This window comes from Magnolia sinica, chromosome 10, assembly GCF_029962835.1.
Source record: "Magnolia sinica isolate HGM2019 chromosome 10, MsV1, whole genome shotgun sequence".
Lineage (NCBI taxonomy): Eukaryota > Viridiplantae > Streptophyta > Magnoliopsida > Magnoliales > Magnoliaceae > Magnolia > Magnolia sinica.
Genome location: NC_080582.1, coordinates 18823483 through 18895571, shown reverse-complemented (window position 1 = coordinate 18895571; position 72089 = coordinate 18823483). Strand labels below are relative to the sequence as shown.

The window sequence follows — 72089 nt, the reverse complement described above, 5'->3', positions numbered from 1 at the left end:
ATTCAAGCTTGCCCCTCTCTTGAAAGACTGCCTGTCCAAGAAATCAGCCTGATCCACTTGTCAGGTGGACCATGCCAGCATGTTGAATCCAATCGCTGGCTCTGTTGTTTACATGGCTCACCTGGTGAACAGGTTGGCTTTATTTTCCATGGGGCAGTAACAGTTGACTATGTTTGTGTGGGGTGAATGGTTGCCTGACATTGATGGAGGTGTATGCGACAGTTCCTCCTTTCTTTTTCTTTTTCTTTTTTCTCTTTGTTGAATGTAACCGTTGATATAATCATGTTGAAAAATAAAGTAAAATAATGAAGAAGCTATGTACATTTTTGCATATAGAGGTTTTAGAATGATAAGCTGTAGAAGTGTTGGTAGTAATTTGTGAGTCTATAGAGGTTTTATTCTGCTTTTGCTCAGTATTTATTAATCTTCATCTTAAAAAAATATTTGAGGTTGGATGTTGATCTTCACTGGATAATTGAGCTTGTGGGAGAAGGTTGGATGACTGAATCCAATGAACTTGTGATTGGATCTCACCCTCAATCGAACCGATTGGTTGAAATGGTGGTGTGGATGCAGGCACACTCCCTCCCTCACTCACTCATTATTCCTGATCCATCTGATCAAAGTAAACTTCCAATCTCTGCTCTCTTCTGTATGCTTGACTCGCTCTATTTATTCATTCAATCCACAGTCATAGATGAAATGGAAGGATTTACATTAAAATCCATCTAAATTCAGTTGGATGTAATAATATATGAATCGGCCATATATAACCAGTGAATATCGAATGGGGTATATTCATGAGGTTCTTATATTGAAATTCATCTGAATTCAATGGGATGTAACATATTGATAGGCCATATGGATGTGAGTGTTCAACGCCCTGTCACAGCCAAATCCAATGAATAGGATGTTGTCATGTGTCAGCACTCTTTACAGAGGTAAAGAAAGTTACTCACAGAGAATGGAAGAGAGGTTATGAAGATCCTAAACACATCTCTTTAGAAGACTGTGTTATGCCTGGAAGGTTGGATGCTTAGAGACATAGATGCTTGGAGACGTAGGTACAATTGAAACCCGGGAAACCCTACGTGCAGTCATCTTTCCAATGACGCATGACAAGCAAGTGTAGGCTACACATGTAAAGTGCTCACGGAGCATGTGCAACTCAATGGAAGGTGGCAAAGACGGTGATATCTAATGACACTTGGCTGGAACTAATTGATCATATATAGTTGTACAGTCATAATTAGTGTGTTAAGAGAAGAGAAGTCATCTAAAAACACAAACATGACTAAACATGGCAATGTAGTGGGTAAAGTGGTTAACTAGTCTCATCCCAAAAAATAAAAATAAAAAAAATACTAAGCTAAGGCCACTAACTGATTGGAATGTCAATCATGAAAACTAAGTGACCATACCTAAGGCCACAACCTAACTTAAGCTTATAAAAGCAGCATGGAATGCGAATTCAAATGCAACAATTTTTTTAGCTCATTGTTGCCTATCAATCTTTCCTCTCACCTTTCGACCTTACTTATCTTGCCTATCAATGTTTATTTTGTCGATGAATGTGACCAAGCTATTATTGCTGTGATAAATAAAAAATAAAAAATTAAAATCATTTTCTTCAAGGAAAAAAAACTCATCCGAAGGACTAATCATCTTGTTCATAAATCGTTTGATCTCCTTGTCAATCAATGCGAGTAGTTGGGCCAGTCTTTATAGATCTGGCCTTAATTCCGCTATTCCAGTGCATGGGATCATAAGGCGTTTTGTTCGATTCAAGTCGTCTCTAACAATGTCTTGTGCATACATACCACACATAACTAAAAGTGGGCCATTCACTGCACGTGAGATTGCGTGTCCGAATTAAAGCCTAACGCCAATCTTTTATATGCTCAATTAGAACATGGTGTGCTGGTCACAGTTCATCAACAAAAGCAACATGGTTAGCAAATAACGAGCTTCAAGGCTCAATAATCTTTCTTACATTGGAGAAGAACAACAAGACTAGCCTGATCAACTTGAGCCGGTTGATGTGGAAGCAGAATCTTCCTTCTAAGGCAATGCCTCTTTAGAGGATGTCATAAAACCTTGTGCTACTGTGCGAGGCACTCTGCAACATATTTCTTAAAATAGAAATACACAAGCAAAGACCTTCAACATGTTTATGGGAATGTTCTTCGAGAGATTCCCAGCACCTGAAAACCACCAAGCTTTCGATAATACCTAGTGGATTTAGAAGTAGAAAGATTGACTAATCTTCCACTAAGACTTGGCTGGGCGGAACCTCGAGGCTGACTCACACCAGCCCAACTGGTTTAAAGGAGGAACGACTGAAATGGCTGGCTATACAGCCAGTATGACCAATACGACCCCGCAATGCATGTCATGGGGAATAATATTATGCCGGTGCTGACTAGCTCAAGGGGCAACCGTCGATGTTTCTGGTGCCACAACCTTACTACATAAGCGTTGAGCAGCCTGGGGGCAACCTCTTGTGATGCCAATATCCCCTCAAATTTATGCAAGGGCCACAATCCACTTGAGTGGCAACCTTCGATACCTCAAGCCCCCAACAGTTGTTAATCCTACAGTACAAAGGCGCCATCCAGTCCCGTCACAGTGACTTCTGGGCTGTGAGGATGTCATAAATATTATCCAAGAAGTGGGTGATTAATCTCACATGTCGTTATAAGACCCATATCGCAAGCTTTATCCCGAATGGATTAATTAATACTTCGAACTACTCGGGAGAAGGCAACTTGTCAATGATAAAGCATGTCGGCCGCTTCACCATGTAATGTAATATGGGAAAGTTTCGGCGGACAATTTCTTGAAACTCAAGTTATTTGGAAATTCCTTAATGGGAGCATCTTTCACATAGTATATAAACCTACCCCCGAACTCGATACAGTCCTAACTTCAGATGGGGAAAGGTTTCATACCCAGTTCCATCAGATTGAGCCTGAGGTTTCCATGAATGATCTCTCCTGACTAAGACAACCGTGGGGTGAAATGACCAAGAGATACATTACTTGTTTCAAGAAAGCTTTATCAAAGGCTAAGTTTGTTAAATTGCCCTAGGACTGTATGGACATTGAGCTTTGAAAGAAGTTTAAAGGCATAGAGTTTGAAGATCTTTTTGAGCTCTCTGCTCAAGCTACCAAATGCGAATGGATTCTCTGTGAGGAGAGTTAAAGAAGAAATGTGACCTATTATCTAAACCCAAACTACGAGTTGGCCGTTGTTGAGGTTGTGGTTAAAAGGCTATTCATTTGCTTTGCCTTAACAAATAAGATGCTCAAACCCTTGCAGTAATAAACCCTAGAAAGATTACCTTCGAATTTAACAAGCAGTAATCTTTTTCTAATACTAAGGCTGATGAAATTTTTAGCCGTCTCCTCACAACAAAATTCGTCGAGCTGCCAGATTATCAGCAAAATTCCATCGACCAAAGATTTAAGGACAAAATTTCTATAAATTGCATGGAGCAAATGCTCATTTGATTAACAACTGTGTCATTTTCAAAAATGTAATTTAAGAAAACATCGATAAAGGCCTTCTCAAGTTCCCAGAGAAAGAGGAGGCCACGTGGATCGACAAAGATCCATTCCCAAAGACTGCTTATGCGAGTGTCGTGTTGGCCACCCTCGAAACGTTGAAACGGCAGTTGACAATGCATTGACATCAAGGCCTCAGCTTGCAAAGAAGCCACAAAGCATCGACATCAACGCCTCAGCCAGCAAATTTTCCGCTCTAAAACCTCAACACTCAATTTCTGAGACTCCCAGGGGGCACGATTTTAGCAATGCTGCTAGAAAGACCCTGGTGACGAACTCGCTTGTCAATCAAGTACTATATGAACATTGCTCTAGGAAAATTCACAAAGTCGATCGACAGCCATCCTCAACCAAACTGCAAAGCATATCCTTACGATAGTCCCAGTCGTGAGAGGGACTTAGTATGCTAACATGATGAAACACCATATCACCTTGACAATGTTAGTTGGACAGATCGCATCGCAAAACCGAATGGTTCTCATGACCACACCCTTATGTTGTTGTATCTCAGGAGGCAACAAGGAAAGGCCATCTACCTCAGATTATGAGCTGGAGGAACTACAATCGGTGACTACCCCATCAATTTCATTGAACACCAAAGAGACGCATTTCTGGTGTTACGATCATCAATCAGACAACCATCCTAGATGCTCAAGAATGGTCAAACCCATAGGGGTGCAACATGATCACTGGATCATGGTCGTCCACTAGAAATTCCCACAGTCATCTCAAGAGTCAAGTAGACATAAAAATGCCAACAACAGAGATAACGAGTTGCGGCCATAGCCTATGCGATATAGATCACGTTATCTGAAAGAAGATGTGGTCAATGGTAGAACGGTTGGAACCCTGAGTTCCCAAACAAGTAACATAGGGATTTAGGGAGTTCTGAATTTTATTAGCTCTTCATCTGGTTGTACCTCAGTTGAACAAGACAAGGCATCCATGGACGAAGACTTTAGAGAAGATGACATGCTCCTTGAAGATTATTTGACTAAAGATGTATTACCCGAAAGTTGATTAGAAGTGTAGGTAGATTCAGAAGACTTCATGGGAGGGAGTGAATTAGAAGAACACATGGAAGAAAACAGAGAGGCCACTGTACAATTCAGTAGCCTACCGCCCTTCACAGTGGACTGTAATATGGTCCTTACTCTCCGATGGATTTTCTAAGCGAAGCCAGACCAGCCAAATCACATGGCAGGCGATTTGCAAGAAGGTCCCAAGATAGCCGGATCATCAACTGTGACGATCAGCCAAGAGGCCGAGAAAGTCATCATCACAAAACCATCCCATTTGATGACACAGCACCTCAAACCCTTGTATGTTTTGGCGCATATGGACGGCTTCCTAGTCACCAAGATTGTTAATGACAATGGAGTTGCCATTGACATTATGCTAATGACTATGGTTCGCGAGCTTAGGAAAGCAATGCATGATTTAATTTCAATCGAAGTTATAGTTGCCAAATTCTCTAGGGGCGTTACTACGACCCAAGGTGTGCTACCTATTGAACTCCTAGTAGGGAGACGGAAGTCATGGCAGTTTTTTTTTTTTTTTTTTGTTATAGACATGACATCTAGGTATAATGCACTCCTCAATCGCAATTGGATTCATTCGAACTGGTGTATACCTTCATCCTTTCACCGGTTTCTAATAATAGGAACAAGAACAAGGTTGAAATTGTCCATGCTGACAATCGTCCTTTCCTAGCTGATTCAAACATGACTAAAGCTTGCCTCAATGAGGGAGAAGTTAGCCCATTATGGTTTATTAGATGGGATAAATACGGACAACCAATAAAAATCATTGCATCAACAGATCTCGAAATCCTCATAAGAACTATCGTTATCATGGTCAAAGAACGACCAAACAAGCTAAATGCGATCATCCCATATTGGCCGCCTGAGTACTATATTGTCCAAAAATGCCATAATGATTGACGAGATCAAGAAGACAAAGGAAGCCGATGACATGGCTACAATATTAGAAAACATTGAAAATAAAACTAGAAATCCTAAAACAACTAATCCTGATACTTCGAAGCACTAGAGATTGGCCAAAAAATCAGGGCATAGATGCAAGGGTGTTGTACGACCTACTCTACAAAGAAAAATTAGCAAGCCGAGCAAAACACCCAAAAGAATGTTTACAAGCATTCATACATGATCAAAGCAATTAGGTTACAGTTATCTTGCAAATGAAATAAAGAATGAAGATCACTTGAACCATATATATCAAAAGGAGGGATTCAGCCCATTCGGTGCGAAAATCAACATCTAAGCCTAACAGTCGGTGTCGCTTGGCAAAAGTTTCTGGGTTGGTATATCACCAGCCAGTCCATTCAAAAGTATAAAACTGGCCTCCACGAGACCAAACCAATATGATGGAAACAAATAAAATGTTTTAAGCAGCCATCCATGTATCCAAAATCAAATTTGAAATACAAAAAGAGAGGAGGAAAAATCGATCCCAACAAACGATTGACACAGGAGACACCAACCCTATTAGACAAAGTGTGCCTACAAGGAAGAGTAGCATGCAGTTGCCATTGCCATCATTTCCGACGCCTCTTGGCGATGAAGCCTCTACAAACGAATCTCCACTACAACATGCTTGAGAAGGCGCATGCCTTTTCTGTTTGACACCTTATCCTTTCTCTCTCATTGATCAGGCTTCTCAGTTTATCTTCCATCAATTCATGATGCTCTTGCAAGATCAGAATTTGATTGTCAACAGTTTGAATCTCCCGTAGAAGCTCTTCAATGTTGTTGCTGCATTTTTCATTATCTCCTTGCATCTTTCAAGCTTCTCCCTTGAATAGCTCGTTGTTTGCTAGGAGATTGTCAAATCGTGCTCATTCTTGTGAGGTATCCTTAAACTCCATAGAACTAGCAATCACTTTCTCTAGAACCTCTATTAACATTTGAGGATCAGCGTCTAAATTGGCTATGTTACAAAGGCTGTAATTAACGAGTGAGTGTCATCGAGAAGTCTAGTAGACATGAGGGCAGGAAGGTCATGCTGCAAAAGGTTAATCACAAGGTTTTTGGGCTCTTATCTAAAGAGGAATTGGCACCCACCATCGAGTTCACTTCAAATTGAAGAGCAGGCAACATGAATCCTACAAAAATAGAAAATAATACTAAACCGAAGTTGTGATATAGAAAAGGAAACTAACTGGAAGAGCGAAGACAACTTTGGCAAAAACAAGAAGATGAAGCTTGTAGGGATGAGAAAGAGTTTTGCCTATGAAGTTTAATTTATAGAAATTGCAGTCGTTCATTGATACACTTGCAATTAATAAGCGAAATTATGACATACGATTTTTTGCGTGGAAGGTTGTGCACGACTATCGTAAACTGGCAGGATGCCGCCATATGGCATCTGCCAGCGCCAGTCGAAATCCTTATAACGGAACGTCTCTTCACATTCTCTGATTGTAAAAGTTATGGGGGTTATTGTTTACACTTACTTGTTACAGCCAGATCCAATGAGTACAATGCCACTTTCTCAGTATCTTGGCTCGACATCTCGAATTTGACATTAGTGTACTAATCAACCACTATTTTTTTTATATAAAAAAACCTAGCAATATTAACAGGTTATTATCATGACATTTTTCAAAATCTCATCAGTTTTTAATTCCGGTGATTTTATCCAGAACTTATGTCAATTTTAACACAGAAACTATTTAAAATATTGAATAATTTGTAATAGACGTGTATTTATTAATCTTAAAACTAATATTATTTTGTAATAAATATTTTATTTTTTTGCCAGATTTTCTTCTCTCTCTCTCTCTCTCTTTCATTTTTTAAAGGCATCTAATTTTATCAAAAGAAAAAACGGCAAAACTAAAAAGCAGAGTACCAACAGACTGAAGGTGCTAAAGCATAACTGGAAAATTTCCAAGTGATTTCCCAATGAGATCCTTAGAAAACCCCTCAAAATTTTGAAAATCTCAGAGATATTCACAAGCCAAGATGTCGCCCGAGAACCATATGTATCACTTTGATGGAAACTATAGAATGAGGGGAGGGTTAGGTTCAGTTCCTAATCTGAAACGGATTGAGTATCTAACTAGCTGTAGCATGGGATTGACCTGGACGAGTCTGACTTAACTCATCAGAGTTGACTCACACATGACTCGTTAGAGTCGACTTCAACTTGGCCGCAACCAATCCGGTTCAACACCATGAGTAACCCCAACTTGGGCGAGTCATGACTTGACTCGGACTAAGACGAGTTGGGACACCGAACTGAAAAACCTCAAGCTAGTCTATGGTTGTGAAGGACAAGTACGTCTCATCTGGGACTAGGCCAAAATTAAGTCCTAGTTTACGGTGGAAGCTTAATATCAACAACTCTCTTCAAGATCAACTAGTGAGAGATTCTTTAGCTAGGAATAAATGGGAATGTAGGTTTTTCTATTTGGTTGTAAAGGACAAGTCCATCTCAACTATAGCTTGGCTAGAAATAAGTCCTTGTCGATGGTGGGAACCTAATATCAACAACTGTCATCTAGATCAACTAGAAAGGGATTCTTTAGCTAGAAAGAAATAAGAATGTTAGTGTCTCTATTTGATTGTGAAGGATTAGTCTATTCCAACTAAAGCTAGGCCAAAATTAAGTCATGGCTTATGGTGAAAGCTTAATATCAACAACTCTTTTCCAGATTAATTAGAAAGAGAATTATTATTTTTTTAAACTAGAAAGGAATGAGAATGTCAGTGAAGGACTTCAATTATAGATAGGTGATGGGGACATCACGCGCACACGCGCACTCACGCCGCCCCATACGCACATACGTAGGTAGGAGGACCCTACCATTGATCTGGCTCGATGACGACGTCCAAGGAGGGCCTCTTAATTAGAAGTCAAGTTTTGGTTCAGAAAAGTGGCCCAATAGTCAAGAAAAGCCCACCATGGGATCTCATGATCGTGGTTGACTCGTCGGATTGGTTTTATATTTTAGGTTTTGCTTATTGTTATTATTTAGAACATTGTGAACGCTTTAAATTTTCTTATTTGATTTTTATTTTAGTTTACTTCATCGCCAAGTAATAGGTGTCGCACATAGTGCAAGTTTTTGGGTATAGGGTTCTCCCTATAAATAGGCACCCCTTATAGTTCTTTTCATTCATTGAAGTTAATAAAAAATTCCTGCTTTATTTTTTTGCTCTCTTCGTGAGTTGTGGAAGAATTCAAAAGTGGGTGCGAAGCCCTCCCTTTTCGAAAGACTAACCACCGTGGTGCGAAGCCACATCGATCCCAATTCACCCCCATCTTCCATCATCTTTTTTTCCATCTTTCCCCACCATCCGTACTTTGAATTTGTCCTTTTGTTGCATCAGATTTCTTCATTACAGCAGGTTTTCAGATTTCGGCCCGCAGGCCAGCTAAAACTTCGGCGGAGCACCACGCACAAACCGTACATCGGATCGAGCTGAGATTTGGGGGTTTTGGAGTCCATCCCTGGCCGACCAGGGCCAAGGTGGCCTTTTTCTGAATAGTAGGCCCCACACACGTGCGGCCGGGATCACACGCACGTCCGTCTAGGCCATTATTGCTGTCCACACGCGGGATCATCTTTTGGATCAGGTTTTTATTCTCTTATAGCTGTTTTTCATAAATCCTAACCCTAGATTATATAATCCCTAATTGATTTGCCCCATTTTATCACCTTAGGGTTCCTTGAATTGAAATTAGGGAATCCCTTGGATTAGGGACTGATTTTTATGCATGAGTAGTTGATTTTATTTCCATTTGACATCGTTTGGTTTATAATTTTTATTGATCCAATCCTAACCTGTGTCGGCTTGGACCCGCATAGATTCTCCTTTTTAATTGAATGTTTGAATTTTCATGTGGGACGTGAAATTTGTGTGATTATTTCTAAATTGGTAGGATCTAAGCCTGAAATCTTGCATATCATATTTAATTTTCCATGTCCTGCATCAATAGGCTAAAATTAAGTCATGGCTTATGGTGGAAGCTTAATATCAACAAATCTCCTCCAGATCAACTAGAAAGAGATTCTTTAATTAGAAAGAAATGAGAACGTTGGTGTCTCTATTTGGTTATGAAGTATTAGTCCATTTCAACTAAAGCTAGGCCAAAATTAAGTCGTGGCTTATGGTGGAAGCTTAATATCAACAACTCTCCTCCAAATCAACTAGAAAGATATTCTTTAACTAGAAAGAAAAAAGAATGTTGGTGTCTCTATGTTGTTGTGAAGGACTAGTCCTTTTCAACTAAAGCTAGGCCAATACTAAGTCATGGCTTATGGTGGAAGCGTAATATCAACAACTCTCCTCTAGATTAATTAGAAAGAGATTCTTTAACTAGAAAGAAATGAGAATGCTGGTGTCTCTATTTGGTTATGAAGGATTAGTCCATTTCAACCAAAGCTAGGCCAAAACTAAGTCATGGCTTATGGTGGAAGCTTAATATCAACAAGTCTCCTCCAGGTTAATTAGAAAGAGATTCTTTAACTAGAAAGAAATGAGAATGTTGGTATCTCTATTTGGTTATGGAGGATTAGTCCATTTCAACTAAGCTAGGCCAAAACTAAGTCATGGCTCATGGTGAAAGCTTAATATCAACAGCTCTCCTCCAGATCAACTAGAAAGAGATTCTTTAACTAGAAAGAAATGGGAATGTGAGTGTCTCTTTTGGGTTGTTAAGGACAAGTCCATCTCAAGTAGAGCTAGGCTCAAGCAAAGTCCCCATCGATAGTGGAAAACTTAATATCGACGACTCTCCTCCCGATCAACTAGAAAGAAATGGTGACGTCGATATTTCTATTTGATTGTAAATGGCAAGTCCTTCTTAATTAGAAAGACGTCCCGGAAGAATGCTGAAGATGAGGCCTGATGTATGTTGCTTCATATTGTTATATGAGACATCCAGACGAATTCGGATTGTTATTGCAGTGAGAGACGAGTTGCGTGGCTAGAATGACATTCTCGGCAAGGCTGATCTTGGGATTTGAATAGGGTGACACCATCGACAATCAGAACCCGTGAAAAGTCTTCTTAAACCACTTTTATTGGATCTTTATTAATTAAAAATAGGGTTCTTTTACTCAAATAATGCTATGTAGTTATTGGCTTGGATCATATACACACACATCTACTGTCCAGGCACATGTTTGTATAAAACCTTTTGGCTGATTTTTTTAGCTCAAAAAAATTTCGATCCGAGTCAGAGCTAAACCGAGTTCAACTCAATTCAGCTCAGAACTTGACTCAATTTGATTCAAATCAGGTTCACTTAATATATATATATATATATATATTAAGTGAACCTGATTTGAATCAAATTGAGTCAAGTTCATCTATATATAAACATAAACTCAAACTTAGCTTGTGGGCCTGAACTCGAAACTTGGCTCAAAAGATCGAGCTCAAGCTCTGCTCAAGCTGGTCCAAGTTGTTGCATAAGTTGAGCCAAGTTGGCCAGTCAGGCTCAAGGACCGAGCTGAGCCAAGTCTGAGTTGAGGTAACCTGCTGGCTGAGCCAAGCAGAGCTGGGCCAAGCTCGACTTGGTTCGGCTCGTGTACAGCTCTACGTGTGCCTAGTTAAGATAGGGTGTATTCATCTAATGGGACCCACCATGGATAGGCCATGTCCCAGGTGTATTCATCTAACGGGACCCACCATGGATAGGCCATGACCCAGAAACCATGGTAACTGGATGAATCTAAACGTAGACCAGTGGAACTATGTGAACCTTTATCAAAATTCTGTTTCAACTGTCCATGTGCAGGCCACTGATCTCATTAGGATCATCTTACTCTACAATTTTATTAGGCGCATCACAAGGTGGGTCCCACTAAATGAATGCTTTTGATCACCATACATAGTCATGTAGATGGCGATTGCACAATCTCGCACAAAAACTCAACTGGACTCAATATTTAATAGTTAAATTAGGGATGGCATTTAACTAGAGCTGGGCATCAAGTCGAGTCGGATTGAGTTAGGGCTGACCTGACTCGATCTAGTTTTGAAATAGGCCTGACCCAAACTCGACCTGACTCGATACCGAGTCCAGAATGCCTGATCCGATCCAAGTTCGTGTCTAGCCTAGACTAATCCAAACCAAGTCCGACCCGGTCAAAAGGAGAGAGAGAGAGAGAGAGAGAGAGAGAGAGAAGTGATGGTGGTGGGTGGTTGCCGGGCTTGGAAGACGAGTGAGGGAGAGAGAGTAGTGATGGTGGTGGGTGGCTGTTGGGCTTGGAAGAGAGGATGAGGGAGTGGAGAGGAGAGAGAGGGAGGAGGAGGGTGGTGATGGTGGCTGCCGGGCTTGGAAGAGAGGATGTGGGAGGGAGAGAGTTTGGGATCAGGTCGGGTGCAGGTGTGGCGGTAGGATTAGAAATACTTAAAAATTATAATTTTTTATTATATATATACTCGAATCCAAGTTAAGTCGGTTTTCAGAGTTTCGGGTCGAGTCAGGTCAAATTATTGGGTAACTCAGACTCGACTCGGTTGAGCTTGGATTGGGGGAAGCCTACTTGGTTCGGACCGACTCACCAATTCGGATCAGGTCTGAATGAGTTGGACGAGTCGAGTCGTCCCGTGCCCAGCTCTACATTTAACTAATAATACATGCTTACAACATAGTATGAAGTGTGGATTGAGTCAATCGGCCGAGTTTTGGGTCGACTCACTGAGTTTTAGAACTATGATTAGAAAATGTTCCAGTTCTCCAAGTGCTCCTACTTGCACTGGGACAAGTTCAATCCAGTGATGTAAGACTGTTCATCAGGTCCAACACACATTTCATGGTCTACCACAAAAGCATCACACTAGTCTGACAAATATTAACCATTTGATCAATTGCCTTAAATATGGACAGTGAAGATCATTTACAAGAAAGTGGGTCACATCTAAGTAATAGCTTGAATCACTTTTGTTAGGCAATTGCAATGTCCCATCCATGGCTTGGAAAAATGATGGACATAGAAAAGAAGGCCGAAGATGGATTGGATCGTCCGGCAAATTTTTCATGATAGACCATGAAACACATTCTAAACTTAACGGACGGTTAAGATTAATCGATTGGACTGTCCAAGAGAAACGTTGCAACTGGGAGCACTATAACTTACAGTGCTCTCGCATTTCTCTCTTAGAAGCTGAAAATCTCTCTCTCTCTCTCTCTCTCTCTCTCTCTCTCTCTCTCTCTCTCATATCAGTAAGAAGCTGAAGCTTTGAGAATTTAACATGTATAATGCAAAAAGGTTACCTCTTGTACTCTTTGTATGTGAAGGACAGTATACAAAAAGCATACCCCAATTCAAGACCATTACCTCTCTCTCTCTCTCTCTCTCTCTCTCTCTCTCTCTCTCTCATATCAGTTAGAAGCTGAAGCTTTGAGAATTTAACATGTATAATGCAAAAAGGTTACCTCTTGTACTCTGTACGTGAAGGACAGTATACAATAAGCATACCCCAATTCAAGACCATTACCCTCTCTCTCTCTCTCTCTCTCTCTCTCTCTCTCTCTCTCTCTCTAGCCCAATTCAAGACCATTACCCTCTCTCTCTCTCTCATCACAATCACCATTGGCATTCTCAATGGTTTCAAAAATCTCTTGGGCAATGCAATTATTCAATGTTCCTGTGATCTTTCATTGATGCTGGTCATATAGCCCAATTCAATTTGCTGATGCTCTATTCGGCTTACGGCTCGAGAAATATCTCCCCTCCCAGAAGACATCGTATCTACCTTGGTTAGTCGCTGCTGTGTGATTCTCGATATGGCCTGTGAAATGTCTAATATCGATGGGCGCTTTCTGGGTGTTTTATGCACGCATTTGTATGCGGTACTTGCGAGAAGCCTGACCTCTTTAGGGTCGCAGTTGCCAACAAGCTGCTTATCGAGTATCTCATCCCAACCCCCTTTGCTATCTCCGTCCATTGCCGCCTAAAAAATAAACATTCGGATATCGAAATTGGAAAGAACCATGGAGTGAATTTGCAGTGGCAATTGAACGAGTGTTGGAAATCCAATATCTTGCTTATCAGATGATCCTAGCCATCCAATGAAATCATTAGTTACAACCAATAGTGCTGATTTATAAGGGTTAAATAATCAAATGGCTAGGATCATCTGATGGGGGAAGCTTTTATGGTGTATCCCATCCACCACAGTGATTTGGATTAGTGTAAAGGTGGGTCCCACATGTACAACTTCTTGGTACAAATAAAAGGTCATTCAAGCATTTTATTTCAAGGAATTATTATACAATGCTCAGGGCCAAGGGATTGTAGAATAGCGTTCGTGCTTTCAACGGCCCATTTGTTCAGTGATCCACCCAACTGTATGGTCAACGCACTGAAATTTTCCCTCATGGAAAAAGCCTAAAGACTTTCAGTGAGTTGTCAGCAAAGAAATAGTTCAGAAAAAAAATATAGCTGCGGTTCCACTCAACCAAAAAAAGGCTAAAAAAATTCTATATCTAGAATCTTCAAATCTGGAGGGTTTTTAGTGCATAGGCCATCCACTGTGAGAGCCATCATCCGAACAGTCTGGATCATGAATCATAGGCCCCACTCATACAAACTGAAATCCCGAACGTAATGCACAATCTCTCGGCTCAAGCATTTTATAATACCTCTTTTATCACAAGAAATGGGGAGTAAGGAATGCAAGGAAGCAAAAACTTACAAGATTGACATAGTCCAATAGGCCCTGCTGTGGGTTGATGGCTGTGATGAGTTCGAAAAGTATTATGCCGAAACTGTAGATGTCACTCTTCTTTGTGAACTTGTTCGTTGACATGTATTCAGGGTCTATATAGCCATATGTACCCTTTAAGCCTGAGTTTCTGCCATCGTAAGACTCTTCCTTGGACAGCCCAAAATCAGCAACCTGATCAAAAGGGTCAATCCAGGAAAGATCAAAAGCATGAAGGAGACACCAAAACAATTACCTGATCTTGTCATAAGAGTGGGCTGTGAAAGCTTCACTGGCGACAAGAGTGCTTGAAATGTGCACACATAATCATAGAACTAAGTATTCATATTAGAGGAAATACACAATGTTCCATCAAGCATTCTCAGCCCCATAAGCTGAAATGGGTGGGCCCACCTTCTGGTGACCCAAATTGTTCATACGGGTGATGAATGGGAGACACCAAAATATCTTGGCGATACTGGCATGGTCCAATTTCATGTTCCAAGTCACCGTCCGAGTGCCTATCAGCATAGCATCTGAAATAGGTATTTGATTAAAGAAAAGTAGCTGCCTCCCTTTCCTAATTAAAAGACACTTTCAGCTCCTTCCTTTTGGAAGAAGGTCCACCCTCTCATCTGATGATATAGTTGGACTTGGGCCCCTGTTAAATGCAAACTGTTCACTGCAACTCTACTTTTCCATTGGATGGCTAGGATCACTAAATGCAGGCTCCACCTGTGAGATTGAGGGTCCAACAAAAGATGCTGTTTTTCTCGATCGAGCATCATGTAATACCTCTCCTTTAAATTAGGGGATCAGACAAGCAAAGAAACATTTTCTGAATGTAGAGAGCATGTTGTAGATGCAACAGTTGCATTCTTAATGCAGTGGAAGCTTAGATAATATTTTCTCAGGTGTCCTATAGAACACAGTTCCCAGCACAGAAGACCTTATGAATATAGGATCCTATATGCAAAATTCCTAGCACACCATACTTGCATTTTCAGTTCTTACAAAAGGACGGGTATTATGTCAGGCCCCAGTGTGGACGGACCACACCCCAGAAAATGTCCTCAATTGAATAATCCTATGCTTTCAATTTGTGGGCTGCAAATAGATGATTAAGAAGAGAAATGCAGTAATAGGCCACATTCAATTAAAAAAGAGGACCACAATCAATAATGAGGATCTTCTAATCTGGTAGATTCTGCGTATGTGGCTGCTCATTGCATCATCAAGAATCAAGATCAATGAACTATGGGTCCCACTTTTACAAACAGAAAATTCGAGTATATCCTATAATTCCTCTTTAGATGAGAACACTACGGGCATACAAAGTCATCTTACCTTTGCTCGCATGAACCGGTCCAATAGTATATTAGCAGACTTCAGATCCCGATGTATCACGGGTGGGACTGCCTGTTAAAAAAATCACATACTTAATCCCATTTTGTTGGCATACAGTATCAAATGACACTTCTCACAACAAAATAAAGTTACGTAAATGTACCCCTTCATGTAGATATTCAATTCCATGTGAAACATCAAGGGCTATTTGGAGCCTTTCTTCCCAGGTCAAAACTCGTGGGCCTTCACCTATGAGCATGCACCCAACAACTCTTCATTAGTTCAAACTTCAACTAAGGTTTTTTAAAAAAATGTAAGAAGCAATAACACAATACTCCAGAAAGATAAAAAGAGATGAATAATCCAAACTAAATTCCATTACTTTCATAGTACCATGCTTCGTTGGTGTGAACAATATGTTTCAGGGTTATTAACTGTCACTCATCATTAGCCAACAGACTGTAAGCTACAATCCAATAAAGCATAAGCCTAAGCAGTTAATGCCAAAAGCTGTAAAGGAAGCTGCATATATCAAGTTCCGTCCTTTGACTGAATGCACAGAAAAAATGCAGCAAGTCAGTATGTATGAATTGATATTAAGTTTCTCAGGGTAACATGTTATGTTTCAAGTGAAACAAACAGGCAATGTATCTTGAATCACTTGCAAAATTTTGTAATGCTATTTAATTTTAGTGATATATTGAAAGAAAGTTTTGTCTGGGGAAAGAAAGTCCTCATCGTCATCACACCTTGTCCCAACCTGAGTTTGGGTCAGGTTGTCAGGGTCCTCAGATTGGGTTGGGTTGGTAAACTTCAATCCAATTTGAAATCAGGTGGGTTCGGGCGGAGAAAATTCATGTCAGGTTGGGAATAATCACATGTATTTAAGTCAAGTCAGGTCAGGTCAGTTTAGTGTTCAGTATAGAGGAATTCAGGTTGGGCAGCTCGGGTTGGAATCTGGGTCGGGTTGGATTGCAGGTTGGGTCTTTTTGAGGTCAAGTTGCGTTCGGGTTGACCCTCAACCTGACCCAACCTGCCTGAGTTGCACCCCTAATTTGAGGTCAGCTTTCGAGATTGCTTTGCAAAAGTAGAGGGATTGGCTACGCGCTTGACAATTAACCCTCTATCTTGGCAAAGCTTAGCGACTGGCTGCCCTCTCAACATTGACCCACTACCTTTTCCTGGGCCTAAGACCAACTGGCAATTTTCGACAACGTAAAATTTTCTTTTCAAACGGTACTACCAAGTAGAGTTTAAAATCGCAAATATGTTTTCTACTTGTATTCTTTATTGGTACATTAATTAAGCGACTCCTTAGCTATAAGATTTTCTACCGGAGGTGCTGCTGCCACTCCCGCTCCCATTTCCTAAGCATTTGCACTTGCTAACACTTTGAACAAGATGTATTTTCGTTCTCCCGCACCCTCATCTGCTCCTCATATTTTGGCAATGTGAGTTCCAAGACAGCCTTCTAGTAATTGAAGTGCAGTTAAGGATCAAATTAGTAAGGGGTAGGTACGACTCTCGCCTTCCCAAGGGCTAAAGTCTACTTGGGCAGGTCCCAAATTGAGTAATTGTGTTTTGAAACAAACCTCCATGGAACTCTTAGGGCATGTTTAAATACGTGAAATTTCAAGGGAAAAGAAAGAAAAATAATAATTATTATTAGATGATAATTTCGATAAGATATTCCACTCTCTCATATTCTCTCCCGTCCTCCTCAATCCCACTCTCTGAACATGGTGTCAGAGCAGTAAAGATCTGGTATCTTGTTCCTTCTTCTTTCTTTTACCCTTTTCTCGTCTTTACCTATAAGGCGAAACACTAAAATGTTTGGGGCGCTGCTCTATGCATATCGGTTTAATTTGTTGTTCAACCACCAAATGGTGGTTTGTGTAGTTGTTCCTCGTGTGTTTGAGGCTCACTTCTGCCCAAAACCAATCATTTGGGCCATTATTAATTTAGGACCAGATTTTAGTGCAAGCGTAGAGATCATAAATGCAAGTGAAGGGTTCTCCGTGCTCATCATCAATCGTTTTGTATGTGTGTTGGTGATCATCAATCTATGCTATCTTAAAACAAGTGTTGGGTGAGTTCAAGTTCATCCCTGTGTATTTTATTTCTTCTCTTCCTTAGAATATGGACACCAAGAATGATGCTAAGAGTAGTCTCCTCACTCTGAGGTAATGAACATTCAAATCACATTGTCCATACTTGATCTGAATTATTTATAATGGGCCACATCGGTAGAAGTTTTTTCTCACAAGAGGGAAGTTAAAGTATTTGACGTCTCCTAAGCCTGATGAAATATCAAACAAGTTACGAAGATTGGGTGGCAAAATATGCTCGGATTAGAGCCTTGTTATGGTATAGCATGAAACTGCATATTAGTGCAAATGCTATATTTAGAAAAAAAATATATATATGAAAAAAATTGAAAGAGACATATTCGATTGAGAAGAATTTAACTCGAATATACAAGTTGTATCAAACATCCTTCCGCTTCAACAAGGAGATAAGATTGTCGGTGAATACTGTTCAGCGTTGCGAGGTATGTGGGAAGAACTAAACATGTACCAGCCCTGTCGACTGATTTTGAGGCCTTGAGATGGCAACAAGAGGAATTTCTTATCACCAAATTCTTTTTTGGAGTTCACCCTGAGTTTGAACCTTTGTGAGCTTAAATTCTAAGAGGAACTAAGGCTCCATTTGCTACAGAGACACTCGCATCCAACATGCAGTTAATGTAAATCTCTCTGAGCAATCTACGATTATTTCTTCCTCCAGTAGGGGAGATGGATGAAGTCATGGTGGACAATTTGGTGGTAGAGATTCAAGGGTGGATCGTTTTGTTGGCAAGAATATTTCGGAAGGTCATGATATAGATTTTGGTAGTAATTATGGCCGTGGTCGTGGGAATTAGCAGTCCCCTCTCATTGTGGACTTCTTAACCACATTGTTCATACTTATTGGGACCTCACTATCAAGACAGCTTGGGTTACAATTCCAAGGGCCACGTAGCCAAGCGTATCTCAGCTCATTCCTAATCAAGTACGGTAAGTAATTCAGTTACGTTCTATAAGGATGAGTATGTCAAATTGCTGAAAGATTGTTCCAACCATCCGTCTGTAAACTAAGAGGAGCTGAATGCTTTTGTGTATTTGAGACAACCCAAAGGGGTTGAATATATAGGGATTACGGCATCTATACAAGGAAGGAAATAAAATCAGAATCATCTACCTATGGGAAAACCAACTATATAAGGTATGCTAGCTATACAAGGTATGTTGCAGCCTGTCTAACATCCCCCCTCAAACTAATGCGGGTCATCGACAAGTAATAGTTTGCCAACGAGAAATGAGTGACGTGCAGAAGTTAGGGACTTGGTAAAAATGTCTGCAATTTGATCATGGGATGCAACATGTGGTAGAGAAATGAGCCCAGACTGAAATTTCTCACGGATAAAGTGACAGTCAACTTCAATGTGCTTCGTCCGTTCATGAAAAACCGGGTTAGAGGCAATCTGAATGGCACTGAGATTATCAACATGGAGTGGAGTAGGATTCTGCACAGGAATGCCCAAGTCGGAAAGAAGTCCACGTAACCAAACAAGCTCATTACACGCAGCAGACATCGCTTGATACTCGGCTTCTGTGCTTGATTTGGAAACAATGGCCTGCTTCTTACACTTCCAAGAGATGAGAGAAGTGCCGAGAAAAACACAGTAGCCAGTGGTAGATCTTCGTGTGAGAGCGCAACCAGCCCAATCAGCATCCGAAAAAGCACGAAGGTCCAGAGTCGCCGTGGAGGAAAAGAACAGTGATCGATCTAGAGTTCCACGTAGGTACCGTATGATGCGTAACACCGCAGTCATATGAAGAGTCCGAGGAGCAGAAACAAATTGACTGACGACTTGGACAGCATAGGCAATATCAGGGCGAGTCATCGTTAAGTAAACCAGACTCCCAACTAAACGACGGTATAAGTCGGGCTGTGCAAGTAGGTCACCATCGTCGCGGCCATAATGAATGTTAAGTTCTAAGGGAGTCTGAACTGTTTTCTGATCTGTCAATGATGCCAAAGCGAGAAGATCCTTGGCATATTTACGCTGGCTGACCAAGATCTCACGTTTAGAACGTGAAATTTCAAGCCCAAGAAAGTATGAGAGATGGCCGAGGTCTTTCATCTTGAAGGAGGATTGCAGAACTTCCTTTAAAGCCGAGATGCCATTAGCATCGCTACCAGTCAGAAGTAGGTGATCTTCATAGATGAGAACAATGACAAGTCCGCGAGCAGTGGTGCGCAAAAATAAGGATGGATCATAACTATTTTGAGTAAAGCCAGCACCTGTAACAACATCGTGAAAGCGTTGGAACCATGCCCGAGGTGCCTGTTTGAGGCCGTACAAGGCTTTCTTTAGGCGACATACTTTATTGTCAGGGATTAAGGAGCCAGGAGGAGGTTTCAAATACACGGTTTCTTGAAGATCTCCATGAAGAAAGGCATTTTTCACATCCATCTGAGCGAGTGGCCATGAGCGAATAGAAGATATAGCCAGAAGAGTACGAACAGTTTTCATTTTGGCCACGGGAGCGAAAGTCTCATCATAATCAATTCCGTATTCCTGTTTGTATCCCTGAGCGACAAGTCGAGCCTTGTATCGATCCAATGATCCATCAGACTTGAGTTTGACCGAATAAATCCATTTGCTACCAATTAACTGTTGGTCAGCAGGTCGAGTGACAATGTCCCACTTATGATTATCTTTCAATGCTGCAAGTTCTTCTGCCATAGCTTTCTTCCAACAATCATGAGTGGCTGCCTGAGAGTATGAAGTAGGAATAGAAACGGTATCCAGAGTAGCATTCATGGTAGACATAGAGCATATCAACCGATCAGGCGCTCGATGTTCACGAGCGGAACGACGGATCGATGAAGGTTCGGGATCAGCAACGAGTACAGTAGGTTCGGGTTGAGTAATAGGTGGTGGATCTGTACGTGGTCGACGTGAGTAAACCTGCAACAGACGAGGAAGAGTACTTGAGGCAAACGGAATTTCTGGAAAGGCAGTTAAACCAGGAGAGTTGGGAGTGTGCGGAGGAGGAAGAGATGAATGAAAAGCAATGTGCTTAAGAAAAACATGTCGTGAAACCTGAACACGACGAGAAACCTAACATCGAAAACCCTTCTGAGTCTCCCCAAATCCCAAGTACATACATTTGACTGATTTTGGAGATAGTTTGTTACGTTCACGTGAAGCCAGGTGAACATAACAGATACAACCAAAAACACGAAATGTGGAATATGCAGGGGTTAAGCCAGTGAGAACAGAGTAAGGAGATTTACTGTTCAGAACTTTGGTTGGCATCCGGTTAATTAAGTAAACGGAATGTAACATTGCTTCAGCCCAGAAAGAACGAGGAACACTCATAGCTGTCATCAGGGTGTTGGCAGTTTCAACAATATGACGATTTTTTCTTTCAGCCACCCCGTTCTGTTGTGGAGTATCAGAACAGGTGGTTTGATGAATAATTCCATGCCCTTGAAGAAATGTACGAAAATCAGTTGAGAGATATTCCCCCCCTGAGTCAGAGCGGAGAGTTTGAACTGAAACCCGAAATTGAGTATTCACCATATAGTGAAATAACTTGAATTTTTAAAAAACCTGTGACTTCGATTGCAGAAAGTAAATCCAAGTGTAGCGTGTGAAATCATCAATGAATATAACATAGTATCGTAACCTAGAAAGAGACATGATTGGTGAAGGACCCCAGACATCCGTATGCACAAGTTCAAACATAGAAGTTGATTTTGTAGTACTTAGGGAAAATGGAACACACTTACTTTTTGAAAGACAATAGGAAGAACAAGAATAATCCAAATCATTTTTATTAAGAGAAATATTCCCTAACATGCCAGACGATATTAACTGAAGTAACCGATCGGAATGTGGATGACCCAGGCGAAAGTGCCATAGTTTTCACAATTTATTTGCTGAAGAAATATCTGATGAAGAAGGAGAAAAGAAACAACGAGCCGGAGTGACAGATGGATCAAAATCCAGCACGTACAGACGACCATGCCGCCTACCCCTCCCAAGTACCTTCCCCGTCACCAGATCCTGCACAAAACAACAGTTGGGAAGAAATATGACTAAGCAGTTATTTGATGTGAGTTGACCAACTGAAATTAAATTGGAGGAGAGGTTAGGGACGTGAAACACATCACGAAGGGTGAACTGGCGATGAGCAGAAGGAGAGAAAGTCAATGATCCAACAGACTGAATAGGGAGTCTAGTGCCATCCGCAGTAGAAATAGCCTGATTGCCGGTGTAGGGACGAATGTCACGAAGATGGGATACAGCACCGGTCATATGATTGGAAGCACCCGAATCGAAGAACCATGTAGAAGATGGAGATATACCTGACATACCGGCCGCAGAAAGGGCCTAAACGATTTGTTGGAGCATCGCAGGAGTCAACGGAGATGAAAGACCTTGCAAGCTTGTAGATGTAAAATGGTATAGTCGGCTCGGAAGAAATAGTAGCAGTAGTAGTAGAAAGAGCACGACCACAGCCACAACTACGACCACCACGTCCACGGCCAGAAGAAGATGCATATGCACGTGTACGGCAGTCCTGAATACCATGACCAGTTTATCGACAATAAGCGCACCATTCTTTACATTGAGCGACAACATGACCCACCTTATTGCAGCCACGACAGGTTAAAGAAGAGGAGCCACGTGTTGGTGCAGTGGTGGACACAGCAAGCACCATATCAGATGATCCTGGAGTCGAGGAAGGAAGTGATAGAACTTTCAGTCGTTGTTCCTCAGCCAATAGGTCATTAATAACTGAATTCAACGAAGGAATAGGGCTACGGTTCAAGAGAGCAGCTCGACAATGCTCGAATTCCGGACGCAGTTTCATAAGAAATTGGCGAACTTGCGCACTTTCGCGCATAGTTTGGAAAATCCTAAAGTCATTAGGAAATATTGGATCCATCATGGCCATCTCAGTCCAAATTGTGACAATTTTAGAATAAAATGATTGAATACTGTCTTCCCCCTGAGTAAGATTTACGAGATCCTGTTCCAGACGATATGACCGGGCCGCATTATTTTGTTGATAAATTGTCTGAAGATGGTCCCACATTGCCTTATCTGTGCGATGAGGTGTGAGGCCAACAGCAATGGATCGATCGACCGAATCGAGAATCCAGGTAATAATCCGTCCATTATTCATTTCCCAATCAGCCAATTTATCGGCATCCGTGGAAGTGGGAATAGTAACAGATCCATCAATTAGTCCCCACAAACCACGACCCTTCAGAAAGTTCTGAAAATGGATGGCCCATAGTGAATAGTTGGTACCATCAAAACTACACCTTGGGGCCTCTGTACGTGATGAGTTCTTGTCCATTGAGCGGAATTAATATAAAGCACGCAAAGAGTTGTAGCAGAAGAATGTTTTAGGTGTACCGTACAGCAGGAGATATCCAACGCGTAGTAGTATCTGGATCTTGGCTAAATAGGATCTTGGCGAAATAGGAACAGCAACAGCAATAGGTCTGGATGGGAGCAACAGCTCTGGACAAGCAACAGATCTGGATGAGCAGAGGTTGCTGGAACAGATCTGGATGAGCAGAGGAGCAACAGATCTGGACGATCAGAGGTGGTCGGACGATCAGAGGGGCGACGCTGGACGAGCAGGGGTGGTCGGACGGGTGGTCGGATAGGCAGGGGGTGGTTGGATCTTCAACAGGGGACGGTCGGACGCGCCGGGGTGGTCGGATCTTCAACAGGGGACGGTCGGACGACGCAGCAGGGGTGGCCGGACGACGCAGGGGTGGCCGGACGACGCAGCAGGGACGGTCGGAAGCGCAGGGGTGGTCGGATCTTCAACAGGGGATGGTCGGACGACGCAGCAGGGGTGGCCGGACGACGCAGGGGTGGCCGGACGACGCAGCAGGGGTGGCCGGACGATGCAGGGGTGGTCGGATCTGACAGGTGGTGCCGGATTTGGATCAGTGAGGCTCTGATACCATGTAAACTGAGAGGAGCTGAATGCTTTTGTGTATTTGAGACAACCCAAAGGGGTTGAATATATAGGGATTACAGCATCTATACAAGGAAGGAAATAAAATCAGAATCATCTACCTATGGGAAAACCAACTATATAAGGTATGCTAGTTATACAAGGTATGTTGCAGCCTGTCTAACACCGTCCTCTTCCACCGCCACTCTTACACAAGCAGGTACAATATGTCTTGCTTTCTTTGAAACTATTCCCCAAGTTATGGACCGCTATGAGTTCACATGACCCGCTTTGCATGAAGATGATGGTTTCTATTGTTTCATATTATTTTTCACTATTTAGTTCTTACAAATCATGTGTTAGACTTAGAATAGAGGTTGAGTACATAGGCTTGGTTTATTCTAAGTAATTCAGTTACGTTCTATAAGGATGAGTATGTCAAATTGCTGAAAGATTGTTCCAACCATCCGTCCTCCTCCACCACCACTCTTGCACAATCAGGTACAATATTTCTTTCTTTCTTTGAAACTATTCCCTAAGTTATGGACCGCTATGAGTTCACATGACCCGCTTTGCATGAAGATGATGGTTTCTATTGTTTCATATTATTTTTCACTATTTAGTTCTTACAAATCATGTGTTAGACTTAGAATAGAGGTTGAGTACATAGGCTTGGTTTATTCTAAGTAATTCAGTTACGTTCTATAAGGATGAGTATGTCAAATTGCTGAAAGATTGTTCCAACCATCCGTCCTCCTCCACCACCACTCTTGCACAATCAGGTACAATATGTCTTGCTTTCTTTGAAACTATTCCCTAAGTTATGGACCGCTATGAGTTCACATGACCCGCTTTGCATGAAGATGATGGTTTCTATTGTTTCATATTATTTTTCACTATTTAGTTCTTACAAATCATGTGTTAGACTTAGAATAGAGGTTGAGTACATAGGCTTGGTTTATGTAATAACTTATGAAGAGGGGTATTTTTGAACTTTCACTCATATTATGAAAGCCCTAACATTAAATAAGAAGAGGCTAGGGGCGTCACCTTGCTTCTTCCTTTTTTTTTTTTTTTTGGATCACTCTCTTTCCTTTTCTCTTCTCTTCATAATCTCTCTTCCTACTCAATCCTACTCTCTGAACACATAAAAATCTTAATTGTTGAACATCCACTCCAAAAAGGGGAAATTTGAAATAGCCCATCATTGATAAGTCACTCAACTCTAATAGGGCATGTCCGACATGGGAGGTGTTCTTAAGACAATAATAGAAACATTAGGGCCTTTTTGTTCCCACTGAGTGGGTTCATTCTAGCAAGGTGGAAGCTTTGGCCCTTGTGGAGAGTTAACATATTTTTACTTCTTCCTTCTCCAGGAATCTTATTGTTGAATGAGATTCAAAGAGCATGATGAAGTGGGCAAGGAAGAGTCCTTCCATTTCATGGGGGTTTCTTTTATTTTTTATGAGACTGATGAATTAGCTTCCAAGTTAGGCATCTGGTTTTCTTATGTTGACACAAAAGCTAACAAGGTTGACAACAACATAGCGAAAGGTGTTGTGAGATTCTCTTAGTATCGCTTTTGCATTCCCCAGATTGATGCAATCTCTAGTCTGCACCTGCGCTCTCATTTTATCAACTTACACAATGATCTATTACCCTTAACCTTTGGTCATTTAATCATACTCCATTAGTTAATCATGATAGGCATGGAAGTTAATATCTTCATAAAAACTTTCACATCTGCATATGGGAGGAGATCCATTCCATTCGGTACAATGAGGTTTCTTTCCTCCTGTGTTTATATCATACACATTTCACATGTATGATGACCCAAACCCTCCACTCATCATAAGGATCCATAAATGGACCATAGAATTAACTATGACCGGAAGGCCCTAGTCATGTGACCCAACTCTGTATACTGTTTTTTACACAGTTGGGATTCTCTGAATGACTGATTTTTGGCCTGTGAATGGTTGACCTTGAATGCATAGTTCAGGTCACCTCGAATATGTGCCACGTGTATGGATATTTCGTCCACCCAGATGGGCCATGTCTCCTCCCTAAATAAACCCAATCTCATGCAAAAATGCTCTACATAGACATGAATTATGTGAAAGACTACATCAATGATATGCCAGTCAAGGATATTCACTTCCTGAAAAATCATGAGACATCTTAAACTTACTATAACTTACTATATAACAGACTTGCTAAGCTACCATTGCTCATGAATTCGTAGATCAGCATGTGCTGACTTTTATCTACACAATATCCAACCAGATTCACAAGATTTCGATGGTGCAGCCTGGCTAACAGAAGTACCTGTCGAAGCCAACAAGCATACATTTTGATTTTAGCAAAAAACATGAAAGTAGCAAAGAACTACGTCATTTTGTAGCCTATTCTATTTCTCATTTTATACAGATAACAAAATCCGCCAGATATTTTGATGCAAAAGGAGCAGTGGTGTAAGAATGACAAACTTAGAATGACTAGCTGAGTTATGATCTTTCGATCTTGGAGATTTCATATTTTCCGAAATGGAGTTGACCGGCTGAGTTGTCTCAGTTTTAGTCAGAAAGAAAACAAGTAACCAGACCAAAATGGAACTGAAACTAACTAAAACGGAACAAGTTGGGGAAAGTTGTGTTTGTTTTGGTCTCCAAATGCGTCACACTCCGTAATCATTACTTAAAACCTTGATTCGTGGAGGTCCTAGCAGATCAATGGTCTGGATCACTGAAACTAGAGACCCACATGCATGGAATGCTGACCGTTTGAAAACCATATATTTTCTTGAGAGCAGGATCTTATAATTTTTCTTGTGTACATCTCTCTAAGAAGTACATTCTATGCAATTTATTCGTATTGACCTCTACATGAGTCTCATGGGTAGAGTCAGATAACTATTTTTGAGCCTCTTGTTTTAGTCTGGAGCTCAAGTGAATAGGAAGCATTTTCGTCAGTGACTTTGTATGGTACCCTTCACAAATAGAAGGAAGGTCTCATCCAAGTTCATAGAGCACTAGCAGAGGAATAGAACCATGGTTTAAGAAGGAAAAATGCACATATATCATTGCTTAGGCAACCTCTGGGATATGTTCTAATTCAAGTAATGAAATACAAACACACACACATGATGAATATTATGGGATTCCACTAGTACCCCTAACATAAAATCATTATTTCTACTCAACATTTTTATTATTTTTCTGTCGGACAACTGTAAGACCACCCCAGCTGGTTGTAACTGGTTGAGAATAAATATCAGTTTTATAAGCTAGCAAATAGAAATATGATACATCTTTTGTATCTATTGCCAGTTCAGGCACCAAATCAATCAAAATCTGCAGTGGTACATAAGATATATAGTGTATCATTGATATGGATGATATGTATTGGTTTTGGAGCTTGTGCATTCATGCTCGAATACCAATATTTAGAACCATTCATAAAATACAAAATGTGGGATGCACCCTAAACTAACCTATCTATATATCAAATAACAGTGATAAAGAAAAACCAATAAATCACATTATTTCTCAGACAGGATGGTGATTTAAAATTATAAATGTTTTTTTTACCAGTGGGAATAAAACGTTTATTGAGGGCCTGTTTGAATTGCAGGTAAACTAGGGGAAGGCAGGGAAAGGAAACTTGTGACATAAGCATGTGGTAGACTGACATCAGCACCAAAGCAAGCAAACCCCTTGCACCCGTTTGTTTTGCTAGAAAAACTGCAAAGGAAAGTGCTTGCCCTTTGCATTTTCCATAATTTGGTTTGCAATTTTCAAAGGAAAAATTTTTCCCTCCAATTTTGCAATTCAAAATGTCACGTCAGAGGGAAAACTCTATTCCAACCATTTGACTTATTGCAAAAAAGGTTACCTCCCTTGCTGAGGAAAGCAAATGGGTTTCCTTCTCTTTTTATGTAATCCAAATAGAGGAAATGTCAAATTCAAAGGGAAATTGTTGGCGTCCCCTAGTTTACCCCCAAACCAAATAGGCACTTAAAGAAAAGCGTAACTAAACCCAATATTCTATTGGTGGAAATTAGAGTGAGATGATATAGAAGAGGCCACTCAAGGGAAGGTAAGCATCCTAAGAAGTCAAAGCAGAAATCAGGTTAGCGATAAGTACTATAAGAAACAATTGAAAAAAAGAACAAAAGAACAAAAGTAAAAAGAAGAAAGAAGAAGAGAAGAAGTAGAATTGGAAAGGAACCGTAAGAGAGTAAGAATTGTTCCCCAAAGCTCTTCTTTTATTTGTTCTTTCTTCCCTAAAAAAAGTATAAAAAAAAATTTGACTGTCGAATCAGAGAATGGAGTCTTTTACCACAATTGCTTCTTTTTATGACAAATACCTTGATATTTTTATAAACCAAATGGCAATATACTTGGGTTCTGTTTAAAGCTGAACTCTAAGGCTGCATTTGAATGCAAAAGAGAACATACAGTTTTCTCAAGAGGAAACGACAGAAAATAATGACATTCTAGCATCCATAATGAAGAACAAGCTCCTAAATTGCAGTTGCACTTCTTTTGTGTTCAACTTGAAAGCGGTGTTTTAAATAGTGTGTAGCATAGAGCGTGTAGGTTAAGCTACATAGCATATAGCATAAGTTACACAATCCTTAATATTTTTTAATTAAAATAATAGAAAATATGCAAAATTTATAAAATGCATAATTTCTACGAGTTCTTGACTACGAATCTGGATCATCAACCACTTATTACCATGCAAAAGCTCTCTCTCTCTCTCTCTCTCTCTCTCTCTCTCTCTCTCTCTCTCTCTCTCTCTCTCTCTCTCTCTCTCTCTCTCTGCCTTTAGACATCTCTAAGTGTGACCTCTTCTTTTTTTTCATTTATTGAAACATCACAAATTCATGATATAGACCACAATTTGGATGGTCCGGATTGATCTAAGTGCTCTATCCATGATATGGACCACAATTTGGATGGTCCGGATTTGTTTAATGTAGTGCCACGTGTCATAGGTATAAGTCATCACCATTTTAAAATAGGTGTTAAACTAACATAGAAAAAACACTTACAAAAAATGAGATTTCAAGTAACTTACGCTATCTATGCTACGCTACATGCACTGTAGCTTACACTACCAGGGAGTTACGCTACTTGCGTACGCCACGTAGCATTTTCGCTACGCTACAACACTACTGAAAACACCGCTTGAAAGTGATATAATGGCCATTTGGAGCCTAGACCCTCTGTGTGAGTTCTAAGAAAATTAACTCATCATGATCTACACCTTATCCCAACCAATTGGGGTCAGCTACATGAATCATTTTCTGCCATTCCACTCCATCAAGGATCATAACTGAAAATTACAATTTGATTTTTTCTGCTTTCCAAGACCAACAATTGAAATTCAATAGTGCATCCAAAAGCAGCCAAACACTTCAATGCTAATTTCAGTCAAGTCAAAATCAAAGTTAGATACTACTTACATTTCATATCATCATTACTTGGCCTTTTGAGAAATGATGTCAGTCACCATGCTTATTAAATAGGAGCTCTGCTAAACCCACATGCGCATACAAATCCAATAATGCACGCACCATCATATATGCTAGCGTGGCAGATAGATGAAATATCCAGATGGACCAACCACGTAGATGTTATTTCCAAAATAATGGCAGTCCACTCAACAGGTGTGCCATGATATTAGAAATAAGTGGATGGGTTAGAAAACTTCAGCTGATATTATTTTTTTCCACAGACCTACATCTGTTCAGTTAATTGTGGTAAACCCGACAAAGGTATTCAAAAACGGCAACTGTGGCCGTAACACTGCCTCCATAGGTATGGCCCTATAATGTTCAATTTTTTAAAAGGAATAACCTGTATCAGACCTGTAATGGACCGGTACAGGCCATTTTTTCTAGAACGGGGGCTGTAGCCCTGTAAAGCATGAAGGTTCCCACCGTTACTGTTACGTAATGGCTGTAAAAGTTGTTACATGACTGTTTTTTAATACCTCGCACCTGCTTAGTGGACCGACCTGATTCTTGGGATAGGGAATCTGCATAGTGGAACCCTTCTGGATGGCTCGGATATTGCACCCGTTTGCCACACTCGCAAATGTGGTGGTGTATGCACTGACATGTACACACACAGGGACTTAGTGAAGCTCTAATAGAGTTTGGAAATTAGACATTTGAATCTCTAGCAGGAAAAGGATATTATGAGATTCAAAATGCCTGGAGCTTTTGTAGCAAAATTATTTCCCCAATAAGAAGACTTTTGATTGCCGTGTACAACCTATTAGCTTACACAATGACATATTTTATGAATGCTAACTTAAAGAGTTCATCGCCGTTGTCATCATCATCATCACAGCCTTGTCCCAGCTATTTGAGGTCGGCTTTATCAATTCTGTGCAGCCAATCATTCCAATCTAAGGCCGTATCATCATCAGCATCATCGTCGTTGTTCTCATCGTCATCTTCATAGTGTTGTCCAAGCTATTTGGGATCAACTTTATGTATTCTCAGGCAATCATGACCCATCCTCAGTCTGAAGACATTGAACTATTTTCTTGTCGGGTTTCGAGAAGTTTGAGTTGTATCTGAATGCACTGTTGAACTGAATTTCAATAATTACTTGAATCTGATGGAAATGACCAAATAATAGCTACCTTGTTTGGTATTCACATTGAGGAACTGTGCTCCAAATTGTAGTCATCTTCCTTTCAATTTGGACTAAAGGAATGTAACCACAATTTCTCAGCTACTTTATCATTGTAAGTGCCACGAGGAACGTAAGTTACGTAACTACGATGTTTTTGCTTTGATTTTGTTCAAATAGTTATGGCAATTTGATCAATGTATCTAAACACCCTTAAGTTATCAAAAAATAAATTGATCAAGCTCCACAGTTTGAACTTAGCCCTTGAGCTTTAGGCTGTGTTTGGTTTCACCAAATTTCACGAAATGAGCACCAAATTAGACTGATTAATCATGAAAGATCATGATATTTAATGAAATTTGGTGCAACCAAACACATCCATACCTAGAATATGCTAAACAGGTCTTTGGCTTTTATAATGATATCTTCTTTCTATATCTTCAGAATAAAGTTTTTAAAAGAAAATACTAAAGGCAGTATGGCACCTCTTCAGAATAAGTTATTAAAAGAAAATACTAAAGGCAGTATGGCACCTCTTTCGAATCCTCGTTTGAAAAGATGTAAATGGGTTATTTACCAATGCTAGACTTTCAAGCCAGGCCCTTCTTCAATTCAAAAGAAGCTTCATAAAACATTTGTTTGAGTGTTTTGCATACTAAGCAAGCTTGCAAAAGATATAAGTGGCTATCGGACTGGGTCATTAATAATTTCTTCTCTTCCATCGCAGTTTGATGGGGAAAAAAGAAAATGAAAAAAGGAAACACTTTCGCCTTCTGGAGTAGCAAGGTGTTGAAATAAGAATTTCACCTCTGTTTGGAACTCTCTCTCTCCTTGTCTTGAATTAGAGGCAAGCACCTTTACAGCTACCACTTCACCTGTTGGCATCATCGCCTTATAGACTGGCCCGAAAGATCCCTGCCCTAAAATTGTTGTGAAATTCTGTGTGGCCTTCTGAATATCCCTAAAATAAGAAAAGGTTAGATTGGTATTCATAAAGCATATACATTCAAAATGATTTATTTTTATCCATGAAGTTTTTGCGGAGCAGTTCATTTTTATGGAAGCAAACACAGCTTTTCACTTTGGCGTAGAACAGTTTTTAGTAATAAAAAAACAACGCCGCACATTTTTTCTTTGCTGGAAAGCTAATGACAATATTGTGGATTTTAGTTTCCATGTTAAGCAAATTACATTAAGCACATAAGCATTTTTATGTTAACAGTTGCATGGTTCAAAGGACATGATGATTTTTGTCAATGAGGATTCTAAGGATCTTTTAAGTATCCAGTTTTCTTGCATGGTATCAAAGAGTGACAAGAGAACCTTATATCTTTGACCATCAGTTATGGTCCCTCTAGCTCCTGATATATATGAAACCACCGTCAACATGGGCATTTATGAGGTGTGACAGAGTGAGGTGATCACTGAACTACTACCTGTGCACTCAAGAAAAGTTGAACAGTGCAAGAACACCATATCATTGAAAAGTGATCACACATTTTCAACCAAATCAATGCTGACCATATTGCAAGCACAAATCTGAGCCGCTAACCAATCCGGGAAGAGATTCGGTATTGGCACTCATAGTAATGGGACCAATGGAGACATTATTGTAAAATTAGCTTCTACATGTTGCATTAAGAGTTCATGACTATGATCTCGCTGATAGTGAATTGTCACTATAAATATCCAAGTCTCTCCACATCAAACTGCAACGGTGCTTATGGGGAGCAATGGGCTGGGGTCAAGCATAGGCCCAAATATGGTATTGTATCTACTAAGGAATCATGTGTATATTTGTGGTGCAACCCGGTTATCGAGTCAATGAGATCTCGACCCCTGAATCGAAAAGTTAAAACACAAAAATTACACTCTTGAGTAGAAAGGGAGAAATAATTTTATTGACATCAAGCTTCTTACAAAACTTAAGAAAACTCATGCTTTGAAAATATTGGAATGACTATTCCCCCCTTATAGACTCTTAGGGCCTGTTTGGTTTCCAATTTCATATGAAATGTAAAGAAAATGAGCCATCATTATCATTTCTAGGTGTTTGTGTAAACAATAATTTTGGCTCGTAAATCGAGAGTCAAATACACTTGTAAAGGAAGTAGGTAAAGTAAATTATAATCTTTACATTTTCACACTATAAATCCAGACATTTTTATAGTGATTTCTGGGTGAAACAAACAATGTAGCAACATCATCGTTGCAATCAAATGTAAGCAGTGTTTGCGTTGTCGCCCAAATATTGATATTATCGTTGATAATATCGGTGTCGCTAGTCTAGCAACACCGAAACCCTAGTTTTTCATTTCTCTTCAGATTATTGGTGAAATATTGGAAATATGATTGATAATTTTGGATTATCACCGACAATATCGACTGCAGCAACCAACCACGTTACCTATCATGGGAAAACTGTAGCCAACAACCTCTATTTTCGATAAATTGGTAAAAAATCAGAAAGAATATTAGAGATCGCTTTGATTTCGCTAATTTTCTAAATACGTGGGGGAGATCTCGTACTTGGTTGATCGGAACTCAAAACTCAGAAGAATGCCTCGATCAACAGCGCCTATCTTCAAAATTTCGGGGAATCCTCGTGATTTGGGAATGATTTAGGGTTTTGAAACCCTCCCTCAAAAACACCTCTCTTTTTTTTTTAGAGAATCTCTCCTAGACAAAATTTTAGGGTTTCATATTTTTGTTCCCTTCGAAACTTAGAAGATATAATGCCTAAATACACATTTGTATATTCAGGAATTAAAATTTTGAAAAAAGAACGCATTAAATAATAAGTTTCCATTTAATGGGGCCCGAAAAGCACGCATTGCCATAAGAAATCACTCCAATAGTAACCAAAATAAGTTTATATAATACAAATGCAGCTATTATGCAATAATTAAGACACATTACCGGCCATATTTCATCTCCACATAGAGTGACAAGGTGGCTCGTAGTCATCATTCGGATCCCGTTGCAGTTGAGCGTGGTATTGTTGCCCAATACATTGGCAATATTGTTTCCATGTCATCCTCTGCTCGTACCAATTGAGGCACTCTCTTATATACCTTTGATAGTCATCCTCCTCGAACTGTACGAGTACACCTATACGTGGGTACTGCGTGACATACATCGATGGCATTGGCTGAGTAGGGTCCTTAGAAAACAGATCGAGTCCAACCCCACCTCCCTGATAGTAGTGTTGTTAGTCATACGGTTATCTCAAATATCCTCTGTCAAGGGGTCATGACTCGAAGAATTATATGCCGGTTGTCTCTATCCATGGGTAGACGAGTGTGACTAAATGTTCGAGCTGTCATGCCCATACCCGTGATATCCCCCATGCGCACAAGGTGGGACAGATGTAGAGTTCCCCTACTATGAACTGATGTCCATAGATGACAAGTTACATGCGAGAGCATCAACCGCAGCACATTCGGCTTTCTTCTTCGAACGACACTTGAAAATATGCGCCAGCTCTGATGCTGTCATCTTAGATAGTGTACGAGATCCATGGTCCCCGTCCTAAGTGGCATAGTCAAAGTACTGCTCCTCAGTAAACTGACCAACGAATCGTTAGTTCTGATCCATCGTGTAACCCCCACCACCGCCACCACTAATACCACCTACATTAGTGTCGGTGCCCCATCTCCTGCCTCACCGTTGTTATCGTCATCATCGTTCCCACGAGCAGTGTAGATTGGGAGTTGAGTCTTATTATCATCAATCACTACGACTTGATAATGGGAAGGGGGCCGTGAAGATGCCTCCTCACCCTCATCAAGACGGCCAAACTCCTCACCAAAGGATCAAAAGAGTCTGTATTTGCCCGTTGTTGGCATACTACCTGGTCGACATCGATACCAAGAGACGTTAATTCCTCAGCTACCTGTGGAGCAGGGCATCCCTTTGCGTCATCTAAATTAGTTAACTTGACCCACTCGTAAAGTGGTTCCTTAGCATCGTCACCTATTTGTGCCATGGTACCTATTGACAACAAGTCGAGCGGGTCTGTATTTTCTTTCATGTTTCGGTCTGTCCGTAACAGCCTCTCTCTTAACTTCATATTGTAATAGTAGTAAATGAGCTTCTGCAACTTCTCATATGCAAGCCTGTTCGTCTTGTTGGTGTGTATGAGTGACCATGTGCTCCAATTCCTCTCACATGGTGAAGAAGATATGGTCTAGGCAAGAACACGTACTGCCAATAATTGCAGTGCAGGTGTGTCACCCTCCATACATCGCCTGCCACTTGCCTATACATACATACATATATATATATATATATATATATATATATATATATAGGAGCTTGTTTTAGTTTGAAGTTTAAACGGAGAATGTAGTTACCTAACCATATACCATACTACATAAGTAAATAAATTAAAAATTATACTCACGCGACATTTTTTTTCTCGATGCTTTTGCTAGTGCGGATGAGAACAAACCCCTAGCATCCCTAAACTGCAACAACTATAAACATAAATTCACAAGTCACTATTTTTTACCACCCATATTTCTAGAGATTATAAGGGCCTGTTTGGCCGGGCAGATTGGATGGGATGGGAAGGGATTGGAAGGGATTGGAAGATAAATCCCGGGATTGGCCAAGCATGCCAAACAGACACGGGATCCTGATCCTGGGATATAGCAATCCCATGGATCTTAAGACAATCCACTGACATCACCATCATTACCTTTAAATCCCATCCAATCCACCCTAATCCCTTCAAAATTGCCTGGGACGTGTTTAGTTCGAGGGATTGAAAGGGATTGGAAGGTTTAATCCCGGGATTGGCCGGGTGTGCTAAATAGACCGGATATAGCAATCTCGGGATATAGCAATCCCATAGATCTTGCACCAATCCACTGACGCAACTATCATTACCTTGAAATCCGTGCAATCCACCCTAATACCATCCAATCCCATCCAATCTGCCCGGCCAAACAGGCCCTAAGGAAATCTACTCAAATTGAATTACCTGGTTACCGAATTCTCCTTGCGCCGACGATTTAGGGAACAACCTTTCAAACACCTCATGAATGGTCATCTTCAAATCATTTTGCTCGTGGAGCTAGTGTTTGTAAAGGAATTTGGGATTTAGCTAGTATGCTGAAATCCAAATATTATTTACTCAATTGCATTAACATGCAAACAGAAGTGATGCTTTAAAGTGTAAGTGCAAGTGATAAAAAAAAATACAAGTAAATGTAACAAACTTACCAGCCCGGTGGAGTGGATGCTTGAGGGTCTTGGTCTCTCTATTATTGATGATATTGATCACCCACTAATGCGAGTTGGGAATTGCAGTCTGTATCCCTTCTCTCATAATTCTCATGAGCTCATACATTGACCTCATCTGGGATAGAGTTCATACCGTCGTTTCCATCTTATATCCGATCTACAGAGTCCTATATATGGTATATGGTTAGGTAACTACATTCTCCATTTAAACTTCAAACTAAAACAAGCTCCTCATGATATATATATATAGGCGAGTGGCGGGCAATGTACGGAGGGCGACACACCCGCACTGCAGTTATTGACAGTACGTATTCTTGCCCAGACTATATCCTCTTCATCGTGTGAGAGGAATTAGAGCACGTGGTCACTCATACACGCCAGCAAGACCAACAGGCTTGCATATGAAAAGTTGCAGAAGCTTGTTTACTACCATTACAATATGAAGTTAAGAGAGAGCCAGTTGGGGGCAGACCGAGACATGGAAGAAAATACGGACCTGCTCGACCAGTTGTCAATAGGTACCATGGCACAAATAGGTGATGATGCTGAGGACCCACTTTATGAGTGGGTCAAGTCAACACGGAGGAAGGCCCTGCTTCACAAGTAGCTGAGGAAACATCTCTTGATATCAATGTCAACCAAGTAGTAAGCCAACAAAGGGCAGATATAGACTCTTTTGATCCTTTGGTGAGGAGTTCGGCCCGTCCTGATGAGGGTGAGGAAGCATCTTCACGGCTCCCTCCCCATCATCAAGTTGTAGTGAGTGATGATGATGAGACTCAACCCCCACTCTACACTAGTCGTGGGGACGATGACGACGATAGTCATGGTGAGGCAGGGGATGGAGGCACTGGCACCGATGTTAGTGATACTAGTGGGGGTGGAGATGGTAGTGTTGAGAGTACATGACAGGTCAGAGCCAGCGATCCGTTGGTCAGTTCACCGAGGAGCAGCACTTTGACCATGCCACTTAGGACGAGGACCATGAATCTCGTACACCATCTAGGATGAGAGCATTAGTGCTCACATATATTTCCGAGCATCGTTCGAAGAAGAAAGCCGAATGTGCCGCGACTAATGCCCTCGCACGCAGCTTGTCATCTATGGACATTAGTTCAAAGTAGGGGAATTCTACCTCTGTCCCACCTTGTGCGCAAGGGGGATATCATGGGTATGGGCATGATAGCTTAAACATTCAGTCACACTCGTCTACCCATGGGTAAAGACAACTGGCAGATAGTTCTTCGAGTTATGACCCCTTGACAGGAGGATATTCGGGATACCCATATGACTAGCAGCAATACTATCAGAGAGTTGGGGTTGAACTCGATCTATTGCCTAAGGACCCTACTCAGCCAATGCCATCGATGTATGTCACGCGTACCCGTACAATTCGAAGAGGACAACTATCAGAAGTACATAAGAGAGTTCCTCAATTAGTACAAGCAGAGGATGACATGAGAGCAGTACTGCTAACATATTAGGCAATAGTACCACGCTCAACTGTAACGGGATTGGAATAATGACTACGAGCCACCTTGTCACTCTATGTGGGGATGAAATATGGCCAGAAATGTGTACTTTTTAATTCATTTACTTTTACATGTCTTAATTATTGTATGATAGCTGCATTTGTATTATATCAACTCACTTTGGTTACTATTGGAGTGATTTCTTATGGCGGCGCGTGCTTTTTGGTCCCCATTAAATGGAAACTTATTATTTAATGCATTCTTAAAAAATAATAAAATAAATAAATAATTTTAAAATCAATTCCTAAATATACAAATATGTGTATTTAGGCATTTCCTTAAGTTTCATTGAAACATTCTATTGTTTTCCTCATGTTTCTCTCTTTTTCCTTGCATTTCCGGTTATCAGCGATATTATCGGCGCTAACGATATTATATCTTTATCTCTGGCCGGTGAAACTTGTAGCGATACCGACAACTTGAACGTTGAATGTAAGTGATGTCACCTCACAATTACAAGAGTAAATAATCATTACCCATTTACAATTATTTACCACTGTAATTGGAAAAGCGAACATACCCTTAAGTGAATCTCTAATGAGAGTTCCTCCAACTAGGAGATTGATTTCAAATCAATCGTAGTTGACTTCAAATCAATCTAACCTACCTAAGATGGCAAAAGCCTAACTATAGTAAAAGAAAATATAGAAAATCCTAATTACATCTCTAAATTTGTCCCACATCTTATATTCCCCTCATATCTTCAATCACATCTTTAAATCAGCCCCCATATCATCTAAAAATAGTAAAATGCAATACTTGATTTAGGCCCCCAAATCTATAAATAAACAATCTAAAAATTAGCACATGTTGTGCCCTACGGTGGGCTATCGGCCTACATCATTGTCGGTCCATACAGTGGGCCTAGATGGGCCTCAGTAGGTCGTGAGCCTAGGTGGGCTATGGGCCTCTGCATCAATTTGTGGAGATCAAGATAAAATCAATTAGTTGTAGCATCTTACTTGTACGAAGGGTTAAAGCTAATACCCATTTTAAACTCCTGCAAAATCTATATAAGCCATGTACTTGTTGAGAATGGAAAACCATTCACCTATTTCTCCTTCTGTCTCTCTTATAGTTTATTATGGTAACAAAACTTTAATGGCACAGATCTCCAAATCCCACCAATCTCCTATGGACCCCTCAATTCCTCATTCTAATAGTTTTATTTCAAGATTTTCTTTTCCTAATAACTATGCGGACCCCACAACTAGCACATTCCTCTTTTTCTGTCTCTTCTATAACCTTGTGGGCTCCACATGACGTGCATATCATCCCCCTCTAAACTTCTCTCTTCCTTCTCCTTCCTACCCGCCACCCTTGTCGACTCCATCACCTCCAACAATTGGATTCAGCACCATCACCGGATGACTCCATTGCCATCAGTGACCGATGAGCCCTCTATTGGTTCTTAGCAATAAGATGATAGGTTAAATAGGAAAGGAAAACATCTTTAGCACAAAAGACTATACAAACTTCTGACTGGAATAGAATCTCATGAAAGAATTGGATAGTCACACCACCAAATCAGACCATTGCTTCATTTTGCATTATTAACTATATATAAATTATGCAGGACCGATGCATGAACTAAGTAACATGTGAGATCAAATAGCCGAATTAAGATATTTAACAAGAAAAAAAAAAAAACACAAACATCGCTATATTCATCACAAATATCATGAAAATAAAAAAGAAAATCATGCGTAATCCTGGCCTAAGCTACCAATATCGTAACACGAGATCATTAAATAAAATGAAACTAGGATCTAATGGATGTAGGGACATCCAATTAGCATAGGATATAGTCTATTTTAAAATAAGAAACCTAATAGAACCTAGGGTGAAAATTAGGGTTTTGGTAATTTGGGAAAAGTTAGGGATTTTAAGTTTAGGGTTAGGGTTTCGAGGATGGAAGAAAGGGATTTTGATATAATGATGGTGGGAAGCCAAAAGGGGCAGGTGGGATTCACACGTGTGGCCGTACAGTCACGTGTGTGGCATGGGAGGATGGGTTTAGGTTGGTTAGGGTTTGGATTGTGGATGGGTATGGGAAGTAGGGATTGAGAGAAAACAAAGATCTGGGATGGAGAAAATGAAAAATCTAAAGAAAATACTTAGATGGGGAAGAAAAGTGAAGATGGTGTGGGGATAGATGGAGACCTCGCACCTCCGTTGATGAAGATTAGCCTCACACCAATCTTCCTTCCAAATTGCATGAAGATAGAAGAAGAAAGCAAGAGTTTTTCTCTTCTTCTTTTTTTTTTTAATCACGAAATTCAATGGGAGAGAGGTCACACGCCTCCTTCTTTTTATAGATCCAAGAAGTTTCAAAAATTACAATAATCCCCGTCTTATGAATTTTAATGAAAATAACCCTAGTCTAAATAAAATCAACTAAAACACTCATAATGTGTCCAGATATAAAATAATAAAAAAACTAAGTCCTAAAATATGAAAAAATCTAAGACTAATGTGGACGATCAACGATCAATGGCCTAATCATGTGATCCATGCGATCCAATGGCCTGATCGTCGCGTCCCTCTGATCCAACAGTCTAGATCACTCCATAAAGCAGCCCATGTGCATTTTCCTAGTGTGGGGTCTTCTAGATGCTCGCACATGCACATGGGGTCTTCAGCACGATCACGGGTACTCGCCTAACCACAGGGAAATCGATGTGGCCCGCCTCCTCCTCTGATACGTACGCAAGGGTGTACGTGACGTGATGTCCTCATCAATAAATGTATTGTAATAGCATATCAAAATTTCAATATACATCGTGTGATCATTCAAGGCAAGAGTAACATTATGTGCAAGCTTAATCTAGAAAAGGCATACAATCATGTGGAATGGGACTTTTTGGATTACATGCTTGGTTGTCCCAGGCATATGTAAGGGTGTACGTGACGTGATGTCCTCATCAATAAATGTATTGTAATAGCATATCAAAATTTCAATGTACATCGTGTGATCATTTAAGGCAAGAGTAACATTATGTGCAAGCTTAATCTAGAAAAGGCATACAATCATGTGGAATGGGACTTTTTGGATTACATGCTTGGTTGTCCCAGGTGTAGAGAGAAGTGAAAGAGATGGATCGAGGCATGTGCAAGTTCGACCAAGTTCTCAATCATTGTAAATGGGTCGCCGAAAGGATTCTTCAAGTCATCTCGAGGGCTCAGGCAAGGGGATCCATTATCCCCATTTTTGTTTGTTGTGATAGCGGAACCTCTATGCAAAATGTTGGACAAATGGGAGGCGCCACGGCTCATTAGCAGATTTAAGGTGGATAATGGAGACTTTTATGTATCCCACCTTTAGATTGCACATGACAATCCTTTTTTGCTATTCAGAGAAGGCTGAGGTGGATAAACTTGGAAAATTTCTTTGTTGCTTCAAAGTGGCATCAAGTCTTTAAAGGCAAATGTCCAAAAGAGATATAAGCATCTCTAAGCAGGATGTTAAAAAGCTAGCAGAGCCATTCGGGTGCAGCACTGGCTCGTTCCCTTCGTCATACTTGGGCCTTCCGTTGCGCATTGAGAAGCCGACAAAGCGCTTGTGGGATAAGGTAATTGAGAAAGTTGAGAGTAACCTTGATCAAAGTACTATTATCTAATCTCCTGCTCCGCTTCTTATCTCTTTAAAGTACCTGAAAGGGGTATGAAAGAAGCTAGAAAACCATAAGCGCTATTTCTTATGGCGTGGCTCGTAGAAAAAAAAATTCCACCTCATGAGATAGGAGTAGATGTGTAGACCGATAAAGAAAGGGGGAGTAGGAATTAAGAAACTGAAAATTATGAATTTGGCACTTCTGGGCAAATGGCAATGGACGTTCAGCTCAAAAGACTAAAGCTTCTGGAAGGAAGTTGTAGTGAGGAAGTATGAAACTGAAGAAGGGAGATGGTGGACAAAGAAGTCCTCCTTGTACAGGGCAACAGAGTTATGAAAGGCTATCTTGAGCACGAAGAGCAGATTCGAGGAGGGGTGCAGTTCTCTATAAGTGAGGGGAGAAGAGTCAGGTTTTGGAGGGATGATTGGTTGGGCGAGAGGAGGCTGTGTGAGTACAAAAAGCTGGCTAGCTTGTCCCCAGACTTGGATGTCCCTGTAGCTTGTTGTTATTCAATCTTAAGATCCAAGTTCCCCTAGAACCTGTCGGAAGAGTTCATCATTATATCCGGGTAGCTATCAGATATACCACTCTCTTTGGATTCAGACTTCTTGGTGTAGCTCAAAGATAAATCTGGGAGATTCTCCATCCGGTCTTTCTATGTATTGCTTATTCAGGTCTTCGCCGCGAGGGGAAGAGTTGCATACTTCCTTAGGTCTTATGGGGCTCCCCCCAAGGTAGTGGCTATGGCATGTTTGGTGGGACAGAACAAGGTGCTAACGATCAATAACCTTCGGAAGAGGGGAATGGTAATCATCACATTTGCTTCCTCTGTGGTGGGGTGAGAAATTGGTCGACCATCTCTTCACTCATTGTGTGTTTGCAAGGGAGATGTGGAGTAGATTTCTGTGAATTTTCAGGGTAGCTTGGGTGATGCCAAAGTAAATTGAGGAGCTCCTTCAATCGTGACATGGGGAAGGGGTTGGCAAGAGAGGAAAGAGACTTTGAAGGATGGCTTTATTAGCCATCTTGTCAATCTTATGGGAGGAGAGGAACAACCAGTGCTTCCATAATCTTTGCAAGAATGCATCGGGAGTTTTCACGCAGACTAAGGCCGATGTCATGGAATGGGCCTCAATCTCAGTTGGCTTTGGCGACTACGATCTTTCTATCTTGGGATGCAATGTAATTCTTTGGCCTTTAATCAACAAAACTATCATCTTCAAAAAAAAAAAAAAAAATCATTTTCCTTACAATTTAAGATTTATAGATGCTTAAAAGTAAATTAATGTATAAGTAGGGTTTTAAGATTCGGATGAGTCCAATATGACGCATCTGAGTTGAATCTGATTTGGTACTAATTGAGCTAGTTCAATACAATGAGCCCTCACCTGACTTGGGAAGTTGTGACTCAACCCAAGATAGAATGAGTTAATCCGAGTCGCCAAGTCGAAAATCCATGTTTATGAGAATCAAACCAGAAAAGCATGTACTTGCACATTATCTCAATGTGGTAAATATAGTTTTTAAAAAAATATCAAGATAAAAAGAACAAAGAAGAAGAGTAGCAATTACAAGGATGACATATGAATTTCACTTGTATTTCATTTCGTATGATAAGAAAAGAAGAAAAAAAGGAAAGTATTGTGATTCTTCAAATTCTAGCACTATTAAGTCAAAGAAGTGAAAGTTCGTACTTGTATGAGTATCTCGGAATGCCGGATACTGAAGAAAACATATCTTTATTATCATGGCTGCCCCACCAAGACCATTGAGTGCTCTTTTTGGCCAAGTGTGGTGAGCCATGAAAAACATCAGAATGTGAGAGTGATACACTAGACTCCATGCTTGTACCAATGCCATTTGCACGGATAGGAAGAGTTGTGACACCATTCTCATTCGAGTGATTTTGGAGGCGAGAACGCTTTCTGTACAACCTTACAGCAATAAACGTGCCAGATGCTGCCAAAATTCCAAAGGCCACACCAACAGTGACACAAACGATAACTAATTCAGTTTGATGCATTTTGTGGTCCCTTTTGATGTGCAGAAGGTGAGAACATCTTGCAAAACTCACACAATGTCAAGTTCCTGTCATACCACAAAGAAGTATACATGGTGAATGTACAAAACAAATCAACAAACAATAAGACGAGCATGGTTCACATTTATACACGAATCTAGATGATGGCAACTCATCCATCTTACACTAGGCATATATGTATGTTAATCAGGCTGCCCAAATCATAGAGCCCATTCTGAAAGTTGAATTGATAGAACGATCCAAAACATATAATTGGTGGCCATAAGATGGAAAACGAAAGATAACTTCATCAATGGTCCAAATTCGATGGGCAAAATCAGATGGATAAAAACTAATCATAGTAATGTTTGGGCAAATACTCCAACAACAGGACCCATTCTTTAGATGATCTGGATTTCAGTAATGTAACCCATGTGTGTATGGATGAGACACCACAACTTTAAAAAATGGCAGTGAAGTCAGAAGAATACAGGTTATGTGATTTCTCAAAGACAGATCCTTCATAGTTAAAGATGAATGCATCCAGATATCAACATGGATCACCAATGAGATAAAGGTGACCAAACACAATGATTTCTGTGGCATGTGGAACTGATAGATGATGGTAGCAAGAGAAATTCCTCTAAACAGGACTGTGGTGCATGCCATCAAATTATTTCGAACATTTTACATGGAACTTAATTCACATGGTTCCATTCCGTCGGATAACCCAACAAGCATGGAAACAACGAATTAGAAGGAAATTTCGTATCACAAAAAATGCAATTCTCTTCTTACGAATATTAACAACAGCATAGGATATTCAGCGGTAAGAGACATGTAACGATTTAGCAAGCTCCAACTGCAAACACAATAGATAATGTGACAGACCTAACTGATTAAGCTATTCAAATTTTCAAGAAGTAACTATAAATTCATGTGAAGTTCTATTCAGTTCCTATAGATTTTGAATTTATAAGCATCTAATAGAGGCAAGTTGATGCAGGACAATTAACCACTTGATCTAAAAGCTCGAACTATTAAAGTATGGCGAATTAATCCCTTTTTCTCATAGCCTAGGCCCCACATCTCATGGGTTAGGACCTCGGCCCAACCCCCCTCGTGGGCTCGTGGGCCCCAAAGCACATGGGCCGCCCACCCCGAGTGTGTCCCCGCATCCCACAGGCTACCCCACTCGAGCCCAGTGTGAAATGCCCCTGCATTAATTACCCCCGGTAAGGAGTCTCGAACACGAGACCTCCCCCGTGGGCCCCAAATCACATGAGTCACCCACCCCGAGTGTGTCCCCACATCCCACGGGCTACCCCACTCGAGCCCGGTGTGAAATGCCCCTGCATTAATCACCCCCGGTGAGGAGTTTCGAACACGAGACCTCTCCCGTGGGCCCCAAATCACATGGGTCACTCACCCCGAGTGTCCCCGCATCCCACGGGCTACCCCACTCGAGCCTGGTGTGAAATGCCCCTGCATTACAAGTATGAAAGATGTACTCAAATGTCCAATTGCAATTGGGAAGAGTATTTGCTAAGAGGAGAGGAATACCCAATCCTATATGTATGCAAGGAGTCAAAAGGATTTTTTTTCTGGCGCTAACAACGTTAAAAGTGAGGCTTGTTTGATCTCGTTTTTCTTCAGATGCAAGAGGCTAATATAAGTACAGTTTAATGGAGACAAAAATGTGGTAACTGTTTTTTAGAAGGAGCTGCCTATAAACATGGGCCATTCCTTTCGCGCGATTATTCCAAAGATAGAAGGAGCTCCCTACATAAAAAAAACTTTAGACCAATGAGCCTAATTAACAGCCTTGTAAAATTCTGGCCAAGATCCTCGCGCAAAGATTTTGAGCTGCCCTCCTGAAAGTCAATGCCTCCAATCAAAGTGCCTTCGTTGCATGGTGGCAAATTAATACAGGGGCATTTTCACACCGGGCTCGAGTGGGGTTGCCTGTGAGATGCAGGGGCACACTCGGGGTGGGCAGTCCGTGTGAGGCGGTACCCATGTGATTTGGGGCCCACGAGGGGGGTTCGGCTGAGGTTCTAACCCATGCGATGTGGGGCCTGGGCTATGAGATAAAGGGATTAATTCATCATGCTCTATCAGTTCGAGCTTTTAGAGCAAGTGGTTAATTGTCCTGCATCAAATTGGTATCAAAGCGGGAGGTCTCGTGTTCGAGACTCCTCACCGGGGGTGATTAATGCGGGGGCATTTTCACACCGAGCTCGAGTGAGGTTGCCTATGGGATGCAGGGGCACACTCGGCGTGGGTGGCCCATGTGAGGCGGGCCCCACCCGTGTGAAGCAAGTAACTCGTGTGAGGCGGTACCCATGTGATTTGGGGCCCACGAGGGGGGTTTGGTCGAGGTCCTTTAGTGCCCATACGATGTGGGGCCTGAGCTATGCGAGAAAGGGATTAATTCGTCATGCTCTATCAGTTCGAGCTTTTAGAGCAAGTGGTTAATTGTCCTGCATCAAATTGGTATCAAAGCGGGAGGTCTCGTGTTCGAGACTCCTCACCGGGGGTGATTAATGCGGGGGCATTTTCACACCGAGCTCGAGTGAGGTTGCCTATGGGATGCAGGGGCACACTCGGCGTGGGTGGCCCATGTGAGGCGGGCCCCACCCGTGTGAAGCAAGTAACTCGTGTGAGGCGGTACCCATGTGATTTGGGGCCCACGAGGGGGGTTTGGCCGAGGTCCTTTAGTGCCCATACGATGTGGGGCCTGAGCTATGCGAGAAAGGGATTAATTCGTCATGCTCTATCAGTTCGAGCTTTTAGAGCAAGTGGTTAATTGTCCTGCATCACAAATTTTAGTTTGAGTGCTGGTAGCCCATAAATGCATCGATTCGTGCCCTAAAGAAAGCATACGATCATGTGGATTGGAATTTTCTCAATTACATGCTCGGTAGACAAGGGTGCGGGCCTCAGTGGAGAAGTTGGATTCAGGAATGCATCTGATCGGCTAGATTTTCGGTCCTCATCAACGGGTCTTCTTTTGGATATTTCCATGCATACAAAGGTCTAAGGCCGGGGGATCCCCTATCCCCATTCTTATTTTTAGTCATCTCGGAAGTGCTTAGGAAGGGGGTCTTTTCCAAGGTGTTAGGGTGGGAAATATAGCCTCACGGGTATCCCACCTTCAGTTCACGGATGACACACTTATTTTTAGCAAGGCAGATCTCTTCATGGTCGATAATCTCCAGAAGATAGTTGTTTGCTTTGAGGTTGCATCCAGCCCAAAAGTTAATATCTGCAAGTGTGAAATTTTGGGGATTCATTTATCAGAGTCGAAGGTTTCTAGCATGGCTGCTGCTTTTGGTTGTAGGGCTGGTTCCTTCCCAAATTTTTTATTTGGGCCTCCCTCTTTGTATTGGCAAGCTACCAAAGCAATTGTGGGATGAGGTTGTTGAGAAAATGGAAAGAGAACTCTCTCCGTGGAAAGCCAGGCACTTATCCCTAGGCGGAAGACATGCGCTCATCAAAGCTGTTGTATCAAATCTGCCTTTTTATTTCCTTTCTCTCTTCAAATGTCCAAAGGTGATCTTATAAAAAATGCTCTCTGAGAAGCAGTTTCCTTTGGCAAGGTGTGGGTTCAAATTGTAAGTTTCATTTGCTAGATTGGAGATAAGTCTGTAAGCTTTATAAGGAAGGCGGGCTGGCATTAAAAGCCTTGAGGTCATGAATGAAGCCCTTTGTGCAAGTGGGTTTGGAGGTTTCGCATTGAGGAAAGCAGTCTTTAGAGATCAGTTATCGAAAGGAAATATGGCATATCTTCCCTCGACTGGCGGACCAAAATCTCCTATGTGCATAGAGCTTCTCATTTATGGAAATCGGCAACTCTTTTGGAGAACAAGGTGTGGGAGGGATCAGATTTTCCCTAGGCAGCAGCGAAAGAATCTGTTTTTGGATGGTATTTGGGTTGGAGATCATTCTTTGGGGTCAAATTTTCCTAACCTGGTTGCAAATTGTTTCAGTGCCTTCGGTGTCTGGATTCCCCCTTGGAATGAGACTGAGGAAGAGGAATTTGTCCAACTTTTGCAGAGACTAGAGAGCATTTCCCCCTCTCCATGCTCGCCTATTTCGTTGATTTGGAGCAAATGACAAATCGGACTCTTTCTCAGCGAAATTGATGCATAATTTCACTAGACGGATCCCCTCTCCTCTCAGTTACAGCCATACAGGCCATGTCTAGAGTTATGGAGCCCACCTAAGGTTGTAGCCTTCGCATGGCTCGTGGGGAGAAATAGAGTCTCACTTTTGACAATTTACAAAAAAGGGGAATGATCCTCCCAAACATCTGCCTTCTATGTAAGAATGGTGCAAAATCAATGAATCATCTCTTCGTCCTGTGTCCATTTGCCTCAAGCCGGTGGGTCAGTATCCTCAACTTCTTCAACATAGTCTGGGTTATGCCAAGTTCAGTGGAAGGCTTATTCGACCCTTGACATGATGGAATGCCAATTAAATCAGAAAGTCAAGTGGAGGAAAACTGTGCTGGCAGTCCTATGGACTATTTGGGGGGAGAAAAATGATCATTGTTTTAGGAATGTGTGTCGATCAGTCCCAACGGTGATTAGTAAGGTTTTCTCATTTTTAAGGGAATGGGCACCTGATTAGGGGGAGTTTTGGTGTTTTCTTTTTCTGTGGTTGTATTCTTTTGCCTTTCTTAACAAAATTCTTAACCTTTCCCACAAAAACAAAAACAAAAAATCTTAAAAGTAAATTCATGCTACACCCTCTAGTTTATGTTCATAGAAAATATTACGCAAGATAATAACGGCTCCCCAAACTGATCGGTGGTATCACTCTATCAAGGGATAAAAACATGTACCAACATGGACGAGAGTAATAAGAGGGATGCTATCGCACTAGCTTAGAAGTCCTAAGCAGTTCCATCATCACCATAAACATGGAAAATAAGTATGGTAATCAAGACTGTCGCTCTGGTGAGCAACACATGAGTTGAATGGTGTGAATTCCAACATCGAATTGCAGCAATCATGCAGTTGTTGTGAGTTTTTCCATTGAACGTGGACATTGATCTGCTTTGAGGGGACCACCCACTCTCAAGGCCACTAATTGGATGTCCACCGCCATCCAATTGCCTTGCTTTTTTGGGGATATAGCCAATCCACATGAGGTCCCACCACATCAAAGGTCCTGATCTTCACTGTACACAAGTAACACAAGTACAAGAGATGTTTTGGTCCACGGGTACAATCCAAAAATAACAAGACTCAGACAATCCAAGTCCAGCAAAAAACAAGATATTTCCACAATACCCACAAACCAACACTATCAACACAACTCGTGTCAATGAAATTTCTCAAAATACTCATTTAAATGATCAAATTGGTTCTCTTAAAATTCCAAACTATAAACTAATCTGGAATTCAAACTCAGAAGAAAACAAGAAACAGGGACGTGAATTTCCTACAACACCAATTACAGGGAGCCTGTGTAAAAACTAAGAAAAAAAAAAGAGTTTTGAATTTCCACATCCGTCCTTCCATTGTGCCAGCTCGTATTAGTATGGGAGCCCAAAAATCAGGCAGATTCAAAACTCAAGTGGGCCACACCAGAAGAAACTGTGGGATGTGAATGCCTACCATTGAAACCTTCAAGGGGCCAATGATCAGACTGGTATTTGTGTTTTCCTTTAATGCTAGTGTGACTCAACTTATGAACGGATTTGGTGGCATATAAACAAGAGAAACAAAGAACCAGAACCATCAAAGACCTCATTTCTATGAAATTTCTTTAAATGATTTCCATAATAGATGGGCTATTTTAGAACGAAAAAGAAAAGGGGAAAAAAAGGACCCCAAGAATCAAAACCCAGCAGAAAACAACAAATTCCTAGAAAAACAAATAAACAGCATCACTCATTTACAAGGAAATTTTCAAAAAAAAAAAAAAAAACTCAGATTATTAAATGGGTTCTCTTAAAGTTCAAAATATAACAACACCAAGGAATTCAAACCCATCAAAAGAAAAAAGAATTTCTAGAAAAACCAAAGAATCAGCTTCTTCAAAACAGCTCATTTCAATGGAATTTTTTCAAAAAATACTCAATGATTAAACAGGCTTTTAAAATCCAAAACAAACACAACCCAAGAATCCAGACCTATATAAATAAATAAATAAAAGATTAAATAATAATAATAATAAAAGTAAAATAGAAGTTTCTGGAAAACCCAAGAGTAAGAATCATCAAAACAAACTTATTTCAAATTCTCAAAACCACCTCCAATCATTAAAAGGGTTGCCTTAAAATCCTGAAACAAAAAATCCAATCCCATCAAAATGTAAAAGAAAATCCAACAACCATCGTCATCAAAACAAGCTCATTTCAATGAAGATTTTCAAAAACCATTTCCAATGATTAAATGCGCTGTACTAAAACCCAAAAACAGAAACACCCAATAATCCAAACCCAGCAAAAATACACAAATAAATAAGAGAAATCCCCAGAAAAATCCAGCAACCAGCTTATATCAATGCGAAAAAAAAAATCGATAAAAAAAAATGATTTGGTGAACGTAGCATACCTTGGGAGATGAAAACAAGTGAATTTCGATGTTGGAATTGCTTCCTAGACGACGAATCAAAGCAGCAGTCTTCTCTTCCTCTTTTTTAGACTTCTTCTTCTTCTTTTGGAGTGTTGGACGTGGTTGCAGAAAGAACAGAGAAAGGTACAAAGGTCGACGACGGGAAAGAGAGACGTTGGATTGGACTGGAATTATTCCATCCTCGACCCGAGGATTTGCATGTTATACTCGGGTTTTCAGTTTTTAGTCATTTCATGTGGGGCCCATTTTTCCGTAATATTGATGTTGTTATGATGATTTGAAACGATCCTCCGTGGAAAATTCCTTACCTTTCTCTATCTGTTTCCTGCGCTGATGGCTAAGGAAAAAGTTAAAGGAACGGTCTATATTACACCGGTCCAGTGATTGGTGACTGGCATATTCCAGTACGTACCTTTTTTATGGTAATCGTCTATCCAGGTTGGTTTTTATCAGATCAACGGTGTCGATTTTTGGAAGATGACCCCACCTGTGAGAACTAAGAGCCCGAGTATGATTTGCCACGCCATCGGTCGAGGATCGTATCAGAAGTTGCTGAGCAGAGGTAAAGTTTCTTTAGGCGATTCGCGCGAGAAGATATTGAAGAGGACATTTGCGGCACACGTGCCAACTTGGCACGCGTATTCGAGAAAAGGTCCATTCATCAGCTGGGAACCACTTCTAATATGTTTTATACAACAGTTAGGTCGGTCCACTTATCAGATTCGCGACATTAAGGTGAGGAAAATGAAGGGTAAGAAAATAGATGAATAACGGCCTATAAAAATCTACAATTGTGGTCCACTTGATGAGAATATTATCTTGATTATTATAAAGGATATTTCATGTTTGTGTCCCTACCTTATGAATGGCTAGGATCATACACAAGTGTGACATGTCAGCATGTGAACGAAGGTGATTGGCATGAGGAGATATTGAAGAGATGCATGCAGCCAACGTTATATATCGCCTCACGCGGAAATTGAATCTCCCGTTGTTTTTTTTTCAACCGTCCGTTTTTTCCATGCGAATCTGGTCTAGTTAATGATGCAAGAGGGCTGATTTTGGACGCAGAGCACATGAGAGGCTGGCCAAACCAGATGAATTGACCAGATATCCCACACGCCTGCCATGTTGCACGTGCGTCGCGATTCCTCCCCACACTTCATGTTCGAATAAAAGACAATCGATCGCTCACGGCCGGCTGTATGCAGATCCATCTTTCCCGCCAACGTGTTACATGTGTGGGGAATCTGATCCATGTAAACGATGGGTCCCACCATAAAGATTATTGGTTGTGAAAACAGGGAGGATATTCTGATGAGAAATGGATACTTCGATGAAATCAATGGATGGATGATGGTCTGACTTGGTACCCATGTCGTGTGGCCTACTTAATGAGCGGATAGCCTGAAATTCGAGGAAGATGATCTTCCTGATGGGGCCCACTATTTCTATTGTTGGGATGTCTTTCATATGAGAATCTTTGGCAAGAAAAAATGAACTGCATGATAACTTAGCATGCAGCTGGTTGCAGGTGATCAGTTAAAAGTACGCTGTTTTGTTACGACTGGAATCCTCTGTAACATTTGGAGAAATTTCCTAATGTACGACCCACTTATGGCGCACGAACCTTTTTGACCCCATTTATTTTTAGCTTTTAAGAATAATCCCATCTGTACGGACGCACATTTGCTGAACCAAAATGCCCCTGCTTTTTTCAGAAATGTGATTTCTGAAAGCTAGGGTACCCTATAGCTACGTATTATAACCGCAAGGTAACCGCGGATATTGAAATTGCCCCTGGTTAAACAGAATGTGATTTCTGGAAGCTAGGCCCCTTATGTCTATATAGGTTGTAACCGTAGCTATAAGCGCAGCCATTGAAAAAAAGTGTACCGCCGGTCCCACAATACCATGCCAATCCGTATACTTTTTGTTTTTTATTTTTTTTACATGGAGAACTCTATTCTGCCTACATTTTTCTCTAATACATATTTATATTAATATCTATATATAAGCATATAAATTTTTTTCTCTCTTTTTTTTCATTTCTTTCTTTATTCATTTAACAAGAATATCTTCTAAATAAAAATTAGTTACTTGATGTACCATGTATGATTTTGGGGTAGGAGAAGCTACTTTAGCAAGCCAACCAACCTGGTTATTTTCCAAGATTCCATCAGGTCAATGGTCAAAAATCCATTTCATTCACTTCACAGTCAATTTCAATCAGTTCGTGGTTAATTTCATTCATTTCATTCACTTCGCGGTCAATTTGAATCAGTTCGTAGTCAATTTCATTAACTTCGCGGTTAATTTCATTCACTTCAAGGTCAATTTCAATCACTTCACGGTCAATTCCCTTCATTTCACAGTAAATTCTATGCATTTCATGGTCAATTCCGGTGATTCCCCTTCACTTTACGGTTAATTCCCTTCACTTTAGGGTCATTTCCATTCATTTCACGGTCAATTCCCTTCACTTCATAGTCAATTGACCGTGAACTGATTGAAATTGACTACGAAGTGAATGAAATGAATTTTCAACCATCGACCTGATGGAATCTTCAAAAATAACCAGGTTGGTTGGCTAAAGTAGCTTCTCCTACTTCAAAATCATATATGATACGTCAAGTAACTCATTTTGGTTTAGAAGATATGCTTGTTAAATGAATAAAAAGAGAGAAAAAATTTTTTTACATGATTATATATTCATATTTATATAAATATGTATTAGAGAAAAATGTAGGGGGAAAAAGTTCTCCATGAAAGATTTTTTTTTTAAAAAAAAAAAGAGTGGCAACCTGCCGCGGCACTACCGCCGTACCCACAGCACTGTCGTAGTAAGTTGCTTCTTTTTTTTTTTAATCCTGGTGTAATCCCTACCGCTTTTGTGGGTCCCATCATGAGGTATATGTTATATCCAAACCGTCCATCTATTTGGCAAACTTGTATCAAGGCTTGAGACAAAAAATAAGACAGATCTAGCTATCAAGTGGATCCCATTGTAAAAGGCAGTGGAGGATTGAACGTCTACCATTGAAACCCTTTTAGGAGTCATAGAAGTTTTGGTTCATTATGAAATTTTCTTTTCCTCTTCATCCAGGTCTTTGTGACCTTATGAATAGATTGGATGGAAAATAAATGTTATGGCAGGCCCTACGAAATTTTTAAAGGTGAAAATCAATTTTCCCGTTGCTCTTCGTGGTGTGGTCCAGTTGATCTTTGGATATGATTTTTTTTTTTTTTGATAACGCTACGAAATGATCTCCAAATATGGATAAATGTTGTGGATATAATAAATACATAACTGTGGGGCCATGTAACTTTGATCTCTTTTGAACCGTTCGTACAACTTGGAGCTCAAGGAGCATCAGCGCTCATCTTCGAGTGCCAGCTGATCCACTTCCGGAAGGAAAGGCAGGGGCATTTTCGACCTGTGAGAAGCTGTCCACACAGCTGTGGCTTATTCTTGGAAGCTAAAAATAAGTGGGCTTAAAAAGGCTCGTGGGCCATAAGTGGGTTGTACAGTAGGAAATTTCTCCAACATTTATTTTTCACAGCTCATGAAACACCCAAGCTCTGTGTGGGCCACCATCTCGTAAATGTAAAATCCACACCGTCTATCAAGTTATGTTAGGGAAATCCAGGACTCCTGTGGGCATATCAAAGGGAACAGTTGTGATGGGATGCCAACCGTAGGTTTGTGTGAGGGACCACCATGATGTTTATCTTTCATCAAGCCCGTTAATCAGATGTAAATACAATTTATATATTCAATGCACAAAAATTATATTTCTAAAAGAAATAGGCGGCCCACACCACGTGAATTTAGAGGTTTTAATAACAATTTCACATTGTTCCCCATATATAGTCTAAAGCCTAAACCCTAACGAACGCACGATTACCCGGCATTTAGCCTCAACAAATCCGCTAAAGTCCCAAAAGAAAGAAGGCTTGTATGGTAGTCTAACGAGTATGATTCCCTATTATAGTCACGCACATATCATGATATAGTGGCATGCAGATCCATCAATCTCAACCGTCCAAATTGTGGTATATCAAACAGGATATGGCATGACTCAGATATTACACAGATTGAGTGGAGGAATTGTAGGGTACTGATGATGAATGAAGATGTGGATAGTCTCAAGATACACTATTTTGTACATATGGGCCCACTTTTGATGATCCAGACGATGTGATGGGAACCACCTTCTATAGAAGGTATGGTTTTTTATAGAACATATATAAAAATATGCCAGATTCGATGTTCATGACTCTCTCAACGCATGTCTACAAAGCGATGGAGCAATGATCTTTGAAACAAGAGGCAGATTCGATGGAAGATTTTGGATTTTTCCCATCACATGTGGGACCCATCAGTTTAACAGTTTAGATCACTAAAATGTGGGCCCATGCGCAAGAACTGGGGGTATTGGCTGGACTTTGTAATACCACATTTGAATGGACAGAGTCATCTGATCATTGGCTGTCAAAAATGGACGGTGGGAAAGAAATGGTTAATATTGTCCAAATTAAGCAGGCGAAGTTGAACGTTTAAGAACGTTCCATCTATACATTTCGGATCAAACACCCATCCGAGTGGACCCCACCATTTCTACGGTCAAGACTAACATACTACGTATGTGCATGTACGGTGGATGCATGCATGCGCCGCGGGCCTCGGGGAGTGTGAACTTCCTCAGCCACGTGGCACCGTGTTTGACTTGATAAGTTAAATTAAGTCAAAATTTATGCCAAGTTAAAAACCATAAAATTACTATAGAGTGAAAAATTGTAAGATTTTTCAACTCAAATGACTCATATGATACAAAGAAAAAATAAAATAAAAAGAAGAGTTAGTCTCTCTTTTTAAACATGCATGATGTGCAATCCCTATTTTATGAAATTTTATATTTATTAGAGAATTTAGTAGAGCTTCAGTATTATGGTATGTAATCATGTTTTGTGGAGTTTAAGACTTAGAATAGAAAGAAAGAGAAAATAAACATCACAAACCATATCATGCCAGATTTTCAATATCGGATAGTCTAATAAAATAGGAAAAAAAAGAAGAAGAAGAAGTAAATAAGAGAAAGGATTACAAAAGTAAAATAAATAGATGAGTGTGTGTATTGATAATGTATTTATGATTATTGGATTAAAATGTATATTTGATTTGAGATGTGAAAATGGAAATGGGAGACCTGACACCCTTTTTTATAAAGGGATGATCAGATATCGATTATCCCAACTAGGGTTGTACACGAACTGAGTTAGCTCGGTTAGCTCGCTTGACTCGACTTGAAAAAGCTCGATTCAACTTGGTTCGAAATTGAGTTCAAGCCAAGTTGAGCTGATTTTTTGAGCTCGTAAAAATTTTGAATCAAGTTCGAGCTTGCCCAAGCTCGACTCAACTCAAATTGAACCCCAACTCAAATGGAACTTGGATCAAACTATTTCGATTACTCAATTACTTTGATATTAATGTTGCTCATCAAGTGTTTGATGAAATGACTCGACGAAGTGTCGACTGGTGGCAAGGAAGGCATGTATATGAAATAAATATCTTTTTTTTTTTCTTCTTAATTTTGATGTTGCCTACAATTTGTTTGATGAAATACTTGTAAACAGTTGCTGATGTTTTACATACAGTAATAAATTGAAAGTGTACTTCATGTGTTTGTGAAAATGCCGCACAGGCTTGAACGCGGCTTGAACTGGCCCAAGCTGCTGACCGAACCGAGCCGAGTTGGCAAGTCAAGCTCGAGGACTGAATTCGAGCTGGGGTTAGCTAGTGGCCGAGCCGAGTTAAGATGTACCAAGCTCGACTCTGTTCGACTCGCGTACACCTCTAATCCCAACCTTACTTTTTTGACTTCAGTGTCTTCTTCAACGTTAAAATATTCATACTTTTATCAGGTAGAGTGGGCTTTTAAGGGAGCAGGGGAGCGAGGAAGGTTTAGCACGTGTGACTTTGAGTAGATGACGGTGTGTCGGCTTTGGCTTGGCTCAAAGTGACCGCGGCTGACCTTGAAACTTCTCTAACAATCCCCTGCTCTCTTACCATTTTCCCTCTCTAATTTTATGTTTCATTTCCTCTTTTGCTTGCAACACAGTACTTTAAATAAGCAAAGTAAGAAGCTTGAGTGATGATACATAGGAGGTGGCCGGAAGGAGGTTCGGACAACTCGAACCAAAGTTAGGATAGAAAAAAACATAGTTTCAAACGAATGAGAGTGAAGTGGTAGGAGCTGCGGTTGATCAAAGGAATATACACCCAGAAGCAGTGTATCAGGGAGTGATTTTGGACAAAACTAGCATATTAAGGATTGGTTTTGCGTAAAACTAGTCTTTGGTAGACCGGTTCACCAATAACCGGTCGTTCATGGACCTATTATGAGTTTTGCACCCTTTTTGCAAATATGGTTTGTCTCGCGGGTGATTTTGAAACCGTACTTCTTCATTATCTTGCCACCTTTACACCCCGATGTCAGTCGTTCTAACCCGATAGTTATCTTTGGAGCTTGCCCTCATCCGTTTAAGTTTTGACTAGGGCCCACTTAAAACCAATGAACGGGTTTTATCCTCACCTAAGGTGGGGGTGTCTTTAGGCGTTTTTTTTTTTTTGTTATCTTGCTAGTACACTACACTGTCTTTAGGTGTTTTTTTTGTTTTAGGTGTTTTTTTTGTTCGCATGTTAGTACACCCTACTGTCAGTTCACACTTCACCGTCAGCCACCCCCGCTGAGGAATTGATACCAAGACCTCTGTGTTAAAACGAGGTGTCTTTCATGTCAGTTTACCACTTGAGGTGTGGACCAGGGTGTCACTGTCTTTAGGTGTTATTTATTTTTTATTTTTATTTTTATTTTTTGTGGGGGGGCGGGGGGCATACTCCATGTTAGCCACCCCCACTAGTGATTGATACCAAGAACTCAAGTGTTGAAACGAGGTATCTCCGCTCAGCCTGCCAGTGGAGTCATGGATCTGGGTGTCACTGTCTTTAGGTGTTACTTGAGTAATACATTAGTGGGTTTCCCTTACTGTGGGGGTCATCTTGATGTATATGTTGTATATCCACTCTGTTCCATCAATTTTTCCAGCTCATTTTATTACATGTCTGGAAAATGAAGCAGATCTAAATCTAAAGGGCCACACGGTAGGGATTGAATGGCCACCGTTAATAACTTATTGAGGGCCATAGTCATGGATCAAGCTGATATTTTTGTTTCCCTTCGTCCAGGCCTGTGTGAACTTATCGACAGATTGGATGGAAAATAAATATTACATGAGTCTTAGGAAGCTTTTAATGGTAAGTTTTCAATGATTACTGTTTCCTGTGGTGTGGTCCACTTGAGATTTGGATCCAGTTCATTTTCTGTATCATTCCCTTGAATGAGCTGAAAAAACTGATACGCGGCGTGGATATACAACACATACATCGAGGTGGGCCCCACTGTCAGGAAAACAGCCACTAACGTATTTCCCGGTAACACCTGATCTGCTCTCATGGTCCGGGGGTGCATTACATTTTCAGACCTGGACCGGACGCGATTAATGCATACACGTCTATTGTACGCTGCATTTACGAGCCAGAGTTTTGTGGGGCCCATTGTATTGTATATATGAAATCTACTCCGTCCATCAGGTTCAGACCCTTACATTCATAGCATATACAAAATATCATCTCGATAGAAAATATAAATGGGCCACACTACTGGGAATAACATAAAATTATACCCAAAACCTCTAAGGTCACCTCAGGAGGCTCACCTGATTTATTTATGAGGATTTTTTTTTTTCTGTATTTTCCACTCAGGAAGTTGGTTTGAATCTGATGAATGGATTTCCTGAAAAATAAACACCATGGTGGACCCAGAAACAAATCTATTGTCAGCTTTCATCCCAATTGTTTTCCTGTGGTGTGGATCAAATGATTTGTGTACAAGGCTAGTTTTTTGTCCTAGAATCTGAAATCTAGTGTTTGATCTGATGGACGGATTGGATTTCACAAATATAACACGGTGGGCCCACACGGCTTTATTTTTGTACCGCAGACCACAGGTGTTGTAGAGGATCGGGTCCTTCGGCCGCCTCAAATGTTACCTATTGGCAGCCTCTCACATCGATAACCTAGTGTTGACTTGTCGTTCTTACAGTGGCATAATTATAATTACGGCTATCCATACCAACCGAACTGAGCCTGCCTTGTGGGGGCGTTTGCTCTTGTGGGGCGGACCATAAGAGACGCGAATTGATACAATTTCTCATGGGACTTAAATAAGTCCTATAGTACAATCTGAGGGCGAAGCCAGCATTGTTATATTGTGATAACACAGCCGCCTTACATATAGTAGTCAATCCCGTTTTCCATGAAAGAACCAAACATATAGAGATAGATTTTCATTTTATTCATGGCAAAATACAAGATGGCTCAATCGTAACCAAACATGTTGCTTCAACAAATCAGCTTGAGGATGTGTTCACCGAGCCATTAGGAAAGGAAGCTTTCTCAACAATGATGCGCAAGTTGGGAGTTCTTAACATTCACTCTCCAACTTGAGGGGGAGTGTTGAGAAGGTCAATGATATCTGGACATTCATTGGCAAAATATCCGGTTATTCATTGCCAAATATATTGTATTAATTGTATATTTGTTTAGTTGTCTATTATACTTAGACTACCTAGAATAGATCCACATGATTGTAGGAAATTTCTTATATAAAGCTACGTCTCTTGATTCAATTAATCCATTCAAAGGCAAATATTATTTTCCTTCTTTTACATGGTATTAGAGAAGGGAATGATACCCTAGCTCTCTGTCCTCATTTTTTGCCTTTCTTTTATCGTCGTTTTCCATTATCATGGCACACTAGCAACCTTTGAATGGAGGTAAGCCTGATACTGTCAATCCATATTTTCTTCACCATTTCGATCATTCAGGAATGGTGCTTGTTTCCAAACCCCTCAAAGGGGATAATTATTCGACATGGTGTAGAGTCATGACGATTTCCTTGAACGCCAAATCCAAGTTAGGTTTCATAGACGGGACCACCACAATGTCGTCTGTCACAGCCAAACCAGACGACTATGTTGCGTGGAAAAAATGCAACGATATGATCCTTTCTTGGATTCTCAATTCACTCACACAGGATCTTGCAGACAACGTCATTTTTTCGACTACTGCCCAAGAGGTATGGGAAGACCTTCGGGATCGTTTTTCTCAAAGTAATGCCCCTCGTATTTTTTAGATTGAGAGGGACATTGCTTGTCTTGTTCAAGATTAGATGATTGTTACAGCTTATTACACAAGGCTAAAAAAATTATGGGATGAAATACGATCCTATAATGACACCGCTTACTCTTGTGGGGCGGACCATAAGAGACGCGAATTGATACAATTTCTCATGGGACTTAAATGAGTTCTATAGTACAATCTCTATTGATGAATTCACTAGCTGATGTTGCCAAGGCTTACTCTTCCATTGTACAAGAAGAGAAGCAGCGAAGCCTGGGTGTTGCACGTGAGACAACGGAGAACTCAGCCATGTCTATCCGAAGGGTTGAATCGGTGGCTTTGGCTGTTCGACATGGACAAAGTTCTTCTCGTTCCAACTCATCTAATTGAAAATCTTTGCATTGCTCTTATTGTGACCATGACCATCATGTGCGAGAAACATGCTGGAAGCTGAATGGGTATCCACTAGAACACCCTAAATATGCATCAAACAAGTCCAATCGAGGAAGCACTCATTTTAAGCGCAACAATAGCCATTAATCTTCAATCGACAATGTCAAGGAGGGTCCAATAATGCAGGAAGTGCCGTTGGTAACAAATGGGCTCTCTGATTTGCAAATCCAACAAATCTTATCTATCATGCAGGGTAAAGGGACAACACAATCCATCAATCCTAAAGCTAATGCTACTGGTACTTCTTCAGGTTTGTTACAATCATTGTTGCGCCTCCATTAATTAATTATCGATAGTGGTGCAACAAATCACATTGCTTCATCTTCAACTTTGCTCGTCAACAGCATTAAGAACACCTTTTTGCCACCAGTTGCTATGCCAAGTGGAGAAGAGGTTCTGATTACATCTATTGGGAATTTACCTTTGAATTCAGCTGTTATATAAAAAAATGTGCTTGGTGTGCCATCTTTTAAGGTGGATTTAATGTTTGTGAGTCGAGTCACCAGAGATTTCAATTGTTTAGTAACTTTCTTCCCTCATTGGTGTATTTTGCAGGACTTGATGACGAGGACGACGATTGGTTTGGGTGAACAACGAGACGGACGTTATTACTTGGTTGCGTTAGCATCAGAGAAGCTAAAGCCTCAAACTTTATCCGCAGCAACCACTTCTTGCCATTCACCCAGTTCTTAGGTCACCTCCACCGCTTTGTGGTATTGCCGATTGGGGCGTTTGTCTTCCTCTAGATTAGATTTTATGGCAAAACATTTGTTACATTTCCCTTTCCAGTCTAATAATGCTTGTGATGTTTGTGCACTTGCAAAACAAACTCGACTTCTGTTTTCTACTAGTTCAATTTCGTCTGTTAGACTTTTTGAATTAATTTATTGTGACATTTGGGGCCCCTATAAAACTATCTCTCTTTCTGGTGCAAAATATTTTTTAACTATTGTGGATAATTATTCTACATTCACATGGGTATTTTTTATGCATCATAAAAGTGAAACACAACATTTGCTAGTCAATTTTTTCTCATTTGTCCAAACACAATTCCATGTTTCTATAGCCAACATTCGGGTTGATAATGGTGGAGAATTCTTCTCTATGCGGGATTTTTTAAAACAAAAAGGGACCACTTATCAACATTCTTGTGTTTATACCCCTCAACAAAATAGGGTTGTAGAGCGCAAGCATCGCCATATTCTTGAGTCAGCTCGAGCTTTTCGTTTTCAAGCCCACCTTCCTTTACATTTTTGGGCGGAATGTGTTTCTACTGCTGTTCATATAATTAATCGTTTGCCCACACCACTCGTTTCTTGCCAAACTCCTTTTGAACGACTTTATGGCAAGCTTCCTTCTTATTCCCATCTTCGAGTTTTTAGGTGTCTTGCATATGCTACTGATGTGCACGCCCCCCACAAATTCGCTCATTGAACCAAACGTTGTATTTTTCTTGGCTATCTAGTTGGTCAGAAAGCTTACAAGCTCTACGACTTTGCAACCCATCAAATGTTTACTAGTGGTGATGTTGTTTTTCATGAAACTATTTTTCCTCATGAGTCCATTCCATCCACTTCCTTAGATTTAGCCTCTCTAATTCCTCTTTCTATATCCGATCCTTCCTCACCAGCCCAACAACCCTCACCACCGGAACCAGTTTCTCCCGTCCACCAACCCTCACTACCAAATCTAGTTTCTCCTCAGCCATCACCTGCTAGTCCTCCTTCCGAACCCATTTTACACCATTCTCACTGACTTCATCACCCTCTTACGGCTTTACGTGATTATGTTTGCAACTAAGTGATGTCTCCCAACCATTTGCCGCCTTTGTCATCAGGTCCACAAAAAGGTACATGATATCCCCTTTGCAATTTTGTCTCTTATCATCGTTACTCACCACAGCATTACTCATTTACTGCTGCCATCAGTCAAGATATTGAGCCTACATCTTATACCAAAGCAACTTCTCATTCCCATTGGCAAGAAGCAATGCAATCTGAATTGTGCGCTTTAGAAGCTAAGCACACTTGGTCCCTCACTTCTCTTCCTCCTGGTAAGAAGCCTATTGGTTGTCATTGGGTTTATAAAATCAAAAGGCACTCGGATGGCACTATTGAGCGTTTCAAAGCTCGTTTGGTTGCGAAAGATTACACACAACTAGAAGGCATAAATTATCATGACACTTTTTCTCCCACTGCTAAAATGATTACCGTTCGTTGTTTATTGGCTTTAGCAGCTGCCTAGAATTGGTCTCTTCACCAACTTGATGTCAACAATACTTTTCTTCACGGTGATCTCCATGAAGAAATTTATGTCTCCACCTCCCGGTCTTCGGCGACAGGGGGAGAATCTAGTGTGTCGCCTCCACAAGTCGTAATTCTAGGTAATTGGATAATAATTATTTTCCTCTGTATTTCCGGTTGGATTTCCAAGGTGATTTGACCGTCAACTTTCATTTATAAGCACTCTTCACGTCACTGGAGCAGATAAAAGTTAAATTGTGGAGCCCACCTTGATGTTTGTATACTATCCACACCGTCCATCCCTTTAGCCAACTCATTTTAGGGCAAGATCCAAAAAAAGAGGTAGATCCAAAGATCAAGTGGACCACACTATTGGAAAAAATGGGAATTGAACTCCTACCATTGAAAGCTTCTTGAAGACCCTGAAGTTTTGGATCAAATTGATATTTTTGTTTCCACTTTATCCATGACTGTGTGACCTTATTATCGGGTTGGATGACAAATAAACATCATTGTGGGCCCTAGGGAGAAAATAACTTTCAACCAATGATGTTTTAATGATCCTTATTTCCTAAGGTGTGGTCCCCTTGAGCTTTTGATTTTCCTCATTTTTGGGCTCATGCCTTAAAATGTTTTTTTTTAAAGGATGGATGGTGTGGATAACTCATATATATCATGGTGGGGCCCACATATTTAAATTAGTAATAAAAACATTTGTATCCACCAATTTTGGAAAATCTTGGCGACTTTCAAACATGCTGTAGTAAGTACTAATCAGGTAATTCTGCGTATTTAGAAATTAAAAATCAAACAGCCCCTTGTGTCGCCTCCACAAGTCGTTATATGGCTTAAAGCAAGCTCCGCAAAAATGGTTTGCCAAGTTCTCTATAGCTATACAAGCCGCTGGATTTATTCAATCCAAAGCAAATTACTTGTTATTCACATGTTGGAAAGGCAAGTCTTTTATAGCTTTATTGATATATGTTGATGACATTCTTATTACGAGTAATGATATCAATGCCATATTAGCTTTAAAGCAATTTCTGCACAGTCATTTTCAGATTAAAGATTTGGGTGATTTAAAGTATTTTCTGGGCATCAAAGTTTCTCGGTCGAAGAAAGGTATTTCCATCTCGTGACGAAAATATACTTTGAAAATTCTAAAAGATGGTAGATTTTTGGGTGCTAAACCGGTGAACTTTCCCATGGAGTAAAACATAAAGCTCTTGGATTCATGAAAATTGCTTAAAAATCCATCTTAGTATAGGTGACTTGTTAGACGCCTAATTTATTTGACTATTACTTGGTCAGATATCACCTATTCAGTCCATGTGTTAAGCAGATTCATGCATGCACCATGCAAACCACATATGGAAGCCGCCTTGTGTGTGTTGCGTTATTTAAAAAGCATTTTAGGACGAAGTTTGTTTTTCCCTTCTCAGAATGATTTATCTTTGCGAGCTTTTTCTGATTCGAATTGGGCTAATTGTCCAATATCTCGTAGATTCACTACGGGTTACTATGTTTTTCTGGGATCTTCTCTTATCTCTCTTCAGTAGAAGCCGAATATAGAGCCATGACAAGTACATGCTGTGAATTATCTTGGCTGCGCTCATTATTGACAGATTTGAGAATATTGCATCCGAAGCCAGCATTGTTATATTGTGATAAGATAGCCGCCTTACATATAACAGCTAATCCCATTTTCCATGAAAGAACCAGACATATAGAGATTGATTGTCATTTTATTTGTGACAAAATACAAGATGGCTCAATTGTAACCAAACATGTTGCTTCAACAAATTAGCTTGTGGATGTGTTCACCAAGCCATTGGGAAAGGAAGCTTTCTCAATTATGATGTGCAAGTTGGGAGTTCTTGACATTCACTCTCTAACTTGAGGGGGAGTGTTGAGAAGGTCGATGATATCTAGCCATTCATTGACAAAATATTGTATTAGTTATAAAAATATTTTATTAGTTATTTAGTTGCTATTATGCTTACACTACCTAGAATAGCTCAACATGATTGTAGGAAATTTCTTGTATAAAGATACGTCTCTTGATTTAATAGAAATTCATTCAAAAGGCAAATATTCTTTTCTTTCTTTTACAGTTTCAAATCCAGGGGGGTTTCCAATCCCCTCTTTGAGGGGGTTTGCAATCCATGGTGAGAGCTTATATTACACCTAAAATCATTTTAATAGTTGCAGGTGTAACATGTGTGTCACTATACACTATCATTCTACTGGGCACATGCCCACTAATGATGATCAGCACCGTCCAAACATTGTCCAGCACCGTCCAAACATTGTCCATGTAAATCAGCACCATCCAAACATTGTCCAGCACCATCCAAACATTGTCCATGTAAATCAACACCGTCCAAATATTGTCCAGCACGTCCAAACATTGTCCATGTAAATCAGCACCATCCAAACATTGTCCAGCACCATCCAAACATTGTCCATGTAAATCAACGATTAAAAATCATTGGTTAGTCACTCAGACATGATCTTGTGCTTGTGGCCCATCCGAGACTTGGAATTTCATCATTTTCAGGCAAAGCATATATTTCAGCGGGCTTATCACAACCATTGTATCAAAAATTACATATCCCACTAATTAGAGATATTAAAGTTGATTTAGTAATTAAATTCAAATCCCTGTAAATATACTACGGATAGGTACTTTTGGATTAAAGTTGATTCACACTCCAGGGTGCCAAACACACTGGGATGATTGCAAATCCAGGGGGTTTCTAATCCTAGGGGTTTCGGGTTACAATTCCATGCTCCCAAATAGGCCCTAAAATTCCTGTATCACCAACAAAAATCCTACAAACGTTGGAGTTTTGTATGACAAAAAAACAACACGAGCATTGCACCATTATCTGCTCTTCGAAAATCTTGTAACAGAGTCCATTGATGTCATTGACAGACCACTCAATTTCATCGAGCAGCCGTTGATGCCATCGACAGATGCTTGATCCCATCGAGAAAAAAATATATAGTTGCTTGCTGGACAGTTTTGGAGTTGCTTCTCGATAGCATCGAAGGTGGCTTCAATATTATTGACTAGTCCTCGATGGTTGTCGATGCCATTAAAGGTCCATTGAAGGCAATCATAGAATTTCATAAGCATGAGATTTATTTTCTATTTCAGTTGTGGTAGTATATATACTGGGTATAATCGAGATTAAGGTAAGGTTAGTGTTCTCTAGGACATTCCTTAGGGTTTAAGAGCATTTCTTGGGTTTTTACGTAGGTTTTTGGGGTTATTTAGATCGGTAAGTCCATCCATCTCTTATAATATTACTTTCATAATGGATTAATTGTCACTTTGTGTTGTGGTTTTTCTCTATGAGGGTTTTTCTATGTAAAACTTGTGTGTTGTCTACATGTGTTGCTTTCATTTGATTTCATCTTGTTAGTTTGAAATTGGGTTTGTTTCCACGCGATCCCCAAAAAGTAGTATCAGAAATAACATTGGGGTTTCAAGTTCTAAAATGAAACATGTCAACGAAAGGTTCTACGTGAAGTATAAAACAGAAAGTTCATCAGTAGAAATAATTTTGAACTATGGAAGATGAAGATGAGAGGCCTTTTAGTTTAAAAAGGATTACAACATGCTTTCATTGGCAAGGTGAAGTTGTTTGAACCCGTTTCGGTCGTATCCTATGTCGGTCATCAGAGTGAAATACGTGTGATCTGTACTGATATACATAGTGTACTAGAGGATTTATTTATTTATTTATTTTTAATTATTTTTTTTTGCGGATATGTACAGTGAATCAAAAAAGTGGGATTATAATGTATTAGTGGCCGTTGAGCGTCACTAAATGATCGAGAAGGGAAACAACCAAGCTTAGATGGTCTCATGACAAGTGGTAAAAGAAGAGACGAAGAAGGCAAAACGTAGCAAGCATCTAGAAGCCAAATAATAGAGAACAATTATAATAATTGTCAAAACGTGAGAAGGATCCAAAACAGCTGGAGCAAAGCAAATCAATAAGAAAAATTTGTCTCATACCAAACCTAAACAAACCAAACTTATATTTCAATTATCCTTTTATCAGTCAATTTACATTCCATAGTATAATCTTTTACTTTTCCTATTGAGTAAATTACATTACTTAGTGTAATCTTTTATTTTTTAGTTTGCTGATTTACATTCTTTAACATAACTGTATCAATAATATAATCTTTAGTTGTAATTGGAGTTTACGCTCGCACACTGGACTTCGTTCAATTATCAAAGAGTTGTTCTTCAGTAGTTCACAATGACCGATTGTAAGGATTTATTTCTCGTTTCATTTAATTTGCATTGAAAAGTCCTTTCGTACGGAAAACAAAGGAGTAACCCATCATCACAGGATGAACCCTACCATTTAGATATCGCCTAATTCAATTTACACATTGAATGAGTGGCTGAATAGGCAACCGATCTCCTCAGATATCGGCTATACATACATGTCTACTTATCTTGGCACTCGAGTCATTGTTGTTCGGTTTGAATTGGAGCAGCAAATCCAATTCTGGCACACCCGCACACTGTGTGAGAGAATAATGACAAACAGAAGCGTCCTACATTTATGATGAAGAGTAGAATGAACTCAATGAGAGGGCTACAAGCTCAATCCAATTGTGTCTAGCGGACAATATGCTTTATAATGTCCTGGATCAAAAGACTGCCACAGGAGTATGGATGAAACTTGACAGTTTGTACATGAAGAAATTATTGGGCAGTTGCTTGTATCTTAAGAAACAATTATACAATCTAGATGATAAAGGGATCAAATATCAATAAATAGATGAGCAATTTTATTGAATTGCTTTATAATTGACGAATACAGATATTAAGATTGAAGAGGAAGATTAAGCTTTGATTCTCTTGAACTCGCTTTTATCATCTTTCGAGAATTTAGTAGATAGTGGTGAGATTACCTTCACATAGTAGAATGAACTCGATGATCCATGGTGGGATACCATCGATGTTGAAATTGTTATCTCAATCTTTTATGAGAAGTAGTTGAGAAAGAAAGACAATGACGAGGTTACCTTCACAAATGTGTTGGTTGTCAGGGGAATGAATTCTAAATAAGAAAATGACAATTCTCAATCATAGTCTAAATCAAAAGGGAATGGCAAGTTACAATGCAGGAGTTTTGGGATGATATGACACATGAAAAAAGGATTATTAGAATCCTAAAACTCAGAATGGAGAAAAGCCTGAAAATTCGGGAGCCTCATGCCACATATCTTTTCATACAGTTTGGTTCACCAGTTACAACGAATAAAAAGGTGAACATTTTTTTAATGGGTAATTACATTGCCTGTGAGGTGATTGGTATCAGTTTAGTGCGCATTAGGATGTTCAATGGGGTGGAGTGTATCCTAACGGATGTGAGACACATTCCTTACCTTAGGAAAAATCTTATCTCTCTTGGGGCACTGGAGGCACTTGTGTGCAAGTTTACTGGTTTTAATCATGTCCTCAAAGTTTCTAAAGGGGCTCTTGTAGTGATGAAAGGAGAGTGGAATAGTAATCTTTACAAGTTGATCATGAATATCATATCGAGTAGAGCTGTAACATACGTAGTGGAGTCCACATTGACACGTTTGTGGCATGCTCGTCTGTACCACATGAGTGAGCGGGTATGAAGGCACTTTCTGATTGTAGCTTGATTCCTATTTTTAAAGGTGTTGATTTTCATATATGTGAACATTATATATACGTAAACAATTTCTTAAAAGCGTTGATTTTCTATACAACTTTTTTGAGCTTGGTAAATGCTTAATGAAGACGGAGTGTACATGAGAAACAACAATGAAGTTATGATGGAAGACAATTAAAGATGGTGACAGCAAATGAATAATGGATTGTGAAGATTGAAGACATGGTAAAGATTATTGTCAATGTCTTAAATCTATCTGTAAAAGAGTCTGTTGGTGTCATCGACAGACCACTCGATTCCATCGATTGGCTATCGATGTCATTGACAGATGCTCAATCCCATCAAGAAAATTAAAAAAAATCTTAATTGGTTGCTAGATAGTTTTGGAGTTGTTACTCGATGACATCAATGGTGACTTCAATGTGATCGAATGGTCCTCGATGGTTATTGATGCCATCGAAGGTCCATTGAAGGCACGCGTAGAACTGCGTAAGTGCACAATTTGCTTATTATTTCAACAATGGTAGTATATATACTGAGTGTAATTGGAATCAGGGTAAGATTAAAATTCTCTAAGATGTTTCTAAGGGTTCAAGAGTATTGCTAGGTTTTTCACGGAAGTTTTTGGGCTTGTTCGGATTGGTAAGTCCACCCATCTTTTGTAATATTGCTTTCATGGTGGATTGCATGTCTCTTTGTGCCGTAGTTTTTTCTTTCACTTTATTTCATCTCATTAGTTTAAATTCAGGTTTGCTTCCGTGTGATCCTCAACACTGATTTCTCCTTTTCTTTTCTTTTTTTTCTTTTTTTTTTCCCCTCTCCATACACACATGCCATACCCTTAAGATTCATACCACCTGGAATAACAAGTCCCTCACCAAAATTTGTAAATAAATAAAAACACCCTTTGACTGGTGGTGTTTTGTTTATGACTAACCACTTGGTCGAGTGGAAAGTCAAGAAATTGATATTTATAAATAAGTTTATATCACGTGAGATAATGAGGTGAATTTGGGAGAAGTTGAATATGATAGACCGATTGTTAATATTTTTCAGAAATAAAATATGTATATTTGAAAAAAAAAACTGTTTTAAAATTTAAAAAGGTAGTTTTGAAAAGAATAAAATTAAATTACTTGGTTAATTTTCAAAATGATAGAGAGAAAAGATGATAAAGAGGAGTCCAGAAGCTCAAAAAAATTCCCAACCGTTGGATCGTTGTTATGGGTTTATCATACGACTAGGATGGCTCTCCGGGTTGATCAAATTTGCCCAACAATGCGAGGCTCGACAGGATCCAAATGGGAGTAATCTCCACCATTACACTAGCTTGGTTTGAACTGGTATGGTAGCAGAATTGTAATTAAAAGCAAAGCACCACTTAAAAGGATTAAAGGACATGTGACTATTTAGATTGCTTGCATATGCACCTAGGCCATGAAAGTGACTCATTTGAATATATAGGAAGGGATCTCGGACCATTTCAAAGCACAAGAAGCATCCTTATCTGAATTCTCTATTCTCCTCTCACATCTCCCACTGATTCTTTCATTTTTTGTCAATGAAAGCAGGTATTTACAAATTTTGAAAAAAAATAAATCAATAAATAAATAAGAGTGTAAGATATCTACTGAAACTCATATTCCTTTTATTGGAAAGAAAGCTTATTATTATGGAGGCGGATTTTTGTAGTCCTGCAAACCATTTCTCTCGTCATGCATATATACATGATGCAAATATCATTTTAAAGATAATGACAATGTAACGTACCTTGAGTCTAGTTTTAAATGCTATTTATATTCCCCTTCTATCCTAGAGTTTTTTTTTTTTTGGACTTTGTCAATTTCTTCACAGCTAGGGTGAGGATTATATAGCTTTTACTTGAAAAGGTTGGATCCAATCAAAATATATATTTCTACTGAGTTAAGTAGTGTACAAATTGTCATGTGGGGCCCACCGTGATATTTTAGTGACTTGTTCATCTATCACATTTGTCCCTCCTATTTTCCTAACTGGTTTTCAGAACTTAGGAAGACCACACAATGTAAAATCATGCCTAAAACCTTTAAAATCATGTGGTGTGGCCCACCTGAGTTTTGGAGTGCCCAGGTTTTTTGAGTGTTCATTCATTCTAATTGGATGCATCTTCTAAATGGATTCTAGAAAGAAAAATCGGCCTCACATACAAATTAAAGGGGTTTAATGGTGGGTGTCACATCTCAACTATTTCCTATGGTGTGGCCCACCTGTTTTTTGGGTGAATAAAAGAAAATAGAGTGCAAATGATGGATGGATTTGATGTCATTTAAACTTTATGGTGGGCTTTCTTGTCAATTTGCAAGCCAAGCTTAATGTAGAAACGTTTGGAGTGGATCCAAACGAATCCTGTTACCCTAATGGTTTGGCATCGGAAGCTGTTTTTTATTATTTTTTATTTTTTCAGTGAGGGGTGACGTGGACCAATGAGAATTTGGGTATCAGGAATTCTCTGTTGACTTGATAACAGAGGATCCGGACTCAATGTAGAAACGTTTGGAGTGGATCCAAACGAATCCTGTCCATCAATCCTGTCCAGCAGAGACATGACCACCATATTCACTCGGTAGTTGGACTCACTCGAAATCCATCCCTTTCGATGCCATTAGTCACCCTAAACATAGTTCAAAAATTTGATAACTCAACTCGGAACTTCAGTGCCCTAAGTGACTTTGTATTGATATGGCAAGACGTGCCGAGTCAAGACAACACGGTTGACTCAACCCAACTCGTAATGAATTAAACCAACTCGTAATGAATTAAACCGAGCCACTTCCGGCATGGGGTGTACTAACACTCTTCAATGGAGAGATACATGGTCGGCTGTTGTTGTTGCTGTTGTTGTTGTTGTTTTTTTTTTTTTTCTTCCTTATATCTATATAAAAATAATTTAAATCTTTACTACCTACTAAAACACTTTTAATTTACAATAATTAAATAAAGTATCAATTCTTGTCGAGTCAAGTTTTCAGGGTTGAACTATGACCTTGGTGAGTCATTCCCGGCCGAGTCATGGCTCGACGAGTCAGGCGGCGAGTTTTGAAACCATGTCTAGGGTACTTAGGGGCTAGGGCTAGAGTTGGGCATCGAGTCAAGTCGGACCGAGTTAACCTTGACTCGACTCGATCCAATTTTGAAATAGGCCTAACCCAAACTTGACCTGACTCGGTATCGAGTCCAGCATGCTTGACCTGATCCGAGTCCAAGTCTGGCCTGAGCTAATCCGGATCAAGTACTACCCAATCACAAGTACCGAGTCAAGTCGGGTGCAGTGGGTATCCTCGGGCTGAAATCATAGCTCAAAACCTAGGTGCACTTGCCGGAATTGTAGCCTCTTCGTCAGCTACACGACATCTCAGATCCGAAACATCGAATCTGAGTTACACACACGAGTTAAGTTTGGGATCGAGTTGAGTCAGTATTGAGTTGGATTTCGGGTCGAGTCGAGTTACTGGGTGACCCAAATTCAACTAAATTTGAGTTCGGAATGGACAAAGTCTACTTGGTTCGGATCAACTTACCAACTCAGTTCGAATCGAGTTGGGTCTGAACGAGTCGGACAAGTCAAGTTGCCCAGCCGAGTCGTCCAGTGCCCAACTCCACTTAGGGCTGTCAATGGATGTTTGAATCTGCAGCACCTAAAGCACGTGACTTGATATAATCGGATTTGGGTTCAGATTTCTAGCCCGAGTACTAGTTGAGTTGGGTTTGGGTCCATGGATTTGGATCCAATAAGAAATTACGTTGGAATGGGCATCTGACTCACCTGATATATATATATATATATATATTCCGTTTAATCTTTTTATTTAAGTATATTTTTATTTAAAACCTTATGAAAAACATATTTTTAGGATGGACCCGAACATGAATACCCGCCTCATTTTATAATCATTTCCGTCAAAATCCATTTTCAATTCTAAAATTCATGCTACAAATTCAATCCAATACGAATCTGGTCTGATTCAGAACCCGTATATCATATATGATAACCGAATCTGAAGTCTCACAGACCAAACCCAATACAACTCCACCACAACTTGTGGTGCAGTCGAGATAGGTGGGGCCCATATGGTGTGTATTATGCCATCCAACATATCCATTAGGTGAGTTTCCAAGAGTGGTGGCGGGAAGCCAAAAATCAATCTGATCGAATCATTGGGTGGACCACACCAACGGAAACAATGAAAAGCATCCAAAAGCGAAGAAATTCAAGTGGTGGAGCCATCGTGGTGGTTGGATCGATCTGATTGTTGGGTGTCCATTATTCATGTTGGGGTGCACCTGATGCATGGATTGGATGCAATACACACACCATAGTGGGCCCGAGTGCCCGTCTTGACTCGAAACTCGGCCGGGCCAATTCATCCCTGTGAGATTTCGACAAAGTTGCTAGCGAGCCTGACATGGTTGGGACTTAACAAGACTCATTGAGTCAGCTCAAAATTTGTTAATTGACTAGTTTTAGTTTTTTTGCTTAATTTATTTATTTTAACCCTTAATATAATTTTTTTCTGCCAAACTAAATAATTTAAATTAATTATTAAAATATCGAGTTAAGTCAAATAAAGACTCAATCGAGTCTTTGAGTTGACCTGACACGTTGAGTTCAGCCAAGTTTTTTTTTTTTTTTTTCGAAGTTTTTGAACCATGGCTTGATGTACTCACCGGTGGGCCATACTTATATGTTGGGTCCATAAAACTATACGCAAAATTGCAAAGAATCATGCTATACATCGAGTATGGAGACCAAACGTAACTAATTGAAATGCCATCACTATAAGCTTGATGCCGTAGTTTTCTAATCCTTACATCCTTAGAGAAGTATTGAGATGGAAATTGAAGCTTCTAGTGTATATAGGATTGAGGGCCCAATCTTGTTCATATAGTCTAAGGTAGTTGAGGAGTTTGAAACTTATAGAAACTCTTCTCCCTAATGCTTCACACAAATTTGGTAATCTCAGTCCAACTAGAATATTATGTGTAAACAATTATATCACACCACCCATTATATGATTTTAGATGCATGACAATTTAGTGGGATCCACTAGTACTCCTTATCACACTATCCAACACTCGGAACAATATTTCAAACCGTTGATCAATAAGGCTCATCTTATAGAATTCCTATTAGATAAT

General features: G+C 40.1%; 2 protein-coding genes and 1 pseudogene across 9 annotated transcripts in view; 2 read left to right on the top strand and 1 right to left on the bottom strand.

The window, feature by feature from the left end:
• Window positions 1-331, top strand: part of LOC131258118 (phosphatidylinositol 4-kinase gamma 7-like) — a 7532-nt gene extending 7201 nt beyond the window's left edge. For both annotated transcript variants that reach the window (XM_058259194.1, XM_058259195.1), the window contains exon 2: window positions 1-331. This exon is cut by the window's left edge and continues 2478 nt beyond it. The gene's annotated coding sequence lies outside the window, so the exon portion shown is untranslated.
• A 12469-nt stretch (window positions 332-12800) lies between these two features.
• Window positions 12801-49492, bottom strand: LOC131258117 (calcium/calmodulin-regulated receptor-like kinase 2). 7 transcript variants are annotated; one of them, XM_058259193.1, is made up of 10 exons: window positions 49279-49492; window positions 42384-42777; window positions 31101-31254; window positions 25842-25968; window positions 15765-15850; window positions 15602-15673; window positions 14246-14449; window positions 13133-13501; window positions 13046-13086; window positions 12801-12885 (listed from the first exon to the last, which is right to left on the bottom strand). In XM_058259193.1, the coding sequence occupies exons 2-8, from the start codon at window positions 42710-42712 to the stop codon at window positions 13187-13189; spliced, it is 1287 nt and encodes a 428-aa protein (XP_058115176.1). In that variant the 5' UTR covers window positions 42713-42777; window positions 49279-49492; the 3' UTR covers window positions 12801-12885; window positions 13046-13086; window positions 13133-13186. The 7 variants fall into 7 exon arrangements, with proteins under 7 accessions (XP_058115176.1, XP_058115175.1, XP_058115170.1 ...); XM_058259192.1 differs by having other exon boundaries at window positions 13046-13076; XM_058259187.1 differs by having other exon boundaries at window positions 12801-13086.
• An 8758-nt stretch (window positions 49493-58250) lies between these two features.
• On the top strand, window positions 58251-63139 carry LOC131217417 (uncharacterized; annotated as a pseudogene).
• The last annotated feature ends 8950 nt before the right edge of the window (window positions 63140-72089 follow it).

What these genes read in the sequence shown, in the direction of transcription:
- LOC131258117 (XM_058259187.1), bottom strand. Translation starts at nt 42,712, where the DNA reads ATGCATCAAACTGAATTAGTTATCGTTTGTGTCACTGTTGGTGTGGCC. An exon ending in ATTCCGAGATACTCATACAA is followed by an intron (nt 31,255 to 42,383) that starts GTACGAACTTTC and finishes TTCTTATTTTAG; the next exon opens with GGATATTCAGAAGGCCACAC. An exon ending in TATTGGACTATGTCAATCTT is followed by an intron (nt 13,502 to 14,245) that starts GTAAGTTTTTGC and finishes TTTATTTTTTAG; the next exon opens with GCGGCAATGGACGGAGATAG.